At 33.4% G+C, this 72,089-nt stretch overlaps 2 protein-coding genes and 1 long non-coding RNA gene across 4 annotated transcripts; all 3 read right to left on the bottom strand.

Moving 5' to 3' along the window:
• Positions 1–12,233: 12,233 nt before the first annotated feature.
• Positions 12,234–13,753, bottom strand: LOC132253659 (uncharacterized). Its single transcript, XR_009465568.1, has 3 exons — positions 13,735–13,753; positions 12,504–12,575; positions 12,234–12,420 (listed from the first exon to the last, which is right to left on the bottom strand). It is a non-coding gene; the product is annotated as an uncharacterized LOC132253659 (long non-coding RNA).
• Positions 13,754–20,845: 7,092 nt separating this feature from the next.
• Positions 20,846–37,079, bottom strand: LOC100253896 (UTP--glucose-1-phosphate uridylyltransferase). Its single transcript, XM_002282240.4, has 21 exons — positions 36,841–37,079; positions 36,697–36,744; positions 36,277–36,368; positions 35,488–35,578; positions 34,924–34,984; positions 34,764–34,841; positions 34,621–34,671; positions 34,443–34,516; positions 29,927–29,999; positions 29,777–29,834; positions 29,583–29,629; positions 29,441–29,506; positions 25,036–25,068; positions 24,119–24,171; positions 23,969–24,044; positions 23,789–23,845; positions 23,616–23,699; positions 23,437–23,535; positions 23,249–23,353; positions 21,142–21,213; positions 20,846–21,058 (listed from the first exon to the last, which is right to left on the bottom strand). Exons 1-21 carry the CDS (start codon positions 36,891–36,893, stop codon positions 21,032–21,034), a joined length of 1,398 nt encoding a protein of 465 aa, XP_002282276.1. The 5' UTR covers positions 36,894–37,079; the 3' UTR covers positions 20,846–21,031.
• A 29,143-nt stretch (positions 37,080–66,222) lies between these two features.
• LOC100852999 (myb family transcription factor PHL12) lies at positions 66,223–70,188 on the bottom strand. 2 transcript variants are annotated; one of them, XM_010651114.3, is made up of 5 exons: positions 69,913–70,188; positions 67,455–67,531; positions 67,272–67,332; positions 66,650–66,710; positions 66,223–66,464 (listed from the first exon to the last, which is right to left on the bottom strand). In XM_010651114.3, exons 1-5 carry the CDS (start codon positions 70,184–70,186, stop codon positions 66,305–66,307), a joined length of 633 nt encoding a protein of 210 aa, XP_010649416.1. In that variant the 5' UTR covers positions 70,187–70,188; the 3' UTR covers positions 66,223–66,304. The 2 variants fall into 2 exon arrangements, with proteins under 2 accessions (XP_010649416.1, XP_010649417.1); XM_010651115.3 differs by having other exon boundaries at positions 66,650–66,707.
• Positions 70,189–72,089: the final 1,901 nt, after the last annotated feature.

Here is a 72,089-nt window from a genome sequence, read left to right as displayed (position 1 = left end):
CTAAACTGACTCCAAACAATAGGCCCCTGATCCTCCAAAAGCCTCTTAGTCATGCGCCACCAATGGTTTGCCTCTTTGTCTAGCATAAATGCTGCATATGAGGCTTTTTGCTCCTCAGAATAATCAATGACATCAAAGAATTTCTCTATTTTCATAATCCAAGCCTCTACCTTTGTTGGATCTGAAGTACCAGAAAAGTAAGGGGGGCCCAACTTCTTAAAGTCGTCAAAGGAGCTACCCCTAGTAGATGAGGATTGTCATTGACCATTACTTCCAATAGCTCTAACCTGACGCTCAACCAAGCCAGCCAAAGTCCCTAAATATCTATAAAGCCCTTCAGTACTCATAGGGGGCAAAGCCTCAGGTGGAGGAGGTATATCATCATTAGCCTGACTGTTTTAGGAAGATGTAGGTCTCCTTGGTGGCATGGTGTCCTATAAAGCAACAGGTATAACTAAATTAGTCACTAAGAAGTCAGATAAGCAAATTAAAATTGTAAGGAAAAAAAGGAATCAGACTAGATGAAGTTGAAACTTAAACTAATGTGTCACTCATCTATTCCCAAAGGTAAACTAAACAAGTTCCCATCAAGATCACAACCTAAAGCTCTGATACCACTCTATCACACCCCAAGACCCACTCCAAGGGCGTGACGGTCATTTCACACTTCAAACCCGAAGGCTTATAGTGTAACCTGACCCAAACAATTATCTTGTAATCGGAAGTTACCAATTACCAAATACCTGTTCAGAGTAGCGGAACAAAATCTAAAATCCTCAAAATTCAATTTCAAAACTAAAACATCCACTATCCAAAATCCATTGTCCAAATATTTGCAAACTTAAACAATTCAAGTACTAGAACAAATTTCAAAATCTCCAAAACTCAACTTTGATCTAACATAAAATTTGAAGGATCAATATCCAAATAACTTCCAAATACCAAAAGATCCAAATGAATACAACTAACAGTTAAACAAAATCCAACATAAATTCCTAAGTCAAATCCTAATGATGACCATTCCTCAGCCTAGCCATCACTCCTCACCCGAACTAAGGGTACCTGAAAAGTAGTCAATAAATGGGAATGAGCTCACAACCCAATAAGGAACATTAACGCAGTCCATGAATCAAACATTTCAAACTTACTTGCAAAATAGGAGATATTGTAATCAATCATTTTTATAAAGTTGTGAGTAGATTTTTTTTTTTTTTTTGCCAATACATTCAAAATTTCTAACTGTATGCATTTATTTCTAATTCAAACAATTTCAAATCAAATTCAATCAAAACATTTCAATAATTTATTTACTCTGGTCATCAAACATCAAAGGATGCCCAGTTAGGTGAGACTTTTCAAATGGGTGGCTAGCCTCAAATTGTTCCTTTAAGGTGGACGGAACCAAACACTACTAGTACTAGTAACCTCTAACCGAAACCCCTAGAGACTGGGGTTCAAATCAATTACATTCCCCACCAAGAAATGTAAAGGTCAACTATTATATCCCATTGACAAGGGCCAAAAGTAAACTATTATATCCCGTTGACAAGAGCCAAACAAACCAGAGTCAAATATTTATTTCATTTATTCAAATTTACAACATATAATATCTCCACATTTATTTGTCAAAAACATAATATAAAATTCTAACATACTTTTCATGCAAAACGGGTTTGATCCATGCATAAAACGGAATATAACTCAAACGTTTTCAAATAATGTATATATGTATATATATATATATATATATATATATATATATATATATATATATATATATATATATATAAATTGTTTTAAAAAAAAAGAATTTAACAACTGCATTAATTTCCCTTACCTCAAAAGAAGTCCTCAAAAACTTTGGAGAAAAATAATCCTAAAAATCTACTCTTCACCTAACAAATATAAGAGAAATAACCATTACTATTTATCTAAAATTATAGGTTTGTCAATCCTAAAATTTTAGGTATTCAAATTAATATTTTTAATTATGAAAGATAATTTAATCTATTCATAATTTTAAAAAATTTAATAAATTTTTAATTCATATAAAACTTAATTTATTTATTTATTTATTTTTTTTGGGACACAACTTAATTTAATTAAACTATAATTTATTTCACTAATTAATTTCTATGTTATTTATTAACTTATACTCATCATTAGTATAATTATAATACCAAAAACTTTACTTTCTTTTATTTAAAACTTCTATTCTCTCGTTTTTTTTTTCAAACATAAACTTTATCCATTATTGTCAATATAATAATATATATACATATATATACATTAACTACCAAACACCATCCATCCTTCCATCCGTACACACACCCACACCCCATATATATATATATATTATTTTTTTTTTCATTCTCCAATTCTAGTGTGCACACACGTCCTCCATTTTTTTTTTTTTTATCCTTAAGCCATTCTCCAATTCCACAGTGTGCACACGCGTCTTCTATGTTTTTTTTTTCCTAAAAACTTAAGAATTTCCAATTTCCAAAAATAAATCAAAATCTTAAATTTTCACTATTTGATATTAAAACGAATTAAAAAAAATAATAAACTAACCCTAATCTAAATCGAAATCTTCACAAGAATCTTTTTTTTTTTCTAAAAAAAACTTAAGATCACCCCAATTCCAATAATAAATCAAAATCTTAAATTTTCACTATTTGATATTAAAACGAATTAAAAAAAATAAACTAACCCTAATCTAAATTTAGGGTTTTCCAAAAAATATATATCTAATGTGCTTGAAATTAACTGATGAATCTAAAATAATAATCTAGGGGTTAGAATCTTACTTATAGAGGTTTGTTCTTCAAACCTTGAAATCTGACCTCAACTTCACGTTCTCTAAAAACTCTCTACGAACAGGAATACGATTCAAAAAAAGAACAGGAAGAAGAAAATTTTCTATTTATAACTAGGGTATTATTCGTAAAATTACCTTTTCACCCCTCTTCCATTTTATTAAATTAATTAATTAATTAATTTAATATCATTATTAAGAATTTCCTAAATTACCCTTTAAAAAGAAAACTTGGGCGTTACACTATCGATGACCACCAATAGACTATCTTTGCCTTGGGAGGATGGAAGGCCTTCAATAAAATCTAAAGTGAGATCATCCCACACTTGACAAGGAATGGGAAGTGGTTGAAGTAACCTTGCCAGAGTTAGGGTTTCAGTTTTGGTTTTTTGGTTTTTTGGCAAACTTCACACTGCATGATATATTCTTGGACAGACCGGTACATGGATGGCCAATAAAATTGTTGAGCTAACCTTTTGAATGTCCTCAACACTCCATAATGCCCTGCCATTTTGCTGTCATGAAACTCTTTTAGGAGCTGGTTGCTGATAGCTCGTGGAACAACCACTCTCTTTTGGTAAAAGCAGAGACTATTTTGCATCGAGTATGGTCTGGTAGGGTCCGTAGATGATTGACGGCTCAATTACTGCATATATGGGTCATTTTTTGTTGTCTTTCTCATATCATCCCAAAGAGTAACCTGTGAGACAAACAATGGATTAAGAAGAGGGTTGTCAGGGCGGCGAGAGAGGGCATCAGTAACTGAATTTTCAAGTCTTGGCCGATAGAGAATTTCGTAGTCATAGCCCAAGAGCTTTGCAACCCACTTTTGTTGTTCAGGAACTGCCACACGTTGATCCAGAAAATATTTGAGACTCCTGTGATCAGTTTGAATGACAAATCTCATACCTAAAAGATAAGGTCGCCATGTCCTAATTGCTTCCACAATCGCTAGCATTTCCTTGGCGTAGATGGACCATGTTTGTTTATTAATCCCCAAAACGCGACTCATAAACACGATTGACCTGCCTTGTTGAGTAAGGACTGCACCGATTTCGTCACCTAAAGCATCAGTTTCAACAATGAAAGAGTCATTAAAATTTGGCATGGCTAACATTGGGGTAGTTGTCATTGCTTGCTTGAGTGGATTGAATGCATTTGTTGCTTCTTCATTCCACATAAAGCTTATTTTTTTTAGGAGATTGGTAAGGGGGCGAGTCAATAGTCCATAGTTTCGGACAAATTTTCGATAATAACCTTTCAAGCCTAAAAATCCATGTAATTCAGTGATATTAGTAGGTTATGGCCAAGCTACCATGGCCTCGATTTTTTTTTTGTCTACCTTTACCTCTTGATGCATCACAATATGACCCAAATATTCCAGTTCCTGTTTTCCAAAATCACACTTGCTTGCTTTGATGAAAAATTGATGTTGTCTGAGGATATCTAATGTTGTTATTACATGTTCTATATGTAACTCCCATGTGGAACTATAAAGAATATCATCAAAGAAAACTAGTATGAACTTGCAAAGATGAGGGTGGAATATAGAATTCATAATGGCTAGAAAGGTGGAAGGGGCATTTCATAAACCAAAAGGCATAACTAAGTACTCAAAATGACCATTATGGGTTCTAAAGGCAGTTTTTGGAATATCAGGAGCATGTACTCGTACCTGATGATATCCAGCTCGTAAGTCTAGTTTGGTGAAATAGGCTGCCCATACAACTCATCTAGCATATCGTCTACTGTAGGAATGGGAAATCGGTTTTTAATGATGACTGTGTTTAGTGCCCGATAATCTGTGCAAAATTGCCAAGTGCCATTTTTTTTACCAACAAAACGAGATATGAGAATGGACTAGTGTTGGGTCGAATGACTCCCATGTTGAGCATCTTCTCAACCTGTTTTTCGATCTTTGCTTTTTGAAAATATGCATATCTATAAGGCCAAACATTTATGGGTTGAGTACCTTCTTTGAGAGGAATCTGATGGTCGATATTCCTCAAGGTGGTAGTGTAGTTGGTTATTTGAACACGTCTGCATAGTCTTCCAATGCCTGTTGCATGGAAAGACTAGTGTCTGTCCCAATGGACTTCTCGACAGTTTGTAGGTAGATAGCAAACAACATTTGGCCTTGGTGCATCTCTTTCGCAACCGATGCCAATGATGTCGCTTGAATGGTCTGGTTTATTCCTTGAAATCTTCGTGCTTGATTACCCTAGTGAAATTCCATGGTTAATTGTTTCCAATTGTAGACCACAAAGCCTAGCATCTCCAGCCATTGGATGCCTAACACCATATCAAGTCCTGCTATGGGTAGAGAATAGAGGGTGAGTGAAAAAGTAATACCTTGCAAATTCATTTGCACCTTCTCAAAGCGACCCTGGCAGAGTAGTCGTTCGCCACTTGCTACGCGGACAACAAACGATTTCGTTGGCACCACTGGAAATTGAAGAAATCTGGCTATTTTCTTGCTCGAAAAATTATGAGTTGATCCACTGTCGATCAACGCTATCACATGTTGAGATCCAATGGTGGCTACTACTCACATGGTTCTTGGTGATGCCCAACCTGTTAGTGCATTTATTGAGATTTCTAGTTCGGCTTGATCTCCTAGAGTATCTTCCATTTGCAACTTTTCGTCCACCACCTCATATTATTTGGTTTGATTGCTGCTTTGACACTCAAGAAGGAGTAGTTGAGGTCCCTAGCATTTGTGACTTGGGGTGAATCTATCGTTGCAGTTGAAACAAAGCCCTTGTGCTCTCCGTTTCTGCATTTCATCCCAACTCAATCGCTTGGGTGTCACTGTTAGGATAGTTCGATTCTCTAGCGTGATGGTGGTAGATACATGGTTCTATAGTGCGGGTCGTATGAACCTTTTTGTTCTTGTGATCTGTTCATCCTTCATTCTTGCTAGAACATTCGAATTCCATTGGTGATTTTAGATTTCAACCCTCCCATGAAAGTGCCAACAAGAGCCTTTTGTGTCCAACCTTGAACCCGATTGCCTAGCCTTTTAAACTCTTTTTAGTACTCATGAAAGGATCCGACCTGTTGAACTTTGGATAGAGTTTCATCAAAATCTTCACACTTTGTCGGTCCAAAAAATGAGCCCATAGTTCCTCCTCAAAGAACTCCCATGTCACCAAGCGGTCTTCCTCTTAGTAAGCTCGACGCAACCATTGCCACCATTGGTTAGCTTTTCCTTCAAGGTGGAAAGATGCTAGAGTTACCTTTTGGTTGTCTGTTGTGCCTTGAAACTCAAATAATTGAGCTACTCAACTAAGCCATTCAGTTAGATCTTCTCCGGAGTATTTTGGAAATTCCAACCTTGCCATCTTGGAAGAAAAAACTTGTTTGCCACCATCATTCTCCTCTCAATCCGAACAAAAGGATCCTTCTCGCCCATTGTTGTTATTGCTAGAGGCTTCTTTAGTTGGAAGCACGCTTGTTGACGATTTCCTCTAATCGTTGTATTCTATCTTGAACTCCACCAAGCCCAGTCTCCAAACCCTCGATCCTCTCTTTGTTGGATGTCATTGTAGCGATGCTCTGATACCAATGTTAGGTCCCAATCAGGTAGCAACAATAACTCATAGAAATACTCACTTTCTTTGGGTGAAAGATAAACCACAATTGTTTGTAGGATAAATATGTTGTCATTTATTCATTGCTAATGTTTCAATAAATAGAGTAAAGTTTAACTGATCAGCTTCAACTCCGGAAACTAACTAGCCTAAACTCAAGGGAATACCTTGTAACAAATTTGAATGTGCAAAAATACAAAACAAAAGCAAAAAATAAATTAAACGGTTGACAACTCTTTGGTTAGACTTGGTCTAACTTAAGCTAAAAACTTGGGATTCTTCTTAGGAATCCTTTCTGACCTTCTCGTCCGCCTATCAGTGACCTCCCTTGGAAGTTGGTTACGATCATTCCAATGGGTTAGGGCATTTCATTGGAGTTTGCAAGGGGGAATGGATTATGGCAACCAATGTGGATTCAAATGTTTGGGGCATTTCAACTATGACTTAATAATGGATGAAGCAAAGGTTTCTCACCACATAGGTTACCTATGCTTAACAAATACTAATTGATTTCTCCTCAAAATGCTCTAATATAGGGTGAGTGTCAATGCTTATAGGGAAACCTATCAGCTCTTTGAAATAGTGCCAACTTTGATTAACAAATTCGAGGTTTAGGAAAATGAAAGGAGGGATATGTGATAATGGTGTAGTGGTAAGTCTTCAACGACTCATCATTCGGTTGTTGTTCAATAGTTGATTTCAGTGACGAGCTCCACGGTTTTCAAATATTTCGAGTTTTGAAATGGATGAGGGAATTTGGCAGGTGCTCATAGAGAGGGACAAAAGAAATTTAATATATATATTTGAAACATATATATACCTATTATTCAATGTCACTAATGTAAAATACCACAACCATGATGTTGCCATAAAATGCCATGGTATACCCAGTTATACTTATAAAAGTCACACCGAATAATGATGCTTCTAATAAACGTCATGGAATAAAAAAAACTACAATAACAATTTACACTTCTGATAAGTGCCACCGTATATCCCAACATATAGATACTTTTTGAAAGTGCTAAGGATTAAAGCATTATGATTTTCGATTTTTGTAGTAGTGACAAGTAATGAGACCAAGTATAGAGGACTCGAAGAACTCATTTATAAAACATTCATTCTCCATTCGCTTAAATGGTCCAATATGGAACAATTGTACTCATGGGAGCATTTTTAGGATTATGTTAGCCATTTCATTAAATAATGATCCAATATAAAAAAAAAATGGTAGAAACAAAGGTACATAATAATGAGAATGTACAAAGTAATAAAATCTAGATACAAATTACAAAGTAATGGGATCAAGTTTTAACCAAAGGTAGAATGCAATGGGATCAAGTTACAAAGTCAAGAGATTAATGTTACAAAGCAATAAGATTTAAGGTACAAATAAATGAGAATAAAATTGCAAAGCAACATGACCAACCAATAATGTTTTAATTTCACCCTTGGGAGCAAAATTACAAATTTATGGAGCAAAATAATTGCTTTTAGGAGTGTTGTTTGAAAATTTGAGAGCATCTTATTGATTTTGTAAGTGATTTTGCTATTTTTGGGAGCAAAATTAAATTTTAGGAACTCAATTTACCTCTCTCCTACAATTTTTTAATTAGTTCAATTCTTGATTCTTATAAACAAAATTTTAATTTTCTTGTAATATTAATAAATTAATTATATTTTTATTCCAAATTGTAGCATATGATCTTCTACATGAATTTTTTTTTCTAATTTTTTTCTTTAAGACAATATTTTTTTAAATAATTTATTTTGAGATGATATTTTATTTCAACTAAGTAATTCTTTTTCCTTTTTAATCTATTCATCAAGATAAATAAATTTGTATATAATTGAAAATTTTAAAATTCATCAACATAAAATAAATTTTTGTTGCAAAGAATATCTTTTAAATATTTTCAACTATTTTCACTTATTTTTTAAGGAATGTTTTAAAAAATAATTATATCAATAAAGAATAATAAAAAATAAAGTAATATATATAAAAAAAAATATTTTTAAAATATATTTAAAGACATGTTAAAATATTTTAAATTTTCAAACAGAATTTTGTTCTATAAAATATTGATTCACAATTTTTATAAATTATTTTTAAAAACAATTTTAAAAAACATTTTCAAACACAGCTAAGTGTTTTTTTTTATTTGGAATCGTCAGTCTTGCGTGTTAGACACTCTACAAATTGTTATTTGGTTTTTCATTCAAGGAAAAAATATTGGATCAGCACCGTCAAAGAAGGCGCTTTGTTTGTCGGTTGATGTTAAAGAAGACTTTGAAGAAGAAACAAACATAAGACTCACCAAATAATTTTGTTTTATTAGCTGAAGCCGCCCTACGTGGAAAGTTGGAAATGGTGTAGAAATTGGTGATGATAAAGACAGGGAAGACCAGCATTTAGTGGGGGCAGCGACTCATCTGAGTCTTTCCACACGGTAAAGTAGGAAATGGTGTAGCAATTGGTGGTGATACTGACACTGTAGACCAGCATTTAGTGGGGGAAGCCACTCATCTTAGTCTTTCCACAAGGCAAAGTCTCCGGCTCCGAAGAAGAGAAATTTGAGGCGACTGGTATACTACACGCATAAAGAAAGTTGGTCATGACACCTTTAAAAAGCCCCCTTAAATCTGAGTTTAACCCATGTGGGAAGGTAGAAATTGTTACGTCGAAAAAAGTCTTTGTAAGAAACGTTTTTCAGATAATTTTTTTCTAGAAAAAAAAAATCATGATTAAAGATCCTATTATTATAAACTGTTTTAACTAAAAATTTGTGAAACATATTTTGTAAGTGAGAAAACTACTTCTAATTTAGAGAATAGAAAGATATTTTTCAAAAATAGTTTTGATGCATGTAGGTTTTTTTGTCTTATCACTACTCGATCAAGTCTAGTAAAATGGCAAGTCTCACACGTCTTAATGAAAATACATGATTAACATAGAAGAATCACTTCAAAGAATAAGCAAATCAGTTAAACATGCATCTTAGTTTTTAACATTAAATATATTTCAAGTGGTCACCTAGATACAAGTAATATGATCAAAATACAAAATATATGACTAAGATATTAAAGTGAAAATGTGATTTATGTATGAATCATTTGACCAAATTACGAACAATTTAAGTAAACCATCGTCACATCCCAAAACTAGGAGGTCAAGGGCATCACGGTCAAATCACATCCCAAAACTAGAATGTCAAGGGCATCACGATCAAATCACATACAAAACTTTAGAGCCCATCATCTTAATGAATTTAATCAACAAAACCTAAACTATTTAATTTAATGATTCTATCAAACACTTAAATAATAATTCAAAAAAAAAAAAAAAAAAGACAGAACTGAAAAGAGTCTTAAGTCAAGAATCCTAACTAAAATCAAATCTAAAGTAGTTTATGATCAAAACATTCTAATCCCTCCTCTCCGATATCACTTGATCTTGAAAAGTTGAATAATAAATATGGGTGAGTTTGGCAACTCAGTAAGAAAAAATAGTTTAATAAGAAGGATCAAGTATAGTACAAAATTAAATCATGGGATATATCACGTCTTTAGCAAATATAATTAGCAAAACAATTAGCAAGCAAGCTCATTTAATTCACTTTTTTGAAAACTTCAACACTTTCAATTTAAAGATAGAGCCAAATAATACATTTTACATGATCAACTCATATTCAAAAGAATTTCACAAAAATTTTATTCTGGTCTACTAACACTATACCAAAATATTGGGACTTTCACTAGGTGGCTAGCCTCAAAATATTTCTCTTACTAGTAAACATAACGGTTTCCAATTAATGATATACCAAAAGCCAAAAACACCCTGATTGGTTAGGGTTGTAATGAAGGTCAACAACTTATTTCATGTTGACCAAGGCCACTAATAACCAAAGTTTCAAAATCATCATATATAATAAATCAAACGATAAAATTTACTTGTCAAACAATAAACAAATAATATGATATTCCCAATTTATTTAATAAATTAAGGAGCAAATCAAAATATACTTTAAAGAAAAAAAATTTTTTGACACTTCCAAAAAACAGATGAAAAATAGATAGGGAATTATAAAATAACTTGTTGCACTATTAACCCTAATTGGGAGGAAATCACTCAAATTCTTGAAAGAATCAATCCGCACTTTTAAATTGTAAAAACGAAACAAATATTAAAACATTATGCTTTTTAACTCTTTTTGAATCAAAGTTCTTTGGAGACTTTTTTTTTTTTCTCTTTATTTTGGCAATTGATAACACATAAAAAGCATAACAAGATAAAGATAATTGATGAGATAGTGGATGGTTTACAGGACCAAAAATATCTCACTTATATTTTTTTTTTAAATACAAAAATATCCCTAAAATCAAGGTAAGTCTTTTTAAAATTTTAAAATACATAAATATCTCTAAATCAAGTTAAGTAGGTCTTTTTAAATTTCCAAAATGCATAAAATATCCTTAAAATCAAAATCAAGGGAGGGATGTTACGTACTTGGCTCCTTATAAAAATTTCATCCTCAAATTTGCTAAGTCGTTTGACTTTTACACTACTATATTTATTCATCATGAAATCAAATAACTCAATTGTAGAAAATAAGTAAATCATATAAAAAAAATCATTAAAAACAATCATATTTATGTAAAAGTAATGGAGTCCATATATATATATTAGGAAAAGTTGTTTATGGGAAGAAATGAAATTACATATGGTTGGTCACTTTTTCTAACTCATTCCTAACTAAATAAATAAGTCTATAGGGCCCTATCCATTCTGCAACACCCTAAAACCCGAAGGCTAAGGGCATCACAATCAAGTCATATGCAAAACTCTAGAGCCCAACATATTAGTGACTTTAATTAACAAAACCAAAACTATTTAAAAAAACATTTGAATAATAAATTTAATGATTCTGTCAAACACTTAATAAGAACTCAAAAAAAAAAAAAAAAAAATAGAACTGAAAATTTATTGGAGTCGAATATGTGCTCTAATGACACGTATGATATGACTTATGTAATTTTAAAAACTCAAATCATTGAACATAATTCAAATTGATGCTAAGATCTTAGTTATGGATTTAACTTTTATCTTGTGTTAAATCTCGGGTTTAAAGGATGAAAATAATGCAAGTTGAAGGAGTTATTTTTTCAACCATGGTAAAGAAACACTATGACAAATATAAGATTTAGATATTTCATAAAAAAATTCACTAACAAAAAAATATACTTTAACATATTGTTAGTCCTCTGTGCCACCAACTTGATCTACACCTTTTACCTTCCATTTGTGAGTCCTTTCCTTTTGTTGGTTGTCACATTCAATGTTTGGTAGTTCCCCATGACCTTGCCGTTGATTCCTTATTCCATCTCCACAATTTAACACCTTTGAGCTGGTTTACTGGGTCTTCGGTAAGGTCAATGTGTCATGTGAGTCAAACTTTAATACATTGTTTACCCGAACAACCTATTAGTTGTTTTTTTTTATGAAAATGTTAGATGACTTAGGTCAAGACAAGACCATTTAATAAGGCTAAATAAACACAATCTGTTAGGTAGCTCCCGAGAACAAGCAGGCTGAGCTCCACAAAAAAAAGACCCAAAGATATCCAGTGGCCTAGTCAGAAGGAACACGGGGCTAACAGCCCACCCGGGCACCTTCTCAAAATCAATGCTTTCAGTCCAGCAAGACCCACACATCTCATTTAAAGGCACCACCATTCCATATTTAGTTTTGTTTCACTGGACTTCATCTAATTACTGGTGGAGTTCCACCATTCTCACAAAACATTTCCCCGTCAGCAGAAAGGTAGCCATTAAAACTTGCAATATTTCAAATAAGAGTGTCATTGCAAACAAAATGGTCCTCTTATTCTATCAAATACTTAATGTGCACGATCAAAATAGGACCCGTTACAGTGTTTTTAGATGTGTACACTCTCCAAGACAAATTTAAGACAAACAGTTTCCTTAGATGTCCTGAGGACCATTGATCACCTGAAAATCATAATAATATAGTGAGCGCAGATAAAACGATAACCTCTGGTTAAAATGAAGGACCTGGTTTCCAGCAACGTTACCTTGTTTGCAACTACAGCTCCATTGGGTATTTCCAATTTCACCCCAGCCTTAGCTTCGATATTCACCTTCCCCTTTAAGAAAGAAAATTGACATAGAAGTAAAGGTCAAACACAAACAGTTTTACCAAAGAGAACAAAATACAGAGATACTCAGTAATATTATAAATATTAGTAAACAGAGCTGTCAGAAGAAACATATGAATTTATTTACAACCAAGTAAACACCCCAACTTACAAAAATTTGTTTCAAACATGAAATAGGTATAATTTGAAATCATATGCTTTTGCAATATCCATCTATGTGCATCAATATGAAATTGTATGTTTCTGCAATATCTAGCAATAACAGCTCAAGAATAAAAGCAAGAAAGGTTTTTTCCCTCTTTCTTCTTTTTATCATTTTTTTTCTGTTCTTTTTTTAAATTTTTATAGTTCAATTCTCAATTTTTATTTTTTATTTTTCTAAGCTCAAACAAGAATAAATTAGGGGAAAATTGACAAGCTACAACAAGAGGAGAAAAAAAAATGTCCATGGTTTAAACAGTGAAAGCCAACACAACTACAAGGGGCAGTGAGATTTCTGGTTTATGAAGGTGATGGTTTTGTGATCATCATCTACACCCAAACTATCCTAGATTGGGTTTTCATATCAATTGAAATGAAATGAAACAAAATAATTGGAAAAAACCTCAGAAACTAGTAGCCTGAGAGATAATTAAAGAATTTTTTTAAGCAAATAAAGATGAGAAAAAAAAGGCTTGAGAAATATCAAAAAGGGAGAGATCTATGGGAATCATAACTTATAACCTTAATAAAATAAAATCACCACCTTAGAAACTTATTGAAACATAATTAACCTTTTAAAACATAATAATACATGTTAAACCAAAATAAAACATAATTTCCAACTTATAACCATAATAAAACAAAATTAAAAAATTAAAAAATTATTAAAATGAAAACCAAAATGAATCAACATATGTTCTCTGGTGGAGACCTAACCCCACGAAACAGGCTTACTTAGTGGAACCCTAACCCTCATGTCTTGGAGAAAGTGGCCTAACCATTTTTCCATCTTTACATGAAGTTTGTTGTCTACAGCATTAACATCGTGTTGGCGAGAAGGAAGTACGAAACCTCTTTCTCTTCAAATCATAACCATTGGAAAGGGAGTCAAAATGAAAACGATAGGAAAATCAATGGTTTACATGGACTATTTATTAGTTCTCACCTCTGATTTCAACAACTGTATTTCCTCAGGTTGTAGAGACACCATGGATTCCCACTAATGGCCTTGATTTCCTACCAAACTCCGACCTTTTAGGGTTTATTCCTGTGTCATCCTCTCACAATGAGTCTTATTCATGTTTTTTTTCCTCACCTTTTGTAGAGAAATTTATTTGGAATTTGTTAGGGTTTTTTCTTCAATTGGGTGTTTTTATGATAGGTGCTTGGGGAATTTCTTAGGAAGTTGTTGGGATTTTTGTGGAACTAGTTGTTTTGTTGATGGGTGGTTGGGGAATTTAATTTATGTTTGACTTTGCCTTCTGTTTGGAGAAAATATAGGAAAATAAAGAAGGATGAAGTTTTTTTTAATGTTGTTTTAGTTGAACTGAGTATGGTTCAATTTGATTCAGCTTTAAAATTTGGTTTCACCATGAAAAATATGAAAGAAAATAAAATGTAATTAAAATTAGTTAGAAATTCATATATTTAAAGAATATTTAATCTTAAATTTGAAGAAACATATAAAAATAATCTTTCCTTTCACTTTTCCTCTTTATTTTCTTTCTCTCACATTTTCCCTCAAATTTTTCGAGAACTAAAATTGTCTTTATGTTTTTTTTTTTTTTCATCTAGAAACAGTATTTTAAAATTAAAAAAAAAAAGATATGAACTTTGAGAGAACAAGTTTTTGGTTGTGCTTATAGAGTAAAAAGGAAACATGAAGAAATATAACCAAATTTAGAAAACAAAACCATTCTCTAATGAGTACTTTGGCTCTCCACAATTTACTCTATGCAAAATTTTTTAGACTCTAAACAAATAAGACTTAATATGTTGGATTTATTTAAAAGTAATTTGAAACACAAAAACCAAATCAATTAGTACCAATTGGATATAGTTGATAATGTTTTTGAAAACCAAGAACAAAGTTTTGAGAATTCAAATATGAAAATTAGTTTTATTACCTTATTCTCCATCAAGTTACTATACACTAATTTACAATGCACAAGTTTGAAAAGTAATTTTCACATTTTCAATTATTGTCTGGAATACTTTACAAAAAATAATTGAAAGCACCTTAAATTTGTTCTTTAAAATACTTGTTTTCATAATAAATTCTCAAAAAAAAAGTTGTTTTCTATGAAAAGTTTGCTAAACATTTTTTTAAGTCATAAAAGTATTTTTATAGGTTATCTAGAAACATTATTTGAATTAATTATATATAATAATATTAGGATATAAGCACATAAAATAGAAATGATAAGGTTATTTTTAGAAAAAAAATTGTAAAAACATTTCGTACTTTTATATAAAGTAAGGAGATATAAGGAACAAGCATATGGATGTTATGAGTAATGCTAGGCTTGGAGAGGAAGGAAAGTCATATGTCATCTACTATGCTAACAAGACCCTTAATGAAGCTCAAAGAGCTTACACAACTATCAAGAAAGAGTTGCTTGCTATGGTGTTCACATTTGACAAGTTTAGAAACTATCTATTGCATACTGCCATTCTATTATTCATAGACCATTGAACCCCAATGTATTTACTCAACCAGAAGGATGCAAAGGCAAGACCTACGGTGGATATTAGTACTTCAAGTGTTCAATATGAGAAGAGGTATTTTTTGTCGAGGGCCAAGAATTCCATCTAGGATGATCACTTGTATCGCTACAAATGTTGTCCAAACCAGGTTATAAGGAGCACAAATATACAAATGTTGTCTAAACCAGGTAAACAGGTATAGTGAAAGCTTATTAAGGAGACTTGAACCCCAAACAAGAGACTTACCTGAACCATGGCCTACCACTAGGGCAAGTATGTCCCTTGTTAAATGTATTGCACCAAACATATTTATATTCAAAGTCATCATGTAAATAAAATATTGAAAGAATATTTTAGAGAACAAATTAATTATAATTATTTTATAATTAAATGAAATTTTTTTCATTTAATTGATTACCAAAAATATAAAAATTATCATGATAATTTTGTTCATAGTGTTTTTAACATCATTAATAGATTAATTAAATATTAAAAAATTATACATATATCACAATTTATTTTATATCATTTAATACAATTGAATTAAAAAGATCATAATTTTAATATTAAATATATTTTAAAATTAGACATATTATAATCAAATATCACAATATTATTTTGAAATAATATTTGTTGCAATTTAATGGAGTGCTCAACTGTTAGGGACTTGGACTTTATGAGGCCTTTTCCCTATCTTTGGGAATCCATACATTTTTGTGGGGGTAGACTACATTTCTAAATGGGGGTAGAGGTTGCTGCATGTGAGACAAATGATCATAAGGTGGTACTGAAATTCATAAAGGAGAATATCTTTTCAAGGTTTGGAATTCTAGGAAATACGATTGGTACTTATGGAAGTGCTCAATTTCGTGCTTTCTCTATGCCTGCAGAACCAGTCATCTCAAAATTTTCTTCTTTTCCACATAATTTGATTGTAACTGCTGGAGACTTTGCCGAGTGGAAAGACTCTGATGTGTCGCATCCCCCACTAAATTTCTGGTCTACATTGGTTTTACACCATTTCCTAATTTCTAGTACTTCAGAAAATCATCTTGTTTTCACAGAAAATAGAAGAAACTCCTGCCAATAAAACAAAATTATTTCATGTCGTGAAATTTAAAGGAGCGGTGAAACTTCAAAATTCTTTCTTTCTTCTTCAAAATTTTCTATTCTACAGCCAGCCAACATCAAACAATAAGTAAACCGCCTTCTTTGACGGTGCAGACCCAAGATTTCTCCTTGAATGAAAAATCAAAAAACGACTTTAAGAGTGTCTAAGACGCAAGACTAATGCAGGATGGTTGTTAATTTCCACAAAAAAAAAAAAAAAAAAAAAAACTTGTGTATAAAAAGGCTTTAGAAGAAAAGCTTAGGAGCACAACCAGTCCAACACATTAGCACTTTGCTTGTGAAAATGGGAAGCAAAACGGGGAAGGAAGACTCCATCTCCATGGCCTCCTTTACCACTTCTCTCTTCATAGTGGTTGTCTTTCTAAGTTTGCTGCCCAACACCTCAGCATACTTGCGTTACTCCTCTCCACGCTTCCCTCACCCATTTCCACGCCGCTTTTCTCCACCTTCACGGCTTCACTACAAATCGCCACCATCTCGTCGATATTTTCCTCTTCCTCCTCAGAAAAAACATACCACGCCACCAGCGCCACCAACACCATATAAGAAATCTCCACCTCCTCCTCCTGAGAACAACCATACCACGCCACTAGCGCCACCAACACCATATAAGAAATCTCCACCTCCTCCTCCTGAGAACAACCATACCACGCCACTAGCGCCACCAACACCATATAAGAAATCTCCACCGTCACCCCGTTTCCCTGGTGGACCCCCAATTTATCACGTACCTAATTTACCTCATTGAGAAAAGAGACAAGCGCCAACCATAGAGAGGAAACTGTAGGCCTCACAGAATATTCTTAATTTCAACTGCTTATGTGTGTAAGAAGGCCCATTTCTTCGGAATACAATTTGATCATATTCTTTTCTCTTGGTGCAGGTATGGAGGCCAGTACTAGTCAAGAGAGGATACTGAACTTATATTTAAAGAATAAAGGGGCTCTGGTTACTTCTATCGATACATACATATTTTGTAATAAAAATGAAAGGATAAATGTCCACCCATGTTGTAATTTGGTTTGTTTGCTTGTATCTTTTGATGATTATACTAGAAATGAATTCGTTTCTCTAATTCATGCATAGATTGGAAAATTTTTGTGCGCAAGACTGAAAAACTGAAAAAATAAAAATAAAAACAGTTTCAATCATTGGAAGTAATAGAAAAGAGAAATAAAAGACTACACATAATCCAAATTCTCCCTCTTCTTATATTCGAAATTGAGAAGTAGAAAATCAACAAAATTTATCCAAAGTGGAGTCTGTTTAGGAAACACAAGTAGTTGCAAGCAAGACTTGACTCACCTCCGTTATTTAATTTGGACATATAGCTCTTTCCAAGTTTGTTTCAATAATTCTTTATTTTTTTATTTTTAAACGAATTAATAGTTAAGAGTCCGATTGAAAGTGATTCTAAGAAGCACTTTTAACATTTCTAAAACATGAAGAAAAAAAAATCTTTCAAGTATTACAAAGGTTAGAAACATTTTTTAGTGTTTCTAAAATCACTGTCAAACACACTCTTAATATGAAATAATTTTTCATACTTATCGTGTAAAAAAATGCTTTTATAAGATAACCCATGGTTGCTTATGTTATAAACTTATTTTTGAACTTGAAACCTTCTCGGGCCTTTTGAACTTTGTGATTTGCTTGGCTTTTCAAAAGCCCAAAGCTCTGTTGTAAGTTCAACAAGGTTGATTAATATGTTAAGAATAATTTTAGATAATGAGTTGAAAAGATGTAGAGCTTGTTTTAGTCCGGTGATTAAAGAACAGTTTTTTTGTTTTTAAAAATAAAAAATTATTTTTAAAAATTCATAGCATTATTTGGCTATAGTTCTCTTTTTCCAATTTTTAAAACAAAGTGAAATAGAAAATGGGTTTTAAATTCATTTGTTTTAATATATATATATATATATAGAAATTAAACAAACCATAAAAAAAAAATTTAAATCTGATTTTTTTTCCCACTTTCCATAATTCAATATTAATGCTAAAAATCTTCAAATATGATCTTCCTTCAAATTACGCATATTTTGTTTTTAATTTTCTTTAATTGTTATAAAATATTTCATTAAGTAAATAAATTTCAAACAAACTACACTTGATAAATAAAATAAGTCAATAACATTAGAAAAACATGAACCAAATTTAATTTTGAATGACTTAACTAGTTTCTTCTTTACATATAATCATATTTTTGTAAAAATTTTTACTATTCAAATAAACTCTAAAATAAGTAAGACTTAATGTATTACATTTATTAACTAATCTACTAATTTTTAAAAATAACTTAAAACTCAAATAATGATAAAATTAATACCAAAACTAAAGTGACTTTATTGTTTCTCTTCTACATCCAACTACATTTTTCTAATTTTTTCACTTGATAAATAAACTCAAAATTAAACAAGACTTAATACATTGGATCATTAATAAGTCTATTAATTTTTTAAAATAATTTAAAACTCAAATAGTGAAATACCTACCTAGAAAGGGCAGTAGGTCAACCAGTTTAGAAATGGGTACCCTTTACTAAGAAAGGTTTTCCCTCAATCAGGAAGACAACCCTTTTGGAAGAAAGAGAAAATTTTGCACCCCTTGACCAGTTCTCGACCTAGAAATGGCAATAGGTCAACCGGTTCCTTAATTGGTTGAGTCAATTTAGTTCACCCTTGATCGATTGGACCCTTTTTAGCTCAACAGTCATATTTTTCAACTCAAAACCTTTTAAACAAGTTTTTAAAAGTATTTAACAAGGTTTTTAGTTGAGAATAAAAAATCATCCAATTAGGAAATATTTTAAATAAAATAACTCTTAGATGAATTTTTTGTGTAAAACAAACAAAATAAGATGCATGAAAAACCTACTATACCAATAACATTACAAAGAGATTCTATGAAATATCTTGAAAGCTCTTCTCTTTGAGGCTTCATCTTTTTTCTTGATTTTCCTTTTACTTGATTTAGCCTTTATAATTGCCACTTTGGAACTCATCTTACCTAGTCATACTTGAAATATAATCATTAATTCTAAACATATAATCATTAATTCTAAACATCATTAAAACCAAGATTAACCAAACTTTTTCACAACAACCTAATATCACAATTTAAAATAAAAACTAACTTTAAGTATTAAGTTAAAATAATTATTTATTCTTATTCTCAAATCTCTTTTGTCTCGTTTGTCCATGCTCAGTCAAAATATGTTACAACTATAACTTCACATTCACAATTCATATTTTATGGTAAAATATTTTTGTCATTATCTTACATATCTCCAATATTTTAAATGTGGATATTTAACAAATTAATTTATTACTTGTGATTAGTGAAAATATAAATATTAGTTAAAAATAATTAAGAGAAATATCTCAAATTGATGATTTAAAATAAATTTTAAGTTAATCTTACAAAATAATTGTTTTACTTAAAAGTAAAAAATTAAATAATAAATTTAAAATCAACAACTTCAAAATAATTTAACTTAAAACTAATTTAAGTTATTAAATAATAAGTATTAAGTTTTACCAAATAAAAAGGCTTATCAAGTAATTTGGCTTTGATATGGAATGGGGTGATGGCTGACAGTATGGAAAAGCAACGTTCATTCATTTAAGGCGAATAGATTTCGGATCCTCAACTAAATCAAACTAATATACATGGCCTACGAGCAAGGTTTTTTGGATCTATCGGGCTAGGACACCGCATATATAACAATGATGCTCTAAGCTTTTAGATTAATTAACAACTTAGCAATCATAGTAATTGATGCATCCTATCATCGACTTCAACCAATAGGTTTTTTCCTCACAAAGTTAACGAGGATTATAACGCAAGCTGCAAGGGGACTAACGCCTCGTGGTTGAAGTCGGGGTCAATCCAAGTACCGAGGTGATGCCGCATAGCGTCAAGAAGACGGCTTTTCGACAACTCACATGCCTTGAATCTTCAATTCTCTTAATCGTCTTTCAGGAAATTTTTCTAGGGATCCCTACAGTGCTAGACCTCTAATGGCCCAGCTTATTGTCATCGAAGCTGTCAAAAAGCAAGGCACAGAGATCTTACCAAACCTGCTCCTAACCTACCTTTTAGAAGTCTAATTTTCATACACCCACTTGGGCCATCTTCTATTAGATTTCTTTCATATGTTCTCGCAGAGAATGACCATAAGGCTAAATAAACACAATCTGTTAGGTAGCTCCCGAGAGCAAGCAGGCTGAGCTCCACAAAAAAAAAAGCCCCAAAGATATCCAGTGGCCTAGTCAGAAGGAACACGGGGCTAACAGCCCACCCGCCCACCTTCTCAAAATCAATGCTTTCAGTCCAGCAAGACCCACGCATCTCATTTAAAGGCACCACCATTCCATATTTAGTTTTGTTTCACTGGACTTCATCTAATTACTGGTGGAGTTCCACCATTCTCACAAAATATTTCCCAGTCAGCAAAAAGATAGCCATTAAAACTTGCAATATTTCAAATAAGAGTGTCATTGCAAACAAAATGGTCCTCTTATTCTATCAAATACTTAATGTGCATCGCACGATCAAAATAGGACCCGTTACAGTGGTTTTAAGATGTGTACACTCTCCAAGACAAATTTAAGACAAACAGTTTCCTTAGATGTCCTGAGGACCATTGATCACCTGAAAATCATAATAATATAGTGAGCGCAGATAAAACGATAACCTGTGGTTAAAATGAAGGACCTGGTTTCCAGCAACGTTACCTTGTTTGCAACTACAGCTCCATTGGGTATTTCCAATTTCACCCCAGCCTTAGCTTCAATAGTCACCTTCCCCTTTAAGAAAGAAAATTGACATAGAAGTAAAGGTCAAACACAAACAGTTTTACCAAAGAGAACAAAATACAGAGATACTCAGTAATATTATAAATATTAGTAAACAGAGCTGTCAGAAGAAACATATGAATTTATTTACAACCAAGTAAACACCCCAATTTACAAAAATTTGTTTCAAACATGAAATATGTATGATTTGAAATCATATGCTTTTGCAATATCCATCAGTGTGCATCAATATGAAATTGTATGTTTCTGCGATATCTAGTAATAACAGCTCAAGAATAAAAGCAAGAAAGGTTTTTTCCCCCTTTCTTCTTTCTATCATTTTTTTTTTCTGTTCTTTTTTTAAATTTTATACTTCAATTCTCAATTTTTTTTTTTAGCTCAAACAAGAATAAAAAAGGGGAAATTTGACAAGCTACAACAAGAGGAGAAAAAAAATGTACATGGTTTAAACAGTGAAAGCCAACACAACTACAAGGGGCAGTGAGATTTCTGGTTTGTGAAGGTGAAGGTTTTGTGATCATCATCTACACCCAAACTATCCTAGATTGGGCTTTTGATTAGCTAATAAGTTCAATTTGTGTAATGTAAGAGTTTATAAGATCCTATTACCAATTAAGCTTTGTAACCTTGTTCTTAATTGTAGGGAAAAAAGAGAAGATATGAACAGATTATAACTTAAAAGTTCGAACAATTTGACTCAGGTCTGTTGTATGTTTCCAGAGCAGTTACTTGGGTGGGAAGAAGAAGCAAACAAAAAGTGTGGTCTAGAAGTACAAGGAGAATGTTAAGGAACTTATCTATTGAAATAAAATAAAACAAAATAATTGGAAAAAACCTCGGAAACTAGTAGCCTGAGAGATAATTAAAGAAATTTTTTAAGCAAATAAAGATGAGAAAAAAAAGGCTTGAGAAACATCAAAAAGGGAGAGATCTATGGGAATCATAACTCTGTTGAGTGCTCCCTAGTTGTTTCCCAAAGTTCTCCAAAGAAAAGAAAAAGAATGTTTTCCAAAGTCCCCCAATTGCTCCCCTAAATTTTTGAAAGCATTCTTCCCAGTTTGTAAAACATATTCCTGTAAAATAACATTTCACCACCTAAAATAAGTTTCCTGCCAAAAAAGCACCAACCATGTTAATGAAAGTCATATAGTAAAAAATGAAAAATGAAAAAAGAAAAAATAAAGATTCTCATCAGAATTTAGCACCCAGTTTTTTTTTTTTTTTTTTGGTAAATATATTAAAGTTATCATTGATCAATCAGTTCAGTTTTTATAACATTTTATAGAAATCAATAATTATTCTAATAGTAATATTAGTATGAAGTTTTGGTCGGACTCAGACAAAAATTTGCAAGTAACCTTGGTGACATGAAGATATATAGAGACAAATCAACCATACAATCAAGCAACTTCAAAGTTTCTACATCAATTATTTTTATCAACAATATGCATCTCTGACATTGGTCTCATCAATCAAAATCTGACAACAAGGAATCCTATCTTAACAAACATAGCAAGTGTCCATCGCATATGCCTTCAGTCAACGGAACTCAATTGTAGAATTAAATTGTAAGTTAGACTGCATTGTAATCTTTATCAATGTTTGGGCTATAGGTCCAATTTCAAACAAAATATAACATTAAATTCAACCCCAACACTTAAAAGAATCAGATACCTAGTAACTCATTCAGGCTGAAGAATTTTACTTCCATATATTAGAATTTTTTAAATTGGAAAATACAAGGACAAATCCAATTCCTAAAACTAAATTCAGGATTTTGATAGCATTTCATACTATGGAGATCTCTTTGCAACATAAATCTTCAAACTGGTATTGTTACCACCAAAACCTTATGAGAACACTAGCTAATATACATCCCGCTGGTCATCAGCTAAAATGTCTAGAATCCTCTGAAGTTAAATCCCACATTCTATCAACAAATTGTGCAACCAAATCTATTTGAATCTTGCAGATAAAACTTCAAAGAAATGAGTAACAGAAAAGGCAACAGTATTATATTTAATACCTTGAGAATAACACCAGACCCAAACCATACATCACCAGCTACCTTAAGACTATCCAGCTCAATGATACTAGGGATTGACTTGAATCGACTCAAGAAGTTGCCAACCTGTTATAGAAATTAAGCAATTAGAAATATCATCAAAATAGCCGACCATCTAACAGCACTCAGTAGCTGCAACAAATGTTCACCTTCTTAAATTCAGGCCCCAACTCAATAACAGGATTTTCAGGATTCTTTCTAGCTTTGTTTCGGACAACAAATCCATCAGATAAGGTGTAAAGATCAGACTGTGAAATAAGATAAAAGTGTTAGGAAAGCCTGAAATTATTATCCAACTTCCTAAGACAGCCATCAGAAAGAGGACAACCTGGACAAGAAGCAAATCCGAAGTTGCCTTCACAGGAAGAAAACGGGAGCGGGGAACATTGATACCAATAGCATTATCGAAGAACTGGTTGACATAATATAGAGATAAAAAGTGAAAAGGAGCATCTCAGCATTTTAAAACATATTAAGAATGATGTTATGCATGATGGGTACCCTAATTGCTGCACCAGCCGCGGTTTCCAACTGAAGAACTTTGATACCATCCACTTCCTGTCAAAGTATTAAATTTCATCCCTAAGTAGCCATAACATGGGAAAAATAAAAATTATAGAAAATAAATAAATAAATCAGCATTTTAGTACAGAGAACCTCCAAAGCAAGAGAAAGATGTACCTTGGGGTTTGGAATAATCTCCATCTTAAGTGCATCAGCCTCCACAAGCCTCTTAATTGCATTCAAGTTCACCCACCTGTATAATATGTGGTTAGTGGTTAGTATTTAATCCATGTGTATGTTAACAAAATTTAAGGCAACATGACTTACAAATTGTTTGTATTGAAAATTTTGAACTTCTCTATTGACTTGAATTCATTGACCTGGTTGAAACAAAAAAAGAGCATCAAAATATCAGATATAAACTGGTCAAAGATATCCTATTGTCCATTAACACTGTCAAGTACGGCAACCTATGATGTCAAAGTTGTTCTGCTTGTCTAGGGAAAGAGGCGGTGCTGGTGCAGGATCCCACACCATGCTAATAGAGGCAAGTTCAGCAGGTCCAGCAGCCTCCATAAAATTGACTATGAAAAACTCAGTGTTGTTAAAGGTGCTTTGCTTGCATCCGTTAAGGCAAGAGAATATTATATCACCTCAAGTTTCTCATCTTGATATCTAGGAGATTCATCAGGACAGAAGTAATGAAGCAAGCACCTCTTAGCATAGAATTGAGGGAAGACTCTGATACTACACCCAATCAATTATATTTGAGATATTCGACATAAATTTTTTTAAGAATAAAAAAAAGAAAGTAAAAGAGAAAAAAGGTTGGGGATCTTCTAAGATTCTCCTTTTATTGTGACTGGTTCTTATATTTTTCCCCTTTCCTGCCCATTGTATTTGTCATCATCTATGGTTAAGTTATCAGTACCGTTGAAATCTGATAACAATCAATTCCCTAGCCTTTAGTCAACCCCTCTGTGTTGACTCAACTTGTTTGGGTGATAGGTGGCAATAAATGCATTCAGTTTCTCAACTTATCCAATTGATCTCATCTAGCTAATCATCATTGATATCAACAAACTCATCATTGTTTTTTGATATTCTTATGTACTAATCAGGATTTTTTTTTTTTTTTTTAAAAAATTTTTGGAGCAAGTAGCTTCTAGAATGAAATTAAAATAGCAAAGGAGGAAAATTAAAATCAAAATGAAAACAGGTGGAAAAAATAGAAAATAACTTACATGTTCATCTGGGACCTGTGCAATTTCCAGGAGCTGCATTGCACAAGAAGGAAGTGTCATCTAGAGTTTTTTACTTATTAAAGATTAGAAAACAATTGTAAGTATATAAATAATACAAATTAGAAGCAAAGAGAAGTTGTATCATCTAACCTATCAAAAAAAAAAAAAAGGAAAGTTGAATCATCCATTAACTAAATCAGAGTTGCTAGCAAAACTAATCACTCCACATTGTTCAGATGAAAAATATCCTTATTCCATAATAACAAGATACCAGATTAAATATAAATGACTGATCTAACGCATAATGATAAGAATAGATCACAAGCCACACAACCTCACTAAGACCATCTCCAGTGATATTCTAATCAGTCCATACAGTACAAAAGGTAAACATGTTTGAACAATAAAAAATAAAAAAGAAGATAACACATGTTGTAAAATTGATATCTGGATTCAGTGGGGTTGGGTGGACAAGATAAGAGTATGGCAAAAGTGAGATTGAACCATAACAATTTGGATACTCTAGAAACTAATAGCCCATTTGCTGCTTTCTAAACCTGTATTGCAAAGTTAAAGTTGCATTTACATGGGGATTCACTGTCAGGAGTGGCAGCAAGTCAAGTTTTGAGACATCTGACATATGAAGGCATTCCTCTTCAGTTGACTTCTTAAGGCACTAACAGAATTTTCTGGTTAATGACAAAAGTTTCTTAGTGCTTTACTGTGATCCCAACCCCAAGCCAAAACACCAAATATCTAGCAAGAAAATATGGAACTATAGATTATTTATTCTTTGGAGAGTAAGATGGTGGTACAACCATAAGTCTTAGTCCAAGTCTTTTGAAGAAAGATAGGCAATGGTGGAGATTCTGCAAGTGTGGATTTCAATTAAATCCTTCTTACACAGGGTGAATGTTGGAGGAGCCACTTTCCTGAAAAAGGTCACCTGGAAAGCTGCAGTCTTATCCAAATTTTCCTTCTTTGTATGGAATGTGTGTACTTATAAAAGACTACTGTTAAATCCCAGCAAGTCATACCCCTACAAATATTTACCTTTGCCAGACTATGCATGGTTGACTGAAAATAGGTGGACCATTTATTCATTCATCACCCCACTTAGAAGTATCTGGTAAAAAAAATCTGGGAAAAAATCATGTTGAGTTTAAATGAAGCAATTTTTATAGGAATCTGTGATGTTTCCATATTATTAATTTGGTGATTTTTTTGGTGCTCTTCTAGAAATAAATGCAGCAAAGCAGAATAAGTTACCATGGAAGTGTGGCAACCTACCAGGTGTCATGTTAGTACGTGTGAGAGTAACAGGATTTCAACAAGCAATTAGTCAACATAAATGACATCTTTCAAAGAGCTCAATAAATAATCAACCAAAATCTCACCCATTATCTGATTAAGAAATAAGAGCTTTATCTGTGCATAAATACTAGCACTTAGTAGATTGTAATTTTCTTTTAATAGTGATTTGAAAAATTCATGAATGCTATTCCTTAATTTTTTTCCCTCACTAACTATTATGGTTAATGAAATTCATTTAGAGGCTACCAAAGAGCCAAAGCATAGGCATAGAAGGATGCCTTTAGATTATCATAACTTTGACCAATGAAAGTTGAATTAGAGCATTGCTTCCAATCATTTCTCTCTATTCCTATATCTTTTGATTACTGTAATTTATTCTTCTCTTGCTTTTCTTCTGACCTCATTGCCCAGAAGAAAATAATTCATACTTCCTCATTTTATCTAAATGGTAACTTCATAGATATTCCACTCAGCATGGTTCCCAGTGACCTCCTTAATATGTAGGGCATGGTGCAAATGGATGCTATCACAACCAATTACCACTGGCTTTTCCAAAACAGGTTTTTCTCCAATCTATGTAAACAAGTGTTGACCGTTTACCTAGAAAGTAGTTTATGAAAACAGGTTAAACCAAGGTAATATTCTCTATATAAACTTGTTTAAGCTATAGCATCTGCTTTATAGTTGAGAATTTAATACACACAGTTGAATGGATGTAGTCACTTAAGCTTGACCTGTTTCATAGCTATCAATACTGACAGTTACTACTCCCCATATGAAAAACATTTCAATTATTATTAACAGATTACCTCTCCCAAAAGGCATAAGAGGATATCATTAGACTCCTTTTGAACTACACAATAGTATCAAACTATTGAAACATCTTTACCACCAAAAAAAAAAAATCATGTGAATACAAACTACAGATTATCTATTTCATCACTAGCATTTTCTAAGATATCATTTAACAGTATCATAACTTAGATGAAAAATGTATGGTTTTTTGTTTTTTTTTTTTTTTTCCTTTTTTCTTTTCATAAGTAAGAGAATGTATTAAAAAGCGCTTAAAGCGCACAAGAGTATATAGGACATATACAAAGTGCACTTGACAAAAAAAACAGGAGAGAGGGAACATACAAAAAAATACCCCCTACCTCATCCAAGCTCCAACCAATCTATGAAATCAACGATATGCGTCTACCCACCGCCTATATACACCCTACCTACATAAAGAATTTTTAGCTTTTGATAAGACAATTCCTCACATTCAAAAAAATCACTCATTTCTTTCCTTCCAAATCATCTAGAAAATACAAGGAGCGGCTCTCCAAGGCATAATACGTCTTCTATCTACTAAAGAGTCATGTCACTCTAGGAGAGTCTCCCTTATCAACTCAGATAAAACCCATCGAATACCAAAAACGGAGAACACTAGCTCTCATAAAATTCTCGTCTTATCACAATGAAGAAGGATATGATCAATGGACTCTAACTCCTCTTTACACAATGCACACCTATTAGCCAATGTCCACCCTCCTCTTTGAAGTTGACCCAACGTCAAAAGCTTTCCCCAACAAGCCTCCCACGTAAAGAAACTCTCCTTCAAAGGAATCTACGAGTTCCAAATTATTTTTAAAAGGAAAGGGATGGTATAATTTGTTTCCAACAAAAAGTAAAGCCCTCTTACAGAGAAGACCCCTTTGTTATCTTCCTTCCACACTACTCTATCCTCCTCCCTCTTCACTGTCTGTCCTTGGGGCTTAGAAAGGAACCACTCCATGACACCCAACTCCCAATCATTCAGACTCCTAACAAAATGAAAGTTTCAATTTCCTCTTTCCTCACTTGGCCCCTAAGAATCAACTACCCATGCCTCCTTCAAATCAAAAAGGGCAAACAAGGACAAAAAAGTCTCACATAAGGGTTTCTCACCACACCACTTGTCTTTCCAAAACTTCACTCTACTCCCATTACCCACTGCAAAGGAAATCTTTGTATTAAAAAAATCCCACTACTTCCCAATCTCTTTCCAAACCCCAACCCCATAGAGCTCTATCACCACTCCCAACCTCCAACCCCCTTCTTCCTCCCCAAACTTTCCCTTTATGATTTTCTTCCACAACGAATCACTTTCACTAGAGAAGCCCCAAGACCATTTGCAAAAAAGGGCCTTATTCGGCAAAGAAAGAGAGCGAACGCCTAGTCCTCCTTTTGATTTTGCTTTACAAATGGAAGACCACTTGACTAAGTGCATTTTGTTCTCTAAGGCCCCTCCCCCCCATAGAAAATCCCTTTGAATCTTCTCTAATCTCAACCTTGCAATTTTTGGGATGGTGAACATGGACATAAAATAGATTGGTAAAATGGGTCAGGTACTACGAAGTAAAGTGAGTCATCCCCCTTTTAAGAGGTGTTGTCTCTTCCATAACGAAAGCCTCTTACGAAACCGTTCCTCTACCCCATACCAAGCCGCCACAAACTTGTATGAGGCCCCCAGGGGAAGCCTTAGGTAAGAAGATGGCAGCTTTCCCACCTTGCACTCAATTTCACAAGCCAAATCTTCCACAGTGTCCACCTTCCCTACTTGAATCATTTGGCTCTTCTCCAAGTTAATCTTCAACCCCGACATGGCTTCAAACCACATGAGTAGCCAACACAAGAAAGTCACTTAATCCTAAGAGGCCTCACAAAAAAACAATGGTGTCATCAACAAAAAGGAGATGAGAGATCTCCTCACCCCCACCCTCTCTTCCCCCAACCTTGAACTCCGAAATAAAACCACCATCCAACCTTTCGAGAGCAATCTACTAAGGGCCTCCATAGCAATCACAAACAAGTAGGGGGAGATAGGGTCCCCTTGTCTCAATCCCCTAGAGCTTTGAAAAAATGTAGGGTCGCAATTTACAAATATTAAGACCACAAACAGATTATACAACTTGTGCTTAAAGATTTAAACTTATCCTATGTATGAAAGTTTTAAGGATATTAGGTTCAACAGAGGCCTATGAAGAAAGACATCTGCTACACTTATCCAGAAACAAAATAGAATAATATAGAGGAACAATACTACTAGTGAATGATAACCACATACCTGAACCTTCCCTTCATAAGAAATGAGGGTACCACCCTTCACATCAGCCAAGGTTTTGGGTGTCACCTGCAAAAAGATGAAGACATAGAAATAGTTTTGAAGTGTTAAAGTCAGACTGATAGCATAATCATCTTTTCAGTACCTCCATACAGTATTCGTTCTTGTTTTTGATCAAATGATTTAAGATTTCTATAACATTAAGTCAAGGATCGCAACTGCCAAAAAACTAGCTGCTCGCACAATATCATTCTAAATAAGCCAAGCATAAAACCACAGAACAGTAAAAACCTACAAGCTAGAAAAACATGTCGCCAGTAAAAACCATAATGAGGATACTCAGGTCAACCACAGCACCCAAGTTATCTGAATTGGCGACAAAGACATACTCCTTGCCCTGTAAAAGTAAAAACAATGAAAACAAGGAAGTTTTAGGGCATTCTCAATATAAAAGTTAGCAATAATCATAAACTGCACTGCAGTGCCAACCTGTGACAATAATTTTTCAAGCTTGCCACTGTTCATCAAGGCTGGGAACACATCACCATGCCCAGGAGGGTACCTTCATATGCATACAGAATTGAAAAGAATAAAATCTGGTCAATTATATAGCCAAAACATCATGGAAATAGAAAAATGTCTAAATAGAATAAGCCAAGCTGCAGAGTTTTCTTGAATCAGAAGAGTAACTAGTGATGGAATCCAAATTGTGTTTATGGACACTATTAAAATTCTCTAAATCATTTAAAATTACATAAAAGAATCTAACATAATTTTAAAACATAACTGGAGGTAAAACATAACTGGGTGCAACAAATGCCTAAGGCTTCAAAGTTTCCTTGCGTTTTGGTGGAATAATGTGATGGAAGTTTAAACCATTTATAAGAGTTCGTTCAATTTGCGTTTTTAGGACCACACTTATATCGATCGCTCATTGTCTTGTCAATTTGAGTTTAAGTTTTCAAGTTAGGACCGTACCTATCTCAATCGATCATTGTCTTGTCAATATGAGTTTGAGTTTTCGGGACCACACCCATATTGATTGGTCATTGTCATGTCAATTCAATTTGTGTTTTCGGGAATGCACCTATATCGATCAATCATTCATCTTGTTAGTTTAGTTTTCGGGACCGCACCTACATCGATCGATCATCTTCCTACCAGTTTGTGTTTAGTTCGAGTTGGGATTGCACCTATATCGATCGGTCATTCACCTTGTCATTCATCGTCATGTCACTTGAGTTTTTGGGACCACACTTATATCGATCGGTCATTGTCATATCAGTTAAGTTTGAGTTTTTAGGGTCGTACCTATATCGATCGGTCATCTTCCTATCAGTTTGTGTTCAGTCCGAGTCAGGACCGCACCTATATCGACCGGTCATTCATCGTCTTGTCAGTTTGAGTTTGAGTTTTTGGGGTCGCACCTATATCGATCGACCATCTTCCTGTCAGTTTGTGTTTAGTTTGAGTTGGGATCGCACCTATATCGATCAGTCATTCTCTTGTCAGTTCAGTTTGAGTTTTTCAGGACCGCACCTATATCGATCAATCATTCATCTTATTAGTTCAATTCGAGTTTTTCGGGACTACACCTATATCGATCAATCATTCATCTTGTCAGTTTGAGTTTTCGAGTTGGGGTCGCACCTATATCGATCAATCATTCATTTTGTCAATTCAATTAGAGTTTTGGGGTCGCACCTATATTGATCGGTCATTCATCTTGTCAGTGAGTTTGAGTTTTCAGGACCACACCTATATCGATTGGTCATCTTCATGTCAGTTCCACGTCAGTTTGAGTTTCAGGACCGCACTTATATTGATCGGTCATCTTTTTGTTAGTTATTTTGAGTTTTTCGAGACCGCACCTATATCGATCAGTCATTATCTTATCAGTTTGAGTTTGAGTTTTTGGGACCGCACCTATATCAATCAGTCATAGATAACCGATCGATATAGGTGCGGTCCCAACTCGAAAACTCAAACTCAAACTGACAGAAAGATGGTCAATCGATATAAGTGCGACCCCAAAAACTCAAACTAACATGGACAATGACCGATCGATATAGATACGACCCTAAAATCTCAAACTGAACTGACATGACAATGACCGATCGATATAGGTGCGATCCCAAAAACTCAAACTGACAAAACAAATGATCGATCGATATAGGTGCGGCCTTGACTCGAACCAAATACAAACTGGCAGGAAGATGACTGATTGATATAGGTGTAGCCCTAAAAACCTAAACTCTTAATAATTTAATAACAATACCAACAATAATAACTTATTTCCTAGAGTATGTTTAAATTAAGGATAAATTGCTTTTTTGATTACTTTTTCCAAAATAACCCTGAGTTTCTAGATGTTTCTTTGCTGAATAATTCCCATTTTTTACCATATTTAGGACAGTGATGGTTTGGAACGCAGACTAGATAATTGCTGACTAATTTTTCACTCTGTTCAGCAGCTGTCTTGTCATTCTAGGAGGCAAAAGCAAAATTTGATGAGGAATGAACAGGCAGATCTTCTTTTAACTGTAATTCATCTCCAATACTGACTGGTTTCCATGCTCCATAACAGCAATTAAGCTATTGTACACATGTCACACTTTCCAATCTGGATGGCTAGAATCTTGGCATATCTCATCCCAAATCAGGAAAAAGGTTAGAAATTAGGAGTGCCTATCTTCACTTGCATTTAGAATTGAACAGTGTTGATGATCAATATCCACCAGCAGCACCAGGATCCATGGCTATGTGGTATGTTCCATGGCATCCTACTATTTCAATGTCACTTGCGATCAACTCCCTCAATGCTTCTGGGTAATCCTGCTCTATGAAATGGTGGCTACCTAGCAGGGATCCCCACTTCTCAAGTGGATGCCTGGCCCCAGGTTGATGCCCACTGTTCTTGATGACCATCATGATGGTTCTTACAGAGGAAAGCTTCCTCCTAAGGGGCCTCCCCTGGAGGAGAACATCCTGATGCTTAGATGTCTACCCAGACTAGAAGTAGAGTCCAAGGGTTCGTACCAACTAAAATGCACCTGGGTGTTTAGCCCAACTTCTTAACATCTAGGCATTAAAAGAATTTGAGGCTCTTGGTTCAGTGGCTAAAGTTGGAGGCACATCAAGCCACACATAGAGATCACACTTTTTTGTTCAGTTTAGCCCATATCGCACCTTTCTTACAGGTTACTTGATAAGAAATTTCCCCACACAGTTATTGTTATGCTTGCAGCTCATCAGGGCCTTGGTGTGCCTACCACAGCTTCCCACTATAGGACCAATTTTTATTGAAATTGTACTAGTGGAAAAATAATTCAAGAAGTATGATAAGCAGAGGAAACTAGAAGGCATCATACTATGCTTAGTTGTGAGAACAGAGCATACCGTGCCAGTAGAAAAATAACTCAAAAAGTGTAATATAGAGAAGAAACTATATGACTGTGCTTAGCCATGAGAATGAGTATATCGACCCACATACTGGTGTAGACCACATGGAAAAGGTATAATGTATAGTTGTTTTAAGATTTTAAAACGGGCTTTATAGGTAAAAATAGAGATCTTTTGTTATATTAATTATTTCCCTGCCTTTTTTTTTTTTTTTTGATAGGTAAAGAGAAATTGTATGTATAGAAAAAGAGATGACAAAAACAGCGCCCCCAAGTATACAGGAAGTACACAGCAAAAGCCTAAAGCCTCACCCCAAAGGAAGTATACAGGAATTATTTCCTTGCCTTTTAAGCAATATAGCTTTTTTTTTGTTAAATTAGGTATTCACAATATATATCCATATATGTCCTCATGGGGTGAATCAGGAGTCCGTTTGAGTAGAAGCCTCTTTATATATGTTTATATTATTGTCAATCGGGAGATGATTATTCAGTCAACAAATAAAAAACCCATTTTAGAATACTTTCAGATTTCTACCCTTTTTCCATTTTTATTTTTTTCTGAGTTGCACTAATTGTAGCAAAATAAGAAACTTTAAAGCTACACCTTGATTGACAATGGTAAAGGTCATGGTGGCAGACAAAATCAGTACTTAAAATCAAGGATGGCTAAGTGAGGCATACAATTGGAGGTTTGTTATATGTAGTGCAAATACAACAACAAGAACAGTGATTCAGTAAGGCAACTACAAACCCTTGGACATACCAGAAGTTAATCTTCAAGATGAAGTTTTCAAAAGATAAGAAAATATGATTGTCGACAAATACATATGTAAGAATATAGAAATATGCAAAAATATGATTGTACACTCTACATCAATACAAACATAAATACAAAAACATCACTCTACACTCTGCATGACTTAGGTGCATTTGTATGTAGGAAACTAAGTATGCAATCATCCTCACAAGGAGGTAAATTGCAGAGCACTACTTTCAAATTTTCTAAAGGGAATTCACATGGTTTGATAGTCATAGAACAACATGGAAGTGCAGGTCTAACAAAGTTTTTCAGTTCATAGATTAGACAAGTCCCTAATTTCATCCAAGGATGACATAAAATAAAAATAAAAAGAAAAAAGGAAAAATCATAACTATGTGAACTAAAAAGAAGGATTAAAGTCAGATCTACCAATGTTTAGCAATTCAATAAGTAATAAAGCCCCATTGATTTCATTAATGAAGGACGGTGTTAAAAACTTGTGAAATTTCAAGGGTTTTAGATAATGATTCCACTTCTCAGCAGATTTCAAATATATAAAGAGGCAAAAGAAATGCATTGGCTTTCTGTGGCAGACACTAGCACATTAAAATTGACATGGACATGAAAAGACCTAGAATATCTACCCTAATAAGAACTACTCAGTATGGCAAACATAGATGCTAACAACTAGAAAATCATAAAAGCGGAATAATAAAACCAGAAAGATAAATCAACTTAATTGCTCAAAAATCGATTTATCATCAGCACCAATTCATATGGCTTAAAACAAAAAATAGTGCTATAATTCATCAGCCAAACAATTGTACTAAGTATCTCATACCACCCATCTTTTCCAGTATTTCCTTTGGACGGCAGTGGGCTAAAGTCATCAACAACCACACGAGGGTACTGGCTCTGTACAAATCAAAGGAAAAACTAGATTGAATTATAAAAATATAGGTCTTCAAATAAATTCCAACAACAGAAGGTATAGCAGCATATCAAGCATTACTACAAACCTGATTAAAAGTATGGATCTCAATGTTTGATTTCTCATATTTTTGTACAATCTACATTGGACAAGATTAACTAATCAGGATTCAAGTATGAAAGAATGAAGAATGCATATAAAAGAACAGAAGTGAACACAAAGCACAAGTACCTTCAGCGTATCATCATGTGTGTTGAATGAATTCATCAGAAGCAGAGGAACTTTGCACCCATACTTGTTGTTGAGATTCTATAAATGATTGAAAGGATGAGTTGCAAGCTAACATGGAACTACAAAAAACAGAGCATAATAGAAAAGGGAAAAAAGGAACCTCAATCTGTATGACAATTAAATCAAGAAATGTCAATCCATTGCGAACTTCTATTACCGATCTGCATCACCCAAAAAAGGGTAAGTTAAAGGCTATAATTATGGGAATGAGTCATGGCAAGAAGGCATGATAAGACAAAAAATGAAAGCACTGTCATGCACAGGAACACTCATTGGCTTGATTATTTGAGGTTCTTTTGGTCCCCTTGTTTAAAGGCAAACTTCAAAACAATCAAACAAGTATCCAGTTTTTATTTCTAAATTACTAATCCAAAAATCTCATTCTTCATCTCCATGAGTAGCAGACTTCCTCAATTCCAAAACCTTGTTAACAAAATTTAACATGTTGCACCCATCAAATCTATACAAGATGAAAGTTTTAACAATATCAATCTGCACAAAGCATATAAACAACAAAAAAAGAGTTACAACAAGCATTGCAATAAGAGAGATATAAATCAAATTCAATGTACCGAATGACATGTTTCTTTCAGGTGGAGAAGATAAGCAATTTATAAGAAATAGTAAAGATTAAAAGAATGTTGAGGATGGATAAAATCCGTACTTGGGACCAGTACAACCCATTGTTGTTCCCAACCCTCCATTGAGCTTTAACACAACAAGTTTGTCCAAAAGCTTCTTGGTTTCAACTGAATCTGCATTATTTAAGATGATTGTAAATTCCAACTCAGAGTGCCATCAGACCAGATTAGATAACATAAAAATAAACACAAAATAAAAACCATTATTTTAAAACATTTTATTTGACAGGAGTATCATTCACTACCAATCAGTCCCTTTCCCTGTTTAGACAGACACCCATATCGGTTTCACCCTCTCTTCAAGATTGAAAGTGTCTCACTGTTATGTCTTGGAAGATATGAAAGATCTTATATTATTGTGCTTTTAAATCTCATAAAATGATTTCTTTCACAAATTTTTTTGTACTTCCTAATCACATTTTCTAGGTAAACATCCAACCATATAAAAATAACCACTAACTAAAAACCATTTGACTGGACAAGATAGGTGATTCCATGTCAACCAGTCCCTTTCCTGTTTGGACTGATACAAAGCCACTTGACCTGCTCAATTATTAAAATATAAGTGTGGGTGATGGTAAAAGAGATCTCATAGTCATGCTTCTAAATCACATTAGATGACCCTTTATTTATTTTTTTCACTTTCTAATCACATTTTTGTCATTTCTATGTGATTTTATTATTATTATTATTATTATTTTACTATGTATTGCATCTTAGTTCAGAGTCTTCAGACGAAGAATCAGGGTTTAATAAAACATTTTTTTTTTGATAAGTAAAAATAAAAAAAATAAAAAAATTGAGATGGTTACCTTCAGGAGTGGGTGCTAAAGTATCATAAGGAACCACCACTTCATCAGTAGGAGTCTTGATCTTGCTCCATTCAATGTGCTGCGCTTCACCACTTCACAAATGCAAAATACCACAAGAACCAAACAATCAGTAGAAATACCAAAATTAACTTCCTGTTTGGTTGATCAGAAAGTGCACTAAACCAAAGGAAATTCAAATCTCCGAATCCAATAGATCTTTCAGTATCCCGAACCACAATTAAAAGTCTTATATTTCCGGAACACATACCAACAAAAACCACAATTTGAAAAAAGAAAAACAAAACATTTTCTTTACTATTCCTCCCTTTCCTCAGCAAGCAAACAAAGGAAAAACAACCAAAGAAGAAACTTTTGAGTCAAAAAATTTCAATCGGAAAAATTTGAAGAAACTGAATTCACCTGAGATAGCGAGAGACGAGGTTAATGAATCCGGATTTCTCATTCTCGCTGCAAACAAAAACAGAAAAATCAAAATCAAAATCAAGAACCAAAAAACCGAGATCTAAAGATCTCATCCATTTGAAAGAAAAATAGTGAACGTACCTGATCTGATCAAGACCAGCCACTGCAGAGCGGAGCTGAGAGAGCTTCTCCATTGTAGATGGGATCTAGAGAGAACGAGAGAGCGAAATGGGTTCGGGTGGTGATGAAAGTGTGATAACGTTTTGTTTTATAGCATATTATTATTATATATATTTGGTCTTATTCTATTTCATGTGTTTTTTTCTGCGTTGTATAAATTTTAGAAAGCGATTGTCTGTAAGTGACGCGTGTGGTATTATGAATCGACGGAGTGACACCCACAGATCCGTTTAAAAGGGTAAGGGTGAAGAAAGAATATGCCGGAGAATATCACGGCCCCACGTCCAAACTCAGATTACGACGGCGTCGTTTGCACGCAACGTCTCCTTTCTTTGGGGTTACAAGTCGCACGCCACCGGTATCCCGCCACGTGGGTGCCACGTCAAAACAGGAGCACATTCTATTACCATTAGTTTTAGGTGTTAGGCAATTAGTCTCTCTTAAGTTCTGACACGTTTCCATAATAAGACCTCAGGCCATTATGCTAAAATAATTTTTAATTTAACAAATGACTCTGATGCGAAAGCTGGCCTATGCACTTCGATCTCATTTATTTCTACCTTGATCTAACTTTATACCTAATCTTAACTCTATGGATTATATGCTCATCTACCAATTTAATTTTTTTTTTATTAATTCTTTAACAATGAAAATCGAAAGTTGATTGATATTTTTTAAATATCTTAGGTGTTTTTTCTTAACCACAATGTAACTAGAAAAAAACAAAAAAGTAAAAATATAAATATTAATAAAAAAAATCACCTTTTATTACTTTATATTAAAAATTTATATCTATATTCGCCCGATAGTTTTAAACATTCATCATATTTACACATCCAATTTAAAATACTAATCATATTAACCTATTCACCTAAGAAATTTTAATATACCTAAATTACTCTCCTCAATGTTCTCTTTTATATCTACCTTTTCAATTTGTTTCCTTCCCGTTAACAAACCCTAAAGGCTTGTTTGTTAATGAAAAAAATATTTAAAATAAGCCCAAAGCTAATTCTTAACATATTTATATCATATGAGGGCTTATGATTTGTATAAATTTTGATAAAAATTTATGGTAAAGATAGTTAAAAAAAAAAAAAAAAGTAGTTAGGAGTATTTTAGAAGTATTTTAAAAGTGAGAGATTTAGAAAAAGTGGAAGAGAAATGAAAGAAAAAAAAAATGAAACAATTTCATTGTGTCAAAACCATTATTTTAAAAATTGGACCGGACCAACCAGTCCGAACTGTCGACCAGTGAACTTTTCGGTTCGGTCCATCTCAATGAATCGTTTTATAGTTAAACGGACATTGAACCGTTCAAATTGATAATTGAACCGTCGAACCAGACAAACCGTCCGATTTTTTACAAACCGGCTAAACCTTAATTGGTACAAATATTTGTGTACTATTAAGAGGCCCATTATCCATCAAGCCCATTCCACGCCCAATACTTTTAAAACTAAAACTAATTATAAGCCCATATTTGATCCAAGCCACTAGGCCCAATCCAATCACGAGAAATGCTTATAAAACTTATATTTGGGTCATGTCTACAACCCAATTTGCTGGCAAGTTTGGCTTAAAAGGGATGTTGCAAGGTATTTATAGAACACTTAGAGCACATAGAATTCATGTGCTTTCGATGTAGGATTGGGATTGATTAGAAGCAAAACATTGCTTTTTGGAGGGTTGGACACACGGATCTCTTAAATATTAAAGTTTAAAGTTTTTGAACCATTGAGCATTGCACCATATTTATTAAATGAGATTGTTAAATATATATATATATATATATAATAAGAATCTAAGCTTAATGTTTTTATTTCAAATTTTTATCACATAAAATCTTTAAAGAAATGTAAATATTTAAATTCCTATTTATTTTTATAATAATAATATGATAATAATTATAAAAAATAATATAAATTTATTAATAAAATAATTTTAAAACAATAAAATAGTAAAAATACAAAGAAAATAGGTAATTTTTTTTGTTCAATGATCGGTCAAGTTCTGAAAACATTGGTCGAAACATAAAAAGTATGTTCAAAAGTATAGTTTTGAACAATGTTAACTTTAAGAGTATTTTGATTATTTTATTAAATGTTGTTTTTATTTTTAAAAAAATGTTACTTCAGGTGGATATTTAGAGATATTCAATGGATGCAAATATAAACACTCTTATGCTCATGTACTCTTATGGAATTATTTATCAAAAGTCAAATCTTTTGGATCTAAATAAGAATATTGCAATATGTTTAAATGATTTTAATAAGGAAGGTTTTGGTTTAAGGAAAAGAAAAATTTAATAAGAAAATAAAATGATATTATTATTTATCATATTGGCTTTTTTTTTTTTTTAACTTGTGTAAAAAGTTGTTTCATAGTTGGTAAAATTTTCCTAATATTAATTTTTTTTTTTGTTATAAAACAAAAAAAAAGGAATAAAATAAAATAAAGTATATAAAGGAAATTTGGGAGAATCAAAGAATAAACTTATTGAGACTTTTCTTGCTCAGGATGTCATATGTACAAGGGAGAAGAAGCCTTTTTATAGGCTTTACAAATGTCTTTCATTTACTATTTTTTTTTTTAAATGAGTAAATGAAAGTCCATTAAACTTCAATGTTTACCATTCTTTAATATGGTAGTTGTCACACCCTTGATTATCTCGCTTAATTTTTCATGAGTGCGCGGTGCTAAGAACCCTTCCTTAGCCAACCTTCCCTTCCCAACGTTTAGAAAAATAGAGTAGAACACAGAAAGAACAAAGCAATAGGGACACACGAGGTTACGGGAATCCTTTCCCAACTTGTATTAATCACTCTTACAAGACAAAATTGCTTCCTGAACTAGAGTACAATGCTCTTACCCAAGGCATACGAGAAGGAACCCTTTCCCCAAACTTTTTCTCTTTGTTTCAAGGCTGTAGGAGCCCTTTTAAAAGACTCAAGCTGTAGTTACAAATTTGAATTCCCCAATTCAAATGTTGGAGCCAACTAGGTGGTTATGCAACTGGCCAGAACCACCCTCAACTGCCCTGCATAACCCCCCACCACCCCAGATAGTGGCCTGCACATGCCACCCACTTGCACCAACCATCATCCCTCAGCCAACTGCAGGTCAAATGACGGCTTGAGTTGGTCATTGAGCTAGCTGCCACTAGCTAGCTGCACTGCCACTAGCTAGCTGCACTGCCACTAGCTAGCTGCACTGCCATCTTCTCAGGTCTTGCTCGCTAAGCTACTGGTGAGTCCCCCTAACAAGCCGACCCATCTCCCGTAAGGTGCCTCTTGTGACCGGGTGCCCATCAGCATGTCTTTGATCAAAGCCCTCTGAGTCAGGCAGCGTGCACCAACCATTTGACCAAGCATCTGGTGCATCAGTGTGCCTTTCCCACACTGATGTGTGAACCCGTGTCATGTCTAGGTGCCCATGCCTTGGGCTTGTTGCTTGCTTCCCAGCTTCCCAGCAACGAGTCATGGCATTGCGCCCATGGCCAATCCTTCTTGGTGCATAGGGCATTGAGCCCCTGTGCTGTGCGTAGGCATCTTGGTTCGAGTAAGCTATTAGAGCCATCAGACCATGGCATTGCGCCCATGGTTTCATCAGCTGGCTCACCGCACAAGGCTTAGGCGCCCTCGTGCCTGTGCGGGGAGGGGGTAGGCCACACCATGCCCTATGTCATTGTGGCCACGGGGTGCACACCACACATGTCGTGGAGCCCATGTGTGTGTGCTCGAGTCGCGTCGTGAGTCTTAGGCACGCCCAAGGTCGTGCCATGGTGCCCCTTTGGTGCGGTCAAGGCTTCTCTTGGTGGCTCCCTCCTTTGAGTCACCTACCCCCCCCCCCCCCCCTTCCCCCCTTAAAGAGCAATACGGGCCGTTTTCATTGTTTCTTGAGGAGACATCAATATGTCTGAGGAGGCATAATGGAATAATAATTTTAATTATAAATTAAAATTCCAAGTCCCTTAGCCTTCATCTGCACCACCTAAGTCATGTGTGCACTCGATTGCCATCTGGTGCGCACGCGGTGCATGTCTGGCTCGCCCACAGTGCGCGTCTGGCCCACTCACGGTGCGCATCTTGCTCGCCCGTGGTGCGCGCGCAGTGTGTGTCTGGCTCGCCTGTGGTGCGCGTCCGACCCGCTCGCGGTGTGCATCTTGCTCGCCAGTGGTGCGCGTCCGGCCCGCCCGCGACCTCCTCACATGGCTCCTGGAGTTTGAACCACCAAACCTCCAGGATTTTCCTGCTTTCATCCTAGGCTTTCATGGGTGCAAAGCCTACCCATGAGGCCTATTCCTCCATGGTTAAGTCAAGGGTCTAAGGGGCTGACAGTAGTCATTAACCACCTTATTTATAGCAGTCCCTCTTGAATGACTACCACATTAAAAGAACACATCTCATTACAATATTACTATTCAAAAAATCTTATGGAAAAAACCTAGCAAAGAAAAAAGATTTTAATATTCTTATAATTCTTTAGTTATTCTTGGTCTACTAGGATTACTTTATTAAAAACCATGTCAGTAAAACTTAATGAAGGAAAAAATAGTACAATATACTAACATTCTTTTATAAATACGTTCTCCCTCGTACTAATATTTTGATATTAATTTGTTGAAAAAGATCTTTGAGTTGATGCATTCCAATCTTGTGTACTAACCTCTTAAGTATTGAGGTTGATAATGATTTTATGAATAATTTGTTACAGTATCACTTGAACATATTTTTTAAACAACTTCACCACTCTTTTGGAGTTCATGTGTATAAAAGAGCTTTGATGAAATGTATTTGACTTTATCTCCTAAAATAACCCTCTTTTATTTGTGTAATGCAAGTGATATTATCCTCATATAATATTGTCAAATTGTCTTGATTGGAGGATAGTCAATAGGATTATTGAATGTGTTGGATCATAGATTTTAACTATATATTTTCAGGATTTGCTTCATGAATTTGCAAGTATTTCTAACTAATTTGACAACGTGACAACCATTTTGTGTTTAGCAGATCTCTATGAAATAACAATATCATCACAATTAACCACATATTCTATTTGTGACCTATCTTTATGTGGGTATGAAAGATATATTGCATTTACATATTCAAGCAATCATAACTTCAACCTTTTTTTTTTTTTTTTGAATAAAATACTCATATTAATGTTCTATGAAGATAACACAATATATATTTGATATCATTTCAATGTCTTTGGGTTGGAGTGGGAGTGTCTTTTGCTATTAAATTGATAAAAATAAAAAATAAAAAAAACAATGTCTTAAACTGTACAATTGACAAGATATATATAAAAGTGCACCAATAGCACTTAGATGAAGTATTTCAGGACCCAATATAATTTTTCACCATCTTCAAGGGGGGTGAAAGGATCATTTTCAATCTAAGTGATCGGATAACCATTAGAGAAATTAAATAATGTGCATTACACTTATGAAAGCTCTTTAAATTTTTCTTGATGTATGTTGATTGATATACTAACACTTCATTTTGAAAATTCTCTATTTGTAGGTTGAGATAATTTGTTTTTTTTTTTTCTAAGATCTTTCATCTTAAATTCCTTGTCCAAATGATTTTTTATTTTTGTGAGCTCTCTAAGAGTCCTAATAAGATTAAGTAATCAACATACAATATATTAATTAGAAATCTAGTTTCTAATTTCTTTAATGAAAATGCATAGACATAAAAGGTTATTCACATACTCTTCTTTTAGTAGGTATTCCTTAAGACGATTGTGTCGCATGTGTCCGAACAATTTTAATCTATACAAGGATTGTTATAACTTGATTGAATACATGCTATAAGGTTTTCCATTATTTGCTTCAAGCAATTTAAATTTTTCAAGGAAATCTTTGCTTTAAGCATTTTAAATTCTTTAGGGATTTGGTTGCTTCATACATTTTGAATCCTTTAGGGATTGTGCAATATTTGTGGATCTATATAAATATATTTTAACTAAATCATAAAGCATAGATTAAGTCCTTCAAAGACTATTGATCATATAACTAAATCATTATGGGAGTTGATACAAGGTCTCTTATGGGAACCTTATGCTACTTGAAAAATGGTAAAGTACTTGACACCACTTAAAAAAACCTATCGAAAAAAACTATCGAAAGTCCAATAAGGAACATCCAGAGTGGGTGAATGGGTGTTTTAAAAAGTTTAAATAAAGATTTATATGATATATTCAATTTTACTTCTCTCAAGATATTATAAGGATATTCAAGATATCCAAAAAGGAGTTTATCCGAAATTTTTATTGATAAACACTTTATTTTTATATTTAATAGATGCCCTATGATTTGGTAGGGATAAAGTAATATCACTATTAATATCTAAAATATATATTAAGATACATCAGGGATAATAATAACAATAATTGGTTATAGGGTATAACCAACCCAACCACCAAGATAACCAATCCAACAATCCTCCATAACCAACTAATCAATTAATCATAAGGTTATTAATATCATCAATCAATATAAGTAGTAATAAAAAAAAAATGCAATAAGGCATAAGATTTTTAGGTGGAAAACCCTCACAAAATGTGGAGATAAAAAATCATGAGGTTTAAGACCTATCAATCTAAATTTGCTATTCAAAATCAAGTTACATAAATTTATCTGACCGCTTTACCTTAAAAACTTACTCTTCAACACTTACAACTTGATCCACGTCTGCAACGCTACAACTCTCTATTGCTCCTTAGTAGATCATTCGACCACTCTAAAGGTATTAAGGTTTTCAACCCGTAATTCAAAGATTCAAACTTTGAATGAGAGATTGGGAATGGTGTGATAATTAGGCTTTCTCTTTAAGAGTCCCTCTTTTAAGAATGAGAGATCTCTCAAACGATATATCTTCAATTTCCTAAAATCTCTAACCCTCAAGGGGTTAAAAATGAGGTATTTATAGGCAAATACCAAAAAAGTCTTGGTAACTTAAGTTTCCAAAACAGAGTTTGAGTAAAATTCATTCAAAACGTGTTTCTAAACTTGGCAGGACGGTCCTGAACGCTTGAGTGGACTATGTTCTCTTGAGCAGACTTAGATCACTTGAGAGCTCCACTTGAGCGATCCTTATCGCTTGAGTGGTCCCTACTTCTTTTGAAAAATCATTTTAAAATATTTTAAGTTCAAAAATGATATTGAACCTTTTTATACTTCAAAGAAGCCTTATATACCATAAGCCGAACCTTTTTAAATGTACCTATGACTTCCTACTTGGTTATATGCCATGAGCCAATGAATGTTTGAGAAATAAATTCACTAGCACTATTAAGATGCATTCAGATACTCTTGAAATTATTCTTGTAATCTTATTATTTTTGAAAGGAGCCTAGTAAAGGCAATATTATATTTAGAAAAGAGACAAACGTGTGACCATCTAGTAGAGACATTTATTAAGATCATAAAATAATGGAATGGTCTACATGGTGGGTGGATAAACTTATATATGTTTTCATGTATTCTTTCTAAAAAGACTAGCTGTAACACCCCAAAACAAACTTTAGGGGAAAAATAGTAAATTACAAATTAATTAATTAAACTCATTAAAGGTAAAGAGTCCTTTTACAATTAATAATCCTTGGTATAAATTAGATTTTCCTCTTGTCTTCTGTAGTCAGAAAACTCTATTAACCAAAAATCAAGGAATTGGATAACATAGGGCTAAAGGTTTGAAGGTCTAAAGTTTGAAGTTCAAATTTTTCCAGATAAGATTTTAACCCTATATTAAGATATTATATTCGTTAGTTAGTTTTAAACACATTAGATATTCTTTAGAAAATTTTAATTTAGATTAGGGTTAGTTTAGTTAATTTATTTTAAGATAAAAAAATTGAAATTATGAATATAGGTTGTTTCATTGATGAAAATAGGGAAATTCAAATTTTTTTTAGATGAATAGATCTAAACAATGAAATTTTAAAAATTAAATGAGTAAATAAATATATGATTATATGTGGTTTAAGGGATTGGAAAATAATGAGAAGAAGAATTGCATGTTTCTGGATTTTGGATTTGAGGCATTGTGTTGGGGTGACAATATATATATATATATATATATATATATAACTATGAGAAGCAAAGGGTGGTAGTAGAATAAATTAAAATAATAATAATGAGTAGAGTTGGTGGGGTTGTTGGAATTATTAAAAGTACATGGGAAAAGTACATGGGGTATTTTGTTAAGTAAGAGGGGAAATTGAGATAATAATAATAATAATAATAATAATAATAGTAAGAATTGTGTGATTTGGATGCTTGTGAGTGACGTACAGTAGATCTATTTGGATGTTGCGGAATATCGAAAAATATAGTAATAATAATAGTAATTGTTTTTAATAAAAGTTTTAATTTAGTTTAAGTATACAAAAGAAATAAATGGTTAGAATAAGATTTGAAAGAAATATGAGTTTATAAAAAAATTGGAAATTCGTTAAATTATATTATTATCATTTAAGAAGTTGAAAATAATATTGGGTAGTAATAATACTAGCATGAGAAATTAATTAGGATCTCTAATATTAAATAAAATATTTTTAGGATTATCAAATTTTTACTTTTAGATAATTGTATATGATATTATGTTAGGTGAGGAGTAAATCTGTCAAGCTAAATAGTTCAAGTTTTTAAGCGCTTCTTCAAGGTAAGGGAAATTAATGCAGATTTTTATAAAAGAAAATAATTTTCTTTTTATATTGTATTTTGAAATGTGCAAAAATATTATTTTTATCTTTACGCATGGATCAAATACATATTTTGTATGGAAAGTATATTTGAGTCTTTTCTTTGTTTATGAAAAATGAAAAATTGAGAAGATATGATGTTTAGTTTTGTAAGTTTAAATTAATGAAATAAAGTATTTGACTTTGAATTATATAACCCTAGTCAACATTATAATTGTTGACATTTTCGGCCCTACCCAACGGGTTATAATAGTTGATATTATATGATCCTAGTCAACGTGTTATAATAGTTGACCTTATGACCTTAGTCAACGGGTTATAATTGTTGACATTCGGTTTTGTTCACTTTAAGTAGAACAAATTTGAAACTAGTTACTCAATTGTGAAGTCCCACCTAATTAGGTACCATTTGTCATATGATAATTAAATATATTTTGAATGTATTTGATTTGGTTTTGATGAGAAATTGTTTTGAAATGGATATAAGAAAGTTTTGTTGAAAAATTTGAATGTATTAATATTTTGAACTCAAAAGTTTTTATGAAAATAAGTATATGTTATATCTCCTATTTGCAAGCATGATTGAAAATGTTTAATCCATGAAATTGTATTAATTTTCCTTATTGGGCTTTGAGCTCATCCCCCTATGTTGATAATTATTCAGGTAACCTTAATTCGAGTAAGGAGTGACCGTTAAGAGAGAAATTTGGCTTTATTAGGACATTTGTTTAAACTCTCTTTATTCTGGATATTGTTTGATGTTAAAATTTAATTCTCATTTGAATTATTTTGAGTTTGAAGTTATTTGAACAATAACACTTTGGTTGATGTATTAGTTTTTTTTTTTTTTTTTTTAAAGTTGATATGTTGAGATTTTAGAATTTTTTTCCTACTACTTTGAACAGGAATTTGGTAATTGGTAAATTTCTAGTTACAATACGAATGCTTATATCATTTCCACTTTGAGCCATTGGGCTTGAGGTGTGAAAAGACCGTCATGCCCTTGAAGTGGGTTTTGGGATGTGACACTAGCAATTAGATATGACTCTAGCTAAAGATGGTTTAACTATCAATTTACCTTCCGAGCAAGCAATTCACAAATATTCATTAGGAAAAAAGAATCAATCTTTTAGTTCTTTAGGGATGTGACACTAGCAATTAGATATGACTCTAGCTAAAGATGGTTTAACTATCAATTTACCTTCCGAGCAAGCAATTCATAAATATTCATTAGGAAAAAAGAATCAATCTTTTAGTTCTTTAATGGATGGTCATACAAGTTCCATTATTTGACACATCATTGAAGACCTTGGATGACCTAACCGATCATGCCAAAGTAGTAAAATCTTTGGGTGTTGACAACATATGACTCAATGGGTCTTATGCCAAAGTAGAAGGATTAATTATTTGCTATAGATACTGAAACCTAATTTAAATAAATAAGAATAAAATATGGATAAAGATTTCTTAAAATATTTAATAAAACAAATAAAACAAAGGAAAGTGTTTAGAAGAATTTAATAATGTAATGTTGAATTCTTAAAGAGAGTAAATTGTCAAATGTAGGGCTTAAGATCAAAGTTAATTTAAGATCAAATTGAATCTTAAGACCAATATTGTATCTAAAACGTAGATTTTTATTTTTGAAAACAAATCTCTTAAACCTATTAAATATGATAGTTAATTTAGGTTTTTCAGTTCTATTCAATCAAGGGTCTATATCCATCTTGTAGATTTGACTCTTAAATTCATTTATAGTAGGATCAAATTGAGATAACTAGTGATCAAGGTCTTTCCAAGAATCATTAACACCTTGGTAAGAGTCTTTATCGTGTTCTTACTATTTCTTCTTTGAATTCTTCACCTTTATGTTAGCATCTTCAAATCAATCAAGTTAGATAAACATACTAGAGAATTTCTCCTTACAACCCATGTTTAATTGCCAAGAAAATAGAAAGATTGAAAAATAAATAAAAAACTAAATCTTTATTATAGAATTTTAAAGGGAGAATTACCCTTAAGGGTAGGCCGGGAAAATTTTTTTACTAAAAAGGGTGGGTAGATTTGATAATTCTTATGAAGACCTAACATTTTTATTAGACCAATTTATCCTGAATTTCTCAAGTCCATTTACCAATTAACATTTTTACATTACGATAAGGTAAAATTTTGAAAATTTCAAATTTCTTATGAAACTGGGTAGTTGTGGGTTTTTTGGTATATACATGTCTAATATACAACAAATATTGTTCTTTATTATATAAAATATGTCTCAATTGATTATAATTTTTCAATTTTCAATGAAAATCCAAATATGTTTATAAATACCCAAACAAAGTGGTTCAAAACAAGTATGAAACAACTACAAAATTTTTTTCTTCTGCCATGTCAAACAAGTCTCAACAACAAAACTAAAGTGTAAACTTTTTCAATGGAAATCAATAATAATCATATCAAACAACCCACCCGGAAAATAAATTAAAAATAAAAACACATCTTCAATGTGACCAAAATAATATAAAAAAAAATTAAATAACATTTTATACAAAAAAATGTAATTTCTTTCTCAAAACCTCATTCAATATTTTAGATATACATTGTTAAAATTATTAACATTTCGTTCCTTCAATCCAAATTTTAAATTATTTATTTATTTGCATAAACTGACGTATTTTTATTTTTTTTTTGTCATTTTTTTAAAATCTTATCTTTAATTGATTTCTTGCTAGATTTACACAAAAATACAAGCTTTGTGGAGACGATTTCAGATCATAACCTGAAGTGATGGAGTTTTTTCCTCTTTCCCTTTTTCTTCTTCAATACCGACATAAGGAAACCAATGAGACTAGAAGACATTTTAATGTTTACCAAAGGAACAAAGAATTTAGAGATGCAGTTTGCAAATTTATGCACAGGAGTTTTAGCCATCTAGGCTGAGTTGTGGCTGGTTTGGGGGTCTCGCAACGGGGGTTGTGGTCAGTGGGATCATCCAGAACGTGCCAACCACAACAACGTTAGGTGGGATCATCATTCCGGCGTTCTCGACGGCCCATATGGGTACGAGTCCTTGTGGGGCCAAGCTGCAACTAGATTAAAGAAGATTTTTTTTTTTTTTTTTGCTGTTGCTTTTCACTTATTAAGGGTAGTCTTGGCATTTAAACAAAATAAGGCCTTTGGAAGAATTACCATAATTTCACCCCACCCTTCAGAAGAATTATTATATATACCCACCCTTTTCGATCATATGTTTCCCCAGCCTACCCTAAAGGGTAATTCTCCCAATTTTAATAGAAGATATCAATCTCTCTATTTATGTTTCATAAATCTTCAAACCTTAAAATAAAGAATATATATAGCCTAATGCTAAAAAGACACATAACATCTTCTAATTGGTCATTGATTCATCAAATAATTACCTAAGATAACTAAAAAAATAATAAAATAAAACTTTCCAAATGTTTGGGATCCACTAAGGGTTGATGGAGTGTCAAAAGTGCAGGTTTCAAGGTGGAGGAGAAGTAATCTCGAAGTGGTAATGGCCTAATTTGAAATTGCACCATTTTCAAATTGAATTTTGAATTGAGAAGTTGTCTCTCTTCACTTGGTAGTAGAGGAGTTTGAAATTGGCATTATTTTGAATTGGTTTTGAATTGGTAAGTTGTATTTCAAATTCAAAATCAATACTTGTTCTGATCAGTTAACTTAGAATGACCATAACTTCTTTATTTTAGCTTTAATTTGTGTATCTTTAAAGTATTAGACTTTTGACTTCCTAATATATAGCTTGTCCAAAATTAATCTTAGGAAGTGTTCTAGAATTCACCTAAAAGTGAAAATATGTATTGCTACTAAATTTTGAATTTCAATTCCCATGTTGAACCTTAAGTTATAACCTCTAACCTCCTTTTGCCATGTTTTCTTGCTCTCTAAATCTCTTCATAACATATGTTGCTTATCTTTCATGCCTATGACTTGGTGGTTTTTCCTTTTATTAGGTCTCATCATTCTCCACGAGTCTCAAGTCTCTTATTTATGCATATTTAACCCATTCTCTTCCTTGGTTGAAATTGTTTTTTTTACAACTTGCATCATTTTCTCCCTCAAACTAGAAATTTTGAACTCAAAATATATATATTAGATTAATAGTTAGGGTTAAAACATCAATTTAAGCTAAGTTGGATGATTTGAACCTTTTCTATAGCAAAAATCATATTATATATGTGTCATTGAAACACATAGTTTGACTCAGATCGCGTGATTGATATGCTTTCATACCACAATCTATAATAATTCTTAATATTATTTCACTTATGATGATATGGTATGATCTATTTTGTTATGTCAACTTTTAGTTTAATATTAATAATGAAAAAAAAAAGATTTGTATTTACTTTTGGGAATAATATTACAATTATTTATCATTCTTTAATGTGATGGTCATTCACTATCTTTTATACAACACTATTAAAATTATAACTTCGCTTTTGACTTAATTTCTTATTGAAGGTGAATGTAAAAACTTATCCAAAAAAAGACTTTAAAATGAAATAAAAATGATGGTGGGATAAGCATTTCTTTAATACAATAAAAGTTACACTTTATTTTAATTTTTAATTTTTTTAATTTTATTTTTTTACATTGATACCACTTACTATTTATTTTACTAGCCAATGATAAATAAAAGGTGCATGCTGGTCATCTAGCAATAGTTTTAGAAAAACATTTTAACTTTTTTTATTTTTTATTTTTATTTTTTAAGAAAGTTAATACTAATAAATAAAATAGAGTTCAGAGTTCAGACATTTCTTTCTAATAGTTTATGATGACTTGGGGACGCACATCCGGATAATCAATCCTTTTAATTCCTGCCTGAAAAATTAATGAAAGAGGTAAATATATTTTTCAAAATTTTCAGTGCTCGTCACTCCTTGGATCTTTTCGGATATGATGTAAGCACATGGGGAGCAGTCTTTGATTATCTTATTGCCTTCTATATTGACGTTTACACCAATCCATCCGGAAGTCAGAAAAATTAAGTCAACCCCTCATGACGTGTTAAATTGACCACATGATGTAAGCACTTAGGGCCACGTTGTAGGAAAACTATGCATGGCCACGTGGTTTGTTAGTTGACAAAATTTAAAATGGTATGTTTTATTAATGATTTGTCACTTGTATGATATATTTTAAAACATATTAATTTTAGGTTGAATCGCATGAAGTGTATCAAAAGACAAAATTCACTTAAGAACCAACTAACAATATAATTTTTTTAAAAAATATACAACTTTATAATAAATTTGTAATTACATTATATATATGAATGAAATTTATTTGATTTAAAATAATTACCAAGACCTAGAGCATAAATTTTAAACAATCTATAATAATAAATTTAAAATGATAATTTTTCATCCAATAAATTATAGATTTTTTATAAATAAATTAATCTATAAATATGGAAATTAATAATAATAGTTTAAAATAAAAAGTAATTAATAAGTTATTATAACATTTTTGTTAGTTTTTTAATATTATACCATTAGGAAATATATTAATTCTAATTCTTATTTTTCATTTTTATTTCCCTTGAAATTTTTTTTCAAACTATAGAATGCGAATTTAGCCTAATTAATATAATTTTATAAAATATAAATACAATTGTAATAAAATTTTAACATTATATAAAATAAACTTTGTAATTTTTAGCAATGTGATTATATGGATTTAATACATAGGTTTTGTCATATATTATAAAAAAAATATCCAATTACAAATACTAAAGTACATAATGATAATGCTGCACATGATGCAATCAAAATTTCAATTTCACATTTCAAATGTTAAAAAATAATTACAGGTTACTAGTGGCACAAAAAGAATAAAAAAGAAGGGGCATAATGGGCAGCTGATAGAGATATGAGTTACTAAAATAATGGAAAGATTGCACTTTTCTTTTTCTTCGACTTTTGTTCATGTCTTTTCCCATTTGAACATCCTTTACAGCCAAACACATTATTGGATTGAAGAAGGCACTCCTTGATATAAGATAATTGGGGGCCTCTATGTAAAACTAGATGAAAGTTCTTTAAGATCGAAGAGACAACCAATTTTGAACCACACATTAATGGCATCCATACCCATTATCATGTCTAACTCCCTTGTTTAAATAGTAGCTAGCTAGGTGTGGCACTTATTGTGATTTAATATTTGATAAGTATTATAAAGAAAATAATTTATAAAAAAATAAAATAACATTTTAAGCAAATTTATGAAATTATAATTACCAATGATTAAGTAACAAGATTATCCCTTTATAACTATTCTATGGTTGAGTGTTTTAGTAACAAATGTTATAACAACATATTTTATTTTCTTATCCTTAATGACACATTGTAGCATTGTCTAAATAGAAAACTATATTAAGTATACATACATATGGAGACTTAATAGCTTAATAGGCTACATTTGTAGGTTGAGTAGTTATTTTCATATGTTTATAAAGAGAAACAATACCAACCTCCATATTGTGATTGTGAAACTCATATTTGGAATCCTTGGATGGATAAAAAAACATTTGTTCATGGGACATAAATATGACACAACTTTTTATATGATGAATTACATCCCATCATAAGAAAACAAAAATATAAAACTAAAAATCTTTATAAAAATTAATTTCAAGTTATATATTTATGTTTTCATAGTATGGCAAAGAAATGAGTGAGATAATTACGATGATTATTTCTTCGCCTACTTTTTACCAACATGTCTTTTACATATGCCTCCATAGTATAACCTATTTCTTTGGCAAACACTTGGTTTATCATTCGTTGGAATGTGGTCCATGCGTTTTTTAGCCTGAAAGGTATGACTTGACAACCAAATACTCATTTTCTAGTGACAAAGATTGTTTTTGCATGGGTCTCGTTCAAACATAGGGATTTGATTATACCCCATTAACCATCCATGAAGGTTAGAAGTTTATGCCAAATGGAGGCATCGACTAATTGCTATTAGAGAGTGGTAGCTATCTTTTGGGCCTGCCTTATTGAGATCGGTTAGAAAATGCATATTCTCCATGTTGTGTTCTTTTATGGGACCACCATAAGATTAGTTAGCAATTCAAGGTAGTAGATATCTTTTATAAATCCTATGATCAATAGTCTAACCTTTGCTTGTGGTGATCTATTGTTGCTTTGAGATTTTATGTTGAATCATCATCATAGTTGGGTTAACGCTCAATCGATGACAAGCTAGTTCCAAAGGAGATTTTTGTTGAGTATTTGGAAACTTTGATACCAATTTGTTGGGCTTGCGGAAGCATTGATACCAATTTATTGGAGTAACGAGGTTGATAGAGAAACACACACAATTATAAAGATGATAAAATTAAGGAGAATTAAAAACTTTATTGTATTCCACTACTCTCTCTTATTCAAATATTACTTATCACTTATTTATACACACTCACACTTAATACAATAGAAATTCTTAATAATAACATAAATAAACCTTCTAGGACGTAACAATTAAAACATATAAACTAAAATTATCACTTAAAATAAAATATTCTTCCTTGACTTTTAGAGACTATATCTAAGTCTAATATTTAGTAAGTTTCTAAATCAAGTTTACCTTTCTAACATTCCCCCTTAAACTTGATTTCTTTCTCTAAGTAGCATTCTCAACCTTTTAAAATCTTCAAACTTGAAAGGCTTGGTAAAAATATCTGCAATTTGATTTTGAGATTTTACAAAATTTAGTTGTGCTTTCTTCTGCATGATGCATTCTTTAATAAAATGATATCTTGTATTGATGCCCTTCCTTCAATCATGAAAAACTAGATTTTTTGATAATGTAATTGATGATTTCTTGTTGATGTAGAAGCCTTATTGTTTCTTGTGACCCTTAGTCACCAATCTTACTTTATATCTCTTTACTTCCCTATTTGCATTCTTTTGTTCCTTGTACACCCATCTTACTCCAATTGTCTTTTTCATTTTTGGATGAGATTTTAGTTCCCTTGTGTCATTCTTCCTTATTACTTTTATTTCCTCATCCATAGCACCTTTCCATTTTTTGTCTTGAATTATTTTTTTTTAAAACCTATTGACTTATAATTTGTAGAAAGACAAAAGAGGGTTATATCATTTTATTTATTTATTTTTTAACCTCATCAATCTCTTGTAGACTTCTAAAATTTGGTGTCCTTTTACTTGAGCTTTCTAATGAAGATGATGTTGTTGGAACTTCGTGAGTTGATGGAGATGGTAATGAAAGTGGAGTAACATTTTCTTACAAGCTTTCTATCATTTGCTCTTTTTCTTCTTCTTAGAGGGGAAAAGTATCATAATCTCCATCTTGAGTACTCCAATCCTATGTTTCTTCTTCATTAAACTAGACATTTCTACTAATAATGGTCTTTCCATTGTTTGGATTATATAAGTTGTAGCCTTTGGAGCTTGAGTTCTAACCAATGAAAATATATATTCCACTCTTATCATCTAACTTTAATAACTTCTGATATGACATATGAGCATATGCTATGCTTCTAAATGCTATCAAATGTGAAATACTTGATTTTTTTTTTTCAATTCCAAGCTTGTTGCGGTGTTTTATTATATATACTTCAATTAAAAGAACGATTTGACAAATAAACCGCATAATCAACTGCTTCAATCCAAAATTCTTTAGGCATCTTCTTACTTTTCAACATACTTTGAACCATGTTAACAATAGTTTATTTTTTTCTTTCAACTACACCATTTTTTTTATGGAGAATATGAAACTATTAAAGGTCGATGAATCACATGATTTTTACAATATTCTTTAAATTCTTTTGATGTGAATTTGCCTCCTATAGTGGATCTCATTACCTTTGTATTGTGACCACTTTTCTTTCCAACAAGTGTTTTAAATTTCTTAAAAGCACTAGACTTCAAAATTTTCCTTTAAAAAATACATCCAAAATTTTCTACTAAAATTGTCAATTAAAAGTAAAAAGATATTTATTCTTACCAAAAGAGTTTGGTCGCATACATCTGCATGAATAAGCTCTAAAGGCTTCTTTACTCTTGTAGTTTCTTTTTTTGGAAAACTATTTTTGGCATGCTATCCAAGTAGGCATCCTTCACATGATTGATTTGGGTGATCTATAGAAGGTATTCATCTCACGATATTTTTCTTGCCCTACAATTTCAATCCACTAAAATTAAGATGCTCAAATCTTAACTATCAAATTCAAGATAAATCATTGACACAAGATTTTATACATTTTACAATATCATTTTGAATTTTTAATAAAAACATCCTCTTTCTTATCATAGGCACATTGGTAATTAAATTTACATATTGATCTCTTATTGAAAGGCTTTGATTTTTGTCATATGAATATCATAAACCTTTCTAAGAGTTGACCCAAACTTAATATATTATTTTTCAGGTTGGACATATAGTAAACATTCGAGATAAATTGATGGCTTCCATTTTTCAAATGAATTAAGATTTTACCTTTGCCTTAGACTGAGATTTTTTATGCATTTCCAAAAGTAACATGACCATTTTTTGATTCATCAAACCCCACAAACATGTTTTTGAAACCACACATGTGATTGTTTGCTTTGGTATCAAAATGCCATGTGTTTTTCTCTTCACTTTCTAATTTTTATTCCAACAACAGAGTAGGTTCTTCTTGATATTTCCTTTCAACCTAGTTGGCTTGTCCTATAATATTATTAATGGAACTTCTACATTCATAAGCATAATGACCATATTTCTTCCAATTATAACATTGGGATTTATCATACTTTCCCCTTTCATTTTGCCTTGAGTTGTGCCATTTTTCACTCCCTCTTATGGAATATGAGTTTTGACTTGTTCTTTCATTGTTCGATGAATTGAAACAACCTTTTTCTTTATTGCCTTAGCCACATCCACGATTGCATCCATGACCACATCCACGACCATGGTTATTTTGACTTCTTTTATTAAAGTTTTCTTCATTCTCTTTTAATGAAAGTTTTGTTTGAAGAACATGTTCCAATTTTTCTCTGTTCTTCATTTTTAATCTCTCTCATAGGCTTGTAATGATCTCATAAGTTGATTAATGACCATATATTCTAAATCTTTAGATTCTTTAATGGTAACAACAATATAATCAAACTTCAAATCTAGAAATCGAAGTATTTTTTCAATCGCATGAGTATCATTTAAACGTTAACAGTTTATTTTTAAAGCCAATGCTCTAGAAAAATAATCAAAGATTGATTTCAATTATTTCATATTCAAACCTTCAAATTCCTCTCTAGTTTGAAGATGAACTTTCATACCTTATCAACTCCCTTGTATATATTCTATAATATCTTCCAGACTTCTTTGGAGGTGGTTGCACTTGAAATCTTCTCAAAAGTACCTTCATACATTGCTTGATAGATGATAGTGAGACCTTTCTTGTCATTTTTCCTCATATCTTTTAAAAAAATCCCTTTGATTTAGGGATAAAGTGGTTTCATCTTATGGCTCTTTGTAGCCTTTCTCTACAACCTCCTATGCATCTTGTGAGCCAAGTAAAACTTTCATATTGATACTCTAATTGTCATGATTGTCTTTGTTGAGTTGGAGAGCTTGAAAAGGATACATCCCATTTGCCATTTTTTTTTGTATGGCTTTGATACCAGTTTGTTGGGTGTGTGGAAACTTTGACACCAATTTATTAGGTATGTAGAAGCGTTGATACCAATTTGTTGGAGTAATGAGTTTGATGAGAAATGCACACAATTACAAGAAAGATAAAATAGGGGAGAATTAAAATTTTTATTATATTCCACCTCTCTTTTGTTCAAATATTACATAATCATTTATATATAGACACTCACACTTAATAAAATAGAAACTTCTAATAATAACATATAAAAACCTTCTAGGACTTGACAATTCAAAAATAGAAACTAAAATAACTACTCAAAATGAAATATTCTTTCTTGATTTTTGGAGACTAGATCTAATTGTAATATTTAGAAAGTTTCTAAACTAAGTTTAACTTCCAACAATTCTAAGCATGACCTCGAGTTTCCAAGCAAAAATGTTAAAAGTTTTCTTATAAAAATCCTTATATTTGTGATTATTTTGTGGGTTCAATCGAATTTCAATCATCACTAAACTGTTCAATAGTATGAGCTTCAAGTCTTTTGCAAGAGAACGAAAAATGCAAGTATGCCAAAATATCTATCCTTATTTAAGATTTTCTCTTTTATGCTATTTCACTAATCAAGTCACAGGTATCTAACCTATTCATAATTATAGTGAAAAAATTCAGCACAAATTAAATCTTTAGGGAAAAAAAATTAGAAAATAATTTAAGATAGAATAAATCCAATAATTTTAGATTTTCAATGAAAAAAAAAAAAAAAAAAAGAAAGAAATTTTGTTGTAGAAAAATGCAAATAAAGGTGTTGAAGAAAGAACTAATTAGAAAACTTTTTTTTTGTTATTTGGGTCGATTTCAAATTTCAATTTTCCAAGTGCATTGTATTTTTAAAAATGAAAAACACGTCTACAAGTCATTATTTTGAGGATATGTTCCAAACTATTATCCAATTTTCGTCTAACTACTTAAAAAAATTGAAAGATAAAAGGAAATAGAGAGATGAAAAAGAACGAAGAAACTCACCTCCCTCTTAGTTGTGTATCTGCCTCCATAGAAACTCTTCCATTTCAAAAACCAAACCTACACACAAAAACTACACTCCAATCATCATTCACTGGAAATTTTCACCAACAAACTCAAAAATCAGATAAATTCTGTAGTTTCGGACTTTTAGTGGGAAATTTCAGAATAGAAAGGGAAAAGGAAAAAAAAGAGCATTTGTAAAAATGATCCATTTCTAGGAATTTTTTTGCAAATATAAAGTCATCTTCATTTCACCAACTATTAATTCCTCCACTAACAAGTGTAATTAAGAAATAGAGAAAACTGAGGACGAAACTTATTCAAGTTATCAATTAAATCGATAGAAAACAAGATTACAGATCACTAGATACGAAATAAAAAGATCAAATCAAAAGAACAGACACTATAGAAACCCTAAAAAAATAACTAGGAAGAAAAATCATGGATAAACTTACATGAGAGTTTTAGGGCTTTAGGAGTTGGAGTCTTGGAGAAAAGTTCAATGACTATCGAGGAGGGCATGAAATAGGTGTTCAACTGTAATATGTATGTGGTAGCGGCCCAATGGAAGTCAGGCTAATAGGGATATCTATGGTAGCAGTCTAAAAATGAGTGCAATAATAGGAGAACATATGATTGCACTTTCAACAGTGATCGTGACTATATATTTCTAGGAAGTTTATCGCCAATACAATTCCTTTTAGATGCACCTAAAATATGAATGAAACTATATATTATTTTTAGTTGCAAATTTAATTTACCCCTGCTAAAACTATGTCACTATTTCCAATTATTCTTGTAGTGAATAGCTCTTTCGTGGTGAATAGGTTTCTTTTTGGTATGACTTGAGTAGTGGAATTCCTAGAGGTAGGCTTTTCTCAAGGCCACCACCATAATTCTTTTATAGTTGTTTTCTACTTGTATTATCTCTAATATGAGTTGATAAACAATTTTCTTAAGGATTCCTCAGGCATTTACCTCAAATTGAAGAGATAGTTCACATTTTTCCTTGGTCGGAAGTTACAGGTGTATTGTTTCAGGAATAGCTCATAGAGTTGGGTGAACCCACGTCTCAATTGTCCGAGCAATTAGTAGAACCATATCAGAGTGGTTATTGTAAGTTGGTAGGCAAAACTTGGCAAAGTAGCCCTTTACAGTTGTCTATTGGTGTCATGAGTTGTCGACTTAATTGTAAAAATGTTCGATTAGGTTTCCCATGCCATTGTGCAAGTTGAACCTCAAGGACACATAGTGAATAGGTAGATTTTTTGAAGCAAAACAGGAGTGGTAGGTGATTCACAAACTTTATTCCAATGCTTTGATGCCTCTAGGGTTGAGTCAACTTGTAATTTTAATCACTAGACCTTTGCATCTAGTTCTTCCTACTTACGTCTCAACTTTGTTTAACTGCAAGCTTGGTCATTTGAAGGATTTTCAGTTTATGATAAACTAATAATGGGATCACAGTGTCTTGTAATGCTATTCTTTGAGAATCCTTTATCTTGCATTGAGTCTGATGGACCTTTCCGACCTTAAGATGAGCTTCCCGTGGGGTTGACATGTGTTGCTACTTTAGCTCCATATAAGTAATGTACAATTTTTGTGGGTCACTAACCACAAATTGGAAATAAGGCAGGCTGCAGGTAACACTAAAATCCTGGGTTATTTGTTGTAAAGTTATAATGTCGTACTTTACTATTAGAGGTCTACTAATGCATTAACTTTTTTCTTCCCTCCTAGGTGAGGCTCTTGGATGTGTTTCTACTTGGGCCGATCTCTTTGTTAGATTCTCTAACTTATTGCTTCTAGTTAAGAGGTTATCATTATATGCTAGTTTGAGATTCCCGATCTGTTGTTTGGATAATCATATTGTGAGGTGGACTCATTCTATAACCTGTCTTACCTTTTCTAAAATAGTTCCCATGTCACAAGTTAATAGGTAAGTTTAGTTGTTTAGTTTGCATACAATTTCTAGAATTAGTAATGTTTCAAAATTGGAGAGTAGAAAGGGTTAAGCTGAGTTCTCTACATATTAGAATAGTTGTGACTAACTACTTTGGGTTTTGACAATCGATTCAACCTTTTTGTTGGAAAACACATATCTAAGGGTCTTTTTTAGGTTGATTTTTTTTTTGTAGGGACATCCTAGGGTCAAAGATAGAAGTTGGTTTGGTGCAAAGTTGACCCATAACCAGAGACACAATTTGACCTAACATGTGTAAGTGTGACTTATACCCGAAAGTACAGAGGTCAGCTTAGCATAGAGGTGATTTGTATCTAAAGGAGTGTGGGGTTAAGTTTGCATCAAGATAACTTTCATGTACAACCATAGGGGGTGGTTCAACAAAGAGATATCCTGAATTAAGAGGACTAATACAAGAGATGGGGTTTCAAGTTAGGGTTTTCTTCAAGGTTCTAAGAAAAAATACTTTTAGATCTTTTTTGGTTGTTTATTTTGACAATTTATTTTTGGCTAGATTGTCAATAAGAACCATGGTTTTGAGACTAACTAGGCCTTAATTTTTCAGTTGAAAGGTTTTCTTAACTTGTAAGACATTAGTTTTTCACCATTTTCCTTCTCCAAATAAAATAAATGAGCTAGAGATCATAGAATAGGTGTGTTAGAGAAGACTTATCTAGACTTTAGTTGACCACTTGCTTAGGTGATAAGATTTAATTTCTTATGTTTAGTTAACTCATATGTGAGTTGATATTAAGATAATTCTTGTGCTTTTTTATGACTCCTTGTTGAGGTTGGGTAATTTGGATGACTGCTTAAGGTGTATCTGATTTTGAACACCCAAGGTGCTTCAAAGTACATACCTACCAAATATTGTTGGTAACTATTATAGCCTCTTAATTCCGTACGAGTGCTTTCGACTAAGCATAAAACCATGAGCAAGTTTTGCCCAAAAGAAGGAGTCAGACATTTCTAACACATGTATGTTGAGCAGGCAGGTGGTTGGATAAACTCCTGAGCAAGATGAACAAGATGCAACATCTCTTGGGTGCCCTTTTAGATAGAGTTTCAACTGTCAAGTGTGCAGAAGGGTGTGTTGGCTGGTAGATGTGTTTAGATGAAGACATAATGTATATAAAGACAACTTCAATGCCATAGATGAAACGATTAAGACCCAAAATCTCTTTCAATTGTTGTAGATTGCTAGGCACACAATTACCTTGTTGACGTTCTGGTCTAAGTCTCTTGTGGATGATGCTTTTTCGAGCTTGTAAGTATAATTATAGATAAATATGTGGAGTTTTCGTGTGGACAACTCCTACTGGATAGAGAGCCTTTCCTCTTCCGATAGTCTCATCTTTAAGGATTAAATAGACTCACTTCATATGCCTTTCCACTGTATCTTTGTTGTATAATGTTCCACTTGCATCCACCCAGAGTATTAAGCAGATCCAACCCTATGTCATCTAACATGGTGGTGTTAGGTCCTTACTCATAGGTGGGTTGATTTTTGATATCTTCACTAGTGGTAGGACGAGGGGGTTGTTAGAGATTGTGGATTTGAGGGCACCCCATGATGATGTTGTAGGGGGACGATTGATCTACCACTGCAAATAATGTAAGATGAGTAAATGGGTCCCATATTATTCTAACTCTCCACTACTCTTGGTTAGAAAAAAGGTGAGTAGATCGTAAAATATTCCTTCATGGGCCACTTGTGCCATCATCTACGCAACGCTTGTTTCATTTGTTTGTCGGCATAGTTCTTGAACCTCTCACTTTGACCCCAAGTGACTAATAGCCCCCTATGCACTATATAGTAACTGTGGTAGGTGGCAAATATATTGGGTGAGGTTGTAGCCAAGATCTCCTCATCTTGCTTTCACTGCTTTAGTCTTCCTTACCATGCACAAACTCTTTCAACTTTCCTCATTTGATCATTTCCTTTACCTACCCCTTGAGACTACAAAACTAGTTTGTCAAGTGACCACAATCTTCATACATGGTAGTCGCACTATTTGTTAGGATGTTGGTTAATTTCTCCAGAGATCAAAGCTTAGGGTGGTTGGGCGTCACCAATAACTTTGATCTCCTATAGGTTCTATCTATATGATACCTTGAGGGGAGTGTACACGAGAGGAGGGTATTTGTTCTTCTGATGTCAACATTTTTTTTTATCTTTCCTTGATCTTAATCGGTTGTTACTACCTCATTGTTGGTCTTTGGTTTGGGATTGCTCCTATTGGGAGGTTGTTAAAGGTCATTATTGTTGCTTGCGTGGTATATTCCTTGATCTGTGAGAGCTGCATGCTGAATCGTTGTATATACGCTCACATAGATTCTCCAGTCGCTTTTCACACTTGGAAATTGGAATAGAGCCTTTTACCCCTTTTTTTTTGTTGTTGTACAAAGTGGATGTACTTGATGGTGAAGGTGGCTCCCAACTCCTAAGGTTCACTAGAATGGGGGTACTCCACGAAAGACTATATAGTGAGTGACCTGTCGAGCTAGTCCCACATTAAGTGGGTCGCAACTTATAATGGTTAGTCTTTGTAAGCTAGATGGAAAAACTTTGTAGAGTAGAAGGTTTTTTCCTTACGTGAGAATCATCTTTTGAAGAATGTGTGGAGGTGCTTAGAGGGTTGCCTATATCCATTGAACAAATTGAATTTAGGGATGATAAAACCTTGCTATGTTTCCTTTCTAAGGCTAGCTTTTGTAAATGGCATAGAGGTGATTCCAAGTACTGATTGTAAGGTAAGAGGCTTAATGGAATATAGCAAGCAAGTGTGCACTTCCGGTCAGGCCAGGTTTAGCGCACACTCGCTCATCTCCTTGTTGCATGGGACTTGTCGCTCTCCCTTAAAATTTGTGGATTCTCTTTTGGTCAAATGGATCCTCAAGTGCCTAGTTTCCCTAACGAGACTCCTTCGGGAGGGTTGTGGTCCAAGGGGACTTGGGCAATGACTAACTTCCTATAATTATCCATGTAACCAGCCATTCTCACTATGTTCCATTTCTATCATTTGGTCATGTATTTGCATTATTAGAGAATCGATTTATAATTGCTTACTATTAGTTCTGGTTTAAAATGTGACTAACTAGGTGTAGATGAAAGATTTTATGTATAGTTTTTGGAGGATTCCAATCTATTTTGTCCTCCAAATGGAGCTGAACCAACTTTGTGACCTTGCAAAGCAGAGAAGTAGAGATATATGAAAGAGGTAGGGTCATTTAGGTCGACCCCTCTTTGATGAGCAAGTTACTTATGGATCGTAGGGAGGATGAACATATGAGAGGTTCCGTCTTTTTTCCACTACCGCATTTTGGGTTGGATCTCCTTTATTTTATAGTTGCTTCCTACCGGGTTGATTATGGGAAAGTGATAAAGATGACATTGGTTACATGGCATTCTAAATGCCTTCATTATGTTTATTTCGAAGGCTTTAACGTTTATAGAATATTCATAGCATAGTTTTTAGGGAAACTTGTGTTTTGAGGGGCCAATTTAGTAAATATATAATTTTTGGAACCCAACTTTATCAAATCTGAAAACCAGCTTTTAATTGAAAAAATATATCTTTTGCATGCACTTTAAGTTGGCTGCACTTTTTATATCGAGATTGCCCTTTTTTTTTTCTTTTTTTTCCTCTCGTACCCACCATCCGCCTCTTGATTACTACTCAAAAAGTGCTATTTGATAGCCTATAATTAATCCTTTTAAACACTTTTGAGTAGTAGTTTAGGCCTTTTAACTCAATTGGCATGTTAAGGATCCTTTAAAGCAATTTTGATCACTTTGTGTAAGTTTTGGTGTTTTTGATAGTATATTGATCACCAAAGCAAGTCAAGAATGAGGAGAGCTTTGAGGAATCTTGGGCAAAGCTTAGAATTCATTTGCCAAGAGTGAATCTGGATTGCAAGGAGAAAAAGCAAAGAGAATCTGCCATGAAGCTTATTCTTGATGACAGTCGTAGCAGCCACTTTTGGAGCACTTTCTGAAGTTCAAATGATGCATGATATATACCATTTCAAAGCTCAGGAAGTCAACAATCCAATGCTTCAAACGGTGTGCAATTCGGAGTTGAAACGAAGAAGTTGCAGCCATTACAAGCCAGTCACTCCGAGCTGAAGGAAGCATTTTGCAAAGTGTTGCGAAATCACCCTTTTGTTGCGAAGTGATTTCGCAGCACTTTTGTACAGTAAGGTGTTTCTCCTTCTGACGATACACGAACCATGCCGCGAGAAGGGAGCTGGGAACCTCAAGGTGGAAGCCAACTTCGCAGCCCTGTGAAGATAGCTCGGTGTTGCGAAATAATTTCGCAGCCCTCTTGGGTGTCTGCGAAATTTCGTAGACACCATTTTTCTCCTGCGAAATGGTTCCTGAAGCCTCCCGAAGTTTGCTACCGACATTGGGAGATATTTTCCATTAGATTTTTGTTGTCTAAATCCCAAAATACTCCTTGTAAACCACCAATTACATGATTCCTTAGTTTTTAAGTTAGTAAAAAGACTAAATATCTTTGTAACAATTAGTTTTATATTGGTTTGATATATATACCTCTCGGGAGCCTGTTCTCAGGGAGGAGTTCCTTCTGTAAATGTTTTGGGTAAGCAAGTAAAGGTCTTTTCTTTCTACTGCCTTACCTTCTCACTTTGTATTTTCATTTTATTTCTAAGTTATGAATTCTCTGAGGAATTTTCCCCAGAGAATGAGTAACTAAACTTCTAATTCCTTGGAGCTAAGGTTGCCGGGGAAGGTTCCAAGTGCAAGAATGCAAAGCTCTGTGGTTTTAGCTAGTAATGAAGAGGAAGTGAAATCCTTTAGTGATTTCTATGTTTTTAGTTAACTTAAAACACCTTGGAGTCACCTGGGCCAACACTTGGTAAGGCAAGTGATTTCCAACCATGGAAATGCACTAGTTTACCCCTTGCGAGCCTCTGGGAGGTGAATTCAGGGTAGGATTTTCTAGAATAGCCAACACTTGATAAGCTTTTGGACTCCTAGGAGACATCCATTAGTTATCTCTTGCGAGCTTTTGACAGGTAATCCAAGGTTAAAGATCACCTTGAATGGTTAAGGCTTAGTGAGAGGCTTAAACCATTGCAAGTTGCATCAGTGAGAGAATTAAAGTGAAATCTAATTGAAGGAGTCTCTGTACATCACCGGTTAGAGAATTGACTCTAAGTTGAATCTCTAATGCGAGGAAATGAACCATCTGACCGGAGCTATGTCTTTTGCATGAGGAACCACCCCAGTGAACCTAAATCTCCAAGGAATGCTTTTCTTCCTAAATTATTCCAAACTTCTGTTAAGTTAGTTAGTTTAAGTCTAAACCTTTACCAATCAAAATTTGTGTTTTACTTCTTAAGCTAACCATGAAATGAAACAAGACCAATTCACTTGGAATTGGTATCCTTGATTGCTTGTTAATCATTCCCAGTGAACGATCCTAGAGCCACTATGCTATAGTAGCTTTTTATTTGCTACCCTAGTGTATGGTGTTATAGGTATAAATTTTGTTGATCACTCCCTCATCCAAGGAGCACCAGCTGGACACGAATCAGCTGAGACACCAATTGGGCATGAATCACCTCTCCTCCTGTAAAACCGGCCGGCCGGCGTCATCACCGGCCGCCACTCACACCTCGTTTGATCCCCAAGAAAATCCATCCCCCATTCGATTTCCAGGAAAATTCATCCTCGTTTGATTTCCGAGAAAATCCATGCAAAACCCCTAAGGAAAACCAAAAAAATTGTTTTTTTTTGGTCCCTATTGTTTTCTGGATCTGTTCTACTCTTTGTTGTTGTGCCATTGGATTTAAATTTCACGAACCCTAAATCCACAATTTTTGAGCCAGGCTAAAAAACACAACGGCGGAGGAGGAAGCAAAAAAAAATCCCCGTTTGATCCCCAAGAAAATCCATCCCCCATTCGATTTCCTGGAAAATTCATCATTGTTTGATTTCCGAGAAAATCCATGCAAAACCCCCAAGGAAAACCAAAAAAATTGTTTTTTTTTGCTCCTTGTTGTTTTTTGGATTTGTTCTAGGGGTCTCTTTGCTGTTGTGCCATTGGATTTAAATTTCACAAACCCTAAATCCACGATTTTTGAGCCAGGCTGAAAAACACAACCTTTGCCTACCGGATTTTTCAGTCTGGATGCTGTTGTGGAAGCTTGGATGCAGTTGTGGAAGAAAAATCCGGAGGTGCCAAGGTCGCCGCAGCTCTACATCAGTCCATCGCCACCGCACCATTGTAACCTATTTTTTTTGATCGGTGATGGGGATTGAAAGGGCAATCTTGGCACAAAAAAGGGGGTCGGCTTAGAGTGCATGAAAGTAATATTATTTTCCATATTAAAATCTGGTTATCATATTTCATACAATTGAGTTTCAAAAACTATATATTTATCAAATGACCCCATCAAAACACAAGTTTCCCTAGTTTTTATGGGTTAATCCTTATGTGGTTATCAAGGAAATCAAATTCATTGCATAACTAGTGGTAAGGACGTTTTCAGGATGTGTTGTCATATTCGGGATGGCGATGGGGGTTGTTTTGTGTGGAAGTAGGTCAGGCTATGGTACGATGCCGATGACAGTCTAATCATATTAATATGATGTGGTATGGTGGTTCCCTTGATGATGTTGTATGTAATTGACGCGTACTGCCCCTGTCGGTCTGACACATGGCTGCCGATCCATTCATCCCTACATCCACCATGTGCCATTGAACAACTCGATCGCCACCACCACAACCCCATGCACCTCATTTGCCTTTATTTTCCACAGACCTCATGGGTTCCAGCCTCTGGATCGTGTTCTGACCACCAAGCTACAGTATCCTAGAGATTTACCAGTGCATCTCTGAGTTCAAAAGTCCTCAAATTATTGAGATATCCGTATCCTAACGGGCAAGACCAGGCTAGGCCAAGGCTTGGCCAAGGCTTCCAACCTTGCAACCCTCAAGAATCTGAAAAGAAAGAAAGAAAGAGAAAAGAAGAAGAAAAAATCTCTATTTTAAACTATAATTCTTTTCGATAACCACTCTAATAATTCAGTCATCTAGTTCCTCCTATGGAGACTCAATATTGACCCCAGGGAGGTTGACGGTTGCCATGGCAATGTCTGTATCATCATCCCCTTTATCATCCAAATTCAAATATACAATTGCAGGGTCAACCTCCGAGTCATGCACAATTTTATTCTTCCCTTCCTCTTCACTTTTGTGAACCCTGTAAACGGCAAAGATCCCATCACCAAAAATAAAAAATAAAAAAGAAGGAAAAGAAAGAAGAAAAGCAAGCAAACAAAGAAACAGAAAAAATGTGTCAAGTTAGCTAGCTGTAGCATGGTCGCAGAGTAAAGAAAATGAAAGCTGCAGTGTTCATGCATGATAAAAGATGGTGGATGTTCTTACTCATTCTTATCTTCTGGGAGTGAGGATGATGAAGTTCCTCCTTTTTTGCGTTGTTTCTCTGCTGTGATAGTCATTTGGTAGCATAGAGAAAAAGAAGGTAAGTTTCAACATGAAAAAGAGAAAAAAACTTGTATGATAATGCTGCAGAAACTTCAAAATTTATAGCAGTTCAATTTTCTTGGAAATTGGTTTAACTTTGTTAAAAGTTTTGGAAACTTATAATTAGAAGGGACAAAATTAAAGATAAATGATATTAGGTGAAGGTAGGGAGAAACGACATGATAATGTTCGATTCAATGAAGGAAATGTTCCAAGATAGAGCTGAGTGGCGCGGCCCACAGGGACTCATCTAGCCAAACCAAGATAGTTGAGATGTAGACAATTGCTATCGTGCTTTCCACAATTTGCCAAGACAATAGCTAGTTACCATATATTTTACTTCTCCAACCTCTTTTGTCATCTTGCTTCCGAGTACAATTATTTCACAACATTGAAAATGAAGCCTTATAATCTTCCTTCATATGATGACAACTTCGCTAGCAAGTTTTCAGTAAGTACATATACAACATTATAAGGTCAAATTTGCAGGCATGAAGGGAAGATGCATTAAACAAAATCCTACCTTGTTGGGATGTCCTTCTAGTTGCCTCCTTAATTACTGAAAGCATTCTCATCCTATACTTCTGTAAAACACCAATAAACATCCTTCAGTAATTGGAAATGGCAGTTTCACTATTACTTGAATTACACTGAATAGTTTGTGTTAAGCATCTAAATAAAATTAAATGTTAAATGATGGAAGTACCTGTAAATGGCTCTTCAAGTGGTAAAGAGTCAATCCCCTTACAGCCATTATCTTCATGATAGCCTTGGGGGTGGCTTCTGCAAGTAGAGTGCACAAGAGATGTATTAATTGATATACTTGTCCAAATTTAGTAAATGGAATGAGGTGCATTGACATATTATAGGCAAATGACTTGAAACAAATTATACTAATTACAAAACAGTCAAGCCTATTTGTCACTGAGAAATATCCTGTAATGAGAAGGAGAGAAATAAGATAGATCAGGTATGAAATCATTCCAAATAAGGCATAGGCTCAGACAATGAGCAAATGAATAACTATATATATATAACCAAAACAGATCAAGGTTGAAATATATCGGATCGGATGAGGATATAGCCAATGGTGAAGGTGAACTGGAAAACTGAATAATTAAGTACATGGAACTAGTGCTGCAGTTATCACCCAGACCTCTCCAGATAAAGCAAATCCAACTTGGCCTCCTAAATATAGTTAAGAAGTTTCCTCAATTCCAGTTTTTTCCTTTCTAGTTTCTTGTTCATAATAAGATTCATTTCTTTTTCTGGCTTCATAACTTGCAAGCCTATTAACTAGCTCTATATTCATCACAGATTAGACTACTCAACTAAGCCTAATCCCACTATGCTGCTCTACATGACTATGCAGGGTCAGCCTTTTATATCTTTTCTCACTGCCACAGCCAACATCCCTTGGTCTTCCTCCATCCTTGCAACACTTATACTTAAGGTAGATAACTCCTCAAGTAGGACAGTTATTGGTCTTCAATACCAAAGGAAAAACCATTGGCCAGCCTACTTGGATCTTCGCCCCAATTGGTACTGCCTCTACCATCCCAATAGTGCATTCTTCTCTAATTATGTTATTTCTAATCTTAGTGCTCATCTCAATCTCCTTTGTCTTGTGTAACTCTTAAATAACCACAAAGGGGAGGGCATATCCAGATTACTATGTAACATGATCTATGAGAACTTCTAATGCTAAAAAAGGGAACATAGTGATTCAGGCAAAAAAAGGATGCCTCTAGAGAAAAACAAATTATCACCAGCTAAATGCAAAGGAAAATACCAGAAATAGCGACAAAACCTAAAAATCAATCCAACGAAAAGCCAAATACTGAATGCTACAAATCTCAAAGGCGACAAATACCAAATGCGACAAATACTAAAGGCGAATACAAACACGAGCCACACACGTATATCAGAAACAGAAGAAAAAGGATTTGGAAGGAATACAAAAGGGCATGCTCAAAGGATCCAATAACATTATCAGTACCCACTTAAGAAACAACAAAAGGAATTCCAACAGTATCGTCCAATGAGAACCATGAGTAGCATTGAGCATGGTAAATGAAAGATTCCAATAAGCATGTGGAAGGGACAGAAGAATCTCCTCAGAATTGATCATACCAGAACTACAAGACCATCCTACATCCAAAAACAGAAGGGTAAAAAAGAAAAAAAAAAAAATCCAGTTATCCAACAGACAAGGTTGCCATCACCTGCCATCAATCAGCTAGCTAGATTTCAAAGAAAGCCACTAAATCAGAATTATAGTGTCAGATCATACTTCAAAAGGAGAAAAGTTGAACAAAACCTAGACCCTCAAACATGCATGCGACCAATACCCAGCAAACATACATCTATGTTTGAGAATACTATAGAATCAACTACAGAATGTGGTATGAATCTGCAAGGAAGAAAAGAAAAGGGAGATGTGAGGAACAGTTCATTGTTGTGCAGATCTCATCTGATCACTAAAAATAAGCCAATTCAGGATGAAAGGAAGAGTGGCAAACTACACCTCAATGTTGTGCAGATCTCAAATCAATACAAAGAAAAGAATTAAACATGAAAAATGAAATTAAATGATTATGCAAATGATCAAAAGTATGCTTGGAAAAAGTGCAAACAGGAACACAGGAAAGATTTGTAGATAAAAAATTCAGCCATGATTGATTTAATTGGATTGATGTAATTACCCACAATTGACAAGATCCTAGGAGAATGAAATTCATATGCTAAGAAAATAACCACTGTGGCACATGCAACCAGAATCTCCCTTCCTTCTGATGCCACAAATAGGTATAATTTGCAAAAAACACAAGTGCATAAAAATTGAAATATATATATATACAAAAAATAAAAAAAAAATATAAAGAGTCCAGTTGAACCACATATACACCCACCAGAAGGACACAGATGTAGGCCTGAAAAAACAAACCCCAGGTCATAAAATTGAACCACAACTTGTAAAACCCGGCCCCCAAAGCACTCCACCAAAAGAAGTCTACACTATACATAAACTAAAGTAAATTGAACCAACCGGAATACAAAACAAAAGAAATAATAGAACTCCTTTTCATTTCAGAAACCAAAGAAGGCACATAAATGAAAAATTGGTAACAGGGAAAATAAGAGAATAGTAGGCAAGTCCTCACTTTCATGGCCGCCAAGCTGATTAACAGCATCAACAAAAAGAGTGTGAAGTTCTGGTGACCATCGCAGGCGTGGTTTAAGATCAGAAGGCAAAACAATGGAAGGGCGACGGTATTCTTGGACCTGGATAGGAAAACTAGCTGGGCCCTCAACCATCCCTTGCTGAGGGTGAGGTAGGAGCATCTGCTGATACGAGGCTTGATAGGGATGAATTGGCAGAACACCCAATTCTTGCAGTTCTCCTCCTCCTCGCCCTCCTCGTCCTCCTCCAAACATGATTTCGATCTCTTTAGATGAGCAGTGAGGATGAGAGACTACCTTAAAGCCAAAACGAACACTCCTCTACACCGTCACAACTACTTTCACTGCCAACCAAATGGCAATGCCTACAGTGACAGCGCGACAAGGGAGTGACAAAGTGGAGGGCCATGCAAGTGCAACGCTCAGTTGCCAGTGCCGACACATCAATCCGTATGGATTGTACCATGTCATCCCATGATTTGCTCGCTCCTCATCAAATGAAGCCTGTTGATCTGCATGTAGGGAAACGTGGAGGCCTCCTCTACGCAGTTTGCTTCTCTTATTTTTGTTTGTACTCGAGGCCTTCCACACTCCTTCCTTGAGCTCCGGTTCAAGCACGGTCCAGTTTACGTTGAACCCATATGCCACTCAGCCAAAACGCTTCTTATAAGAGAAACCTGTGGCATCGACAAAAGGCAAAGGACTCTGGACTCGAAACCCCTACTCTTTATTCTTTTCACAGTCCATCTTTTTAGAATTAAAAGAAAAAAAAAAATTTTTTCTTGACAACCGCACACAGCTTAAAAGAAAATTCAAGATAAATAATTACTCTACTTTGTTACATAAGGTTCACCATGTAATGTTGCTCAAGTCAAGTTAAAAGTGGTTCAAAAAAATTCTACATACTGAAGTATGATGTGTTGGAAAGTAATCTTGAATGAGGAACTTTCTAAATATTAAAATTAGATTTAGTTTCTAAAAAGTTATGAGAGAATATTTTATTTTGAATAGTTATTCTAGTTTCTATTTTTGAATTGTCAAGTCTTAGAAGATTTTATATGTTATTTTTAGGAGTTTTTATTTTGTTTAGTGTGAGTAGTTATAAATAGTAGATTATGTAATGTTTGATTAAGAGAGTGTGATAGAATACAATAAAGTTTTTAATTCTCCCCAATTTTACCTTCCTTTGTAATTGTGTGTTTCTCTCTATCAATCCCATTATTCAGTGAAATTGTTATTAACGCTTTTGTATATCCAACAAATTGGTATCAGAGCCATATGAAAAAATGGTCAATGAGACGTATCTATTTCAAGTTCCCTAACTCAACAAAAACAATTATGACAATTAGAGTATCAAGATGAAGGCTTTACTTGGTTCACAAGATGCATGAGAATTTGTAGAGAAAGACAACAAAGAATCATAAGATGAAACCACTTTATCCCCAAATCAAAGGGATTTTTAAAAAGATATGAGGAAGAGAAACAAGAAAGCTCACACTATCCTCTATTAAGCAATGGATGAAGGCACTTTTGAGAAGATTTCAAGTGCAACCACCTCAAATGAAGTTTGAGAGATACTACAAAATATACATAAGGTACAAAAAGTTCATCTTCAAACTCTTAGAGGGGAATTTGAAGGTTTGAATATGAAAGAATCGAAATCAATTTCCTATTATTTTTCAAGAGTATTGGGTATTGTGAATTTCTTAAAAAGAAACAGTGAGAGTTTAAATGATACTCGTGTGATTGAAAAAAAATACTTTGATCTTTAGATTTGAAGTTTGATTATATTGTTGTGGCCATTGAAGAATCTAGAGATTTAGATTCTATGACCTTTGATCAACTTATGGGATCATTGCAAACCCATGAAGAGAGATTAAAAAGGAAGAGCCAAGAAAAATTAGAACAAATTCTCCCAAAAAAACTTTCATTAAAAGCGAATGAAGAAAATTTTAGTGAAAGAAGTCAAAATAATTATGGACGTGGACGTAACCATGGATGTGGACGTGGCCAAGGCAATAAAGGAAGAACAAGCCAGTAATGTTGAATAGAAAGATCAAGAAGAACCTATCATATTGTTGGCATATAAAGAAGAAAGTGAAAAGAAAAACACATGGTATCTTGATACCGGAGTAAGAAATCACAAGTGTGGTTTCAA

Source organism: Vitis vinifera, chromosome 4, assembly GCF_030704535.1.
Source record: "Vitis vinifera cultivar Pinot Noir 40024 chromosome 4, ASM3070453v1".
In the NCBI taxonomy this organism is placed as follows: domain Eukaryota; kingdom Viridiplantae; phylum Streptophyta; class Magnoliopsida; order Vitales; family Vitaceae; genus Vitis; species Vitis vinifera.
This window is presented reverse-complemented; position numbering and strand designations above follow the sequence as displayed.

Coding starts and splice junctions, on each gene's coding strand:
- LOC100253896 (XM_002282240.4), bottom strand. CDS start 36,893: ATGGAGAAGCTCTCTCAGCTCCGCTCTGCAGTGGCTGGTCTTGATCAG. Junction 36,369..36,696: donor CTCGTCTCTCGCTATCTCAG/GTGAATTCAGTT, acceptor GCATTTGTGAAG/TGGTGAAGCGCAGCACATTG. Junction 34,985..35,487: donor ATGGGTTGTACTGGTCCCAA/GTACGGATTTTA, acceptor TGGGTGATGCAG/ATCGGTAATAGAAGTTCGCA.
- LOC100852999 (XM_010651114.3), bottom strand. CDS start 70,186: ATGTTTGGAGGAGGACGAGGAGGGCGAGGAGGAGGAGAACTGCAAGAA. Junction 67,333..67,454: donor ACTTGAAGAGCCATTTACAG/GTACTTCCATCA, acceptor GGTGTTTTACAG/AAGTATAGGATGAGAATGCT. Junction 66,711..67,271: donor TAGAAGGACATCCCAACAAG/GTAGGATTTTGT, acceptor TGACTATCACAG/CAGAGAAACAACGCAAAAAA.